Source organism: Arvicanthis niloticus, chromosome 13 (genome assembly GCF_011762505.2).
Source record: "Arvicanthis niloticus isolate mArvNil1 chromosome 13, mArvNil1.pat.X, whole genome shotgun sequence".
Taxonomy (NCBI): domain Eukaryota; kingdom Metazoa; phylum Chordata; class Mammalia; order Rodentia; family Muridae; genus Arvicanthis; species Arvicanthis niloticus.
Genome location: NC_047670.1, coordinates 63,345,859 through 63,416,483, shown reverse-complemented (window position 1 = coordinate 63,416,483; position 70,625 = coordinate 63,345,859). Strand labels below are relative to the sequence as shown.

General features: G+C 46.7%; 1 protein-coding gene and 1 pseudogene across 5 annotated transcripts; both read left to right on the top strand.

The window, feature by feature from the left end:
* The first annotated feature begins 8,643 nt into the window (after positions 1-8,643).
* On the top strand, positions 8,644-9,085 carry LOC117719128 (V-type proton ATPase subunit F pseudogene; annotated as a pseudogene).
* A 1,808-nt stretch (positions 9,086-10,893) lies between these two features.
* Brd1 (bromodomain containing 1) lies at positions 10,894-59,797 on the top strand. 5 transcript variants are annotated; one of them, XM_034516326.2, is made up of 13 exons: positions 10,895-11,050; positions 14,164-15,544; positions 26,869-27,025; positions 31,735-31,866; positions 32,249-32,377; positions 32,821-33,133; positions 39,023-39,283; positions 45,109-45,606; positions 55,177-55,312; positions 55,728-55,855; positions 56,824-56,933; positions 57,139-57,293; positions 58,344-59,797. In XM_034516326.2, exons 2-13 carry the CDS (start codon positions 14,178-14,180, stop codon positions 58,525-58,527), a joined length of 3,570 nt encoding a protein of 1,189 aa, XP_034372217.1. In that variant the 5' UTR covers positions 10,895-11,050; positions 14,164-14,177; the 3' UTR covers positions 58,528-59,797. The 5 variants fall into 5 exon arrangements, 4 of the variants coding, with proteins under 4 accessions (XP_076767962.1, XP_034372217.1, XP_034372218.1 ...); XM_034516327.2 differs by having other exon boundaries at positions 10,896-11,050; positions 45,502-45,606; XR_013103415.1 differs by lacking the exons at positions 57,139-57,293; positions 58,344-59,797 and having other exon boundaries at positions 45,109-45,419; positions 45,502-45,606.
* Positions 59,798-70,625: the final 10,828 nt, after the last annotated feature.

Sequence of the window (70,625 nt, the reverse complement as noted above, 5' to 3'; positions counted from 1 at the left end):
GAGACAGGTGGATTTCTGAGTTTGAGGCCAGCCTGGTCTACAGAGTGAGTTCCAGGACAGCCAGGGCTACACAGAAAAACTCTATCTGGAAAAAAACCAAAACAAAACAAAAATAAGAAACACAGTGAGGGTGTCCTCTTTCACTCACCTCTCTTGTCATCGTCACACTGTTCTTTTTTCCTTGCTGAAGTGGTCTTCTGTAACCATTATATTCCTCCTTGAGTTTCCTTCAGCTAGCCTTCCTGTGTGTGACACACATGTGTACATGCATGGGCTTGTGCACATGCACAGAGACCAGAAAAGAGTATCAGTGTTCTCTATCAATCTCTATCTAGTCCTCGGAGGCAGGGGTTTTCTGAGAATCTGGAGCTCTTGGTTGTTTTGTTTTGATTTGATCTGATTTGATTTGATTTGATTTGATTTTCTGAGCTTGGCTGAAAGCCAGAAAGCCTCAACAATCTTCCTGTCTGCCCTCAGAGCCAGGGTTTTACAGGCACTCACGAGATATGAGATTGTCATGTGTGGGTGCTGAAATCCGGACTCTAGGTCTCTTGATTATGCAGCAAGCACCCTAACTGCTAAGTCATTGCCCCCACTCGTGTCTAGTTCATGGTGCAACAGTTCTCATGGTCTTCACATTGTTCCTCCGTAATTAGATTCTTTTGATTTGTTCTCATTCCATCTGAAGGACTTTCATTCAGTAGAGGATTCTTGGTGGACTTTTTTTTTTTTTTTTCCTGAAGCAGCGTCTACATCTTTCTGATCTCAGTCACTGAGATTGCTCTTTGCTGCAGGCAGGGTATCATCTTCCTGAGTCCACTTTGTAGATGCTTGGTCTCCAGTTCAGACGTTTACCTATGACACATACACTGGTGTCTTGTGGTTTGTTCTATTTGGACTTCACTGAGTGTGCAGGTTCATGTCTCTGCTGTTTTTGTGAAGTTTCTGCTACTGGATCTTCAAATATTTTCTCAGCTGCATGCTTCTTCTTGGTCTCCAGTGACACAAAGCCTAACAAAAACTAGATTTATTTTTAATTGTTCTATATATAAATCCCTAAGGTTATGTTCAATTTCTTTCTATTTTCTCTCTATTTTGCAGTTGGACAATTTTTATGACCTTATCTTCCAATTCAGAATCTCTGATCCATCCACTCCTAGGCCTTGTTTAATTTGCTATTGAAGCCGGGCGGTGGTGGTGCATGCCTTTAATCCCAGCACTTGGGAGGCAGAGGCAGGTGGATTTCTGGTCTACAGAGTGAGTTTCAGGACAGCCAGGGCTACACAGAGAAACCCTGTCTTGAAAAAACAAACAAACAAAAACGAAAAAAAATTTGCTATTGAATCTATTCAGTAAGTCTTCAAAAGGCAAAATTTTGTGGGGTTTTTGTTGTTGTTGTTCTGTAATTTCCTCTTGGTTCTTTGGATAAAGAGTTTTTCCTGAGCTTTTCTATTTGTTCCTTTATCTCAAGATAATTTGTAATGACTGTTGAAGTGTTTTTGTGATGGTCACTTGACAGTCCCTGCCAGACAGTTCCACATTGGATTCCTTTGTGTGGCCACTGGTTGATGGTTTCTTCTCGTTTAAATTGCGAGCTTTGATTTGAGTAATCTTCTAACCATGACTGGGCAGTTTAGATTAGTGTTATGAGACCGAATCCTACTTAAGCCTTCTGTGTCACTTAGCCAGGCAGTTGTCCTGTGTAGGTAAGGCTTCCTGGGCCGCTCCTCTGGGCTGTGGTGGTTTCCATGGCAATGTGTGTGACTTTCAGAGCCCTTGCCATGCTTTTCTAGTCTATTTTATTCAACTGGTACCACAGAGGCATCGAGTTAATTCTTTGGCATTGCCTGTGATGGAGGCACTTCTCATGCCCCTCCAAGAGTTGCTGGGTAGGAGGAGGGGAGACCAGCTAAGGTGGACTTGCTACTCACTGTTTTTTGCCTTGTTTCTGATGAATCCATGGAAGGCACACTCAAGCTTCTCCCTCTACTGAGCGGGAGTCCAGGGAAACACAGATGTAGCTGGTATGTCTGCCAGGACTGGAGGGTCAGAAAATACTGAGAATGGGCTCCTACTTGAGGAGGGGTGGGAGACTGCAAGCTGTGTGTTTCCTAGGCCTCTGACCTGCTTGATTTCCCTCCTGTCCTGGAGACGTCTATAAGTATCTGTTGTGTCATTTAAAAGTTGTATTTGGCTGGAAGGAGCAGGAAGAGATTAGTCTACACCTTTAGGTTTGACTAGAAGCCTCTGGTTATTTATTGTTTTGTGACAGAGTCTTGTCTTGCCTTGTGGCCCCTCATTTTAGTTGCTTGGGTGCTGGTATTGTAGGTGGGTACCCCATGCCAGGCTCCAGGGGCACATCTAGAGCAGTTTCATGTCCATTGGCTGCCACTCTCCATTTGCTTCTTTCAGAGTGCTTGGCAACTAAATCTGGTTTGTAGACTTGTCTAGACTAGACATTTTCTCTAAGTGGAGACCTATGGCATGAGTCCTTTTGTTCTTCTGCTAAACTTATTTTCCAGATTCAACTATGTTATAATATCTCAGCACTACATCTTTTTTATCTCAAATAATGTCCTATTTTATTTTTCTGTTCACCAGTCACTTTCCCCTTTTATGGAAATGTTTAGGGTTACACAGAGAAAATGGGCCTATTGTGAATAAAATTGCTTTTAATGTTTCATATAAGACATGCATTTCCAGGCTGGAAAGATTGCTCAGTGGTTATGATCATGTACTGTTCCTGGAGAGAACCTGAGTTCAACTCCCAGCACCCACAACAAGCTGCTTACAACCGCTTGTAACTCCAGTATCCAAGGGATGGCCCTAACTTCAGGCACATATACAGACATACACACATGTACATGTAAATAAATAATAAGAAAATATTTTTTAGAAATTAAGACATGTGTTTTCATTTCTTTTGAGGGTGAACTTAGAGTGGAGTTGTAGTGACAGGTTTAACTCTATGCCTAGCATTTGGAGTCCGAGGAAGTCGCCCAGGAGCATCTTGGTGTTTCTGCATCCCAGTCAACACTACGACTTTTGGGCTCTAGCTACCTTGGTGGATATGCAGTAGCATCTCCTTATGGACTGCATTTACAGGTCCTTGAAGGCTGATGATGTGAGGTGTGTGTCTCCCTGTGCTCACTGGTATGTCTTCCTTGCAGAAGAGTCTGCTCAAGTCTTAGGCCTATATTTGAATGTTTTGTTCAATTGTTTTGAGTTGAGGACCTTGGCATTCATGCTAAGGGACATGGGATCCATGACATTCTCAGTTTGGGAGCGATGGAATCAACCGAAGTGCTGCTTAAAGAAGCAGGGAGGTACAAGGTAGATCTGAGTAATGAGTCAGAAACAGGTCATCCAGGTGAGGGATGCAGGGCTGGTTCTGGGTAGATCGTGAAGAGGAATGCACAAAATTTGCTGATGGGATTTTTTTTTTTTTTTTGAGACAGAGTCTCTCTGTATAGTCTTGAATGTCCTGAAACTCTCTTTGTAGACCAGGCTGGCCTTGAACTCCTAGAGATCTTCCTGCCTCTGCCTCCCAAGTGCTGGGATTAAAGGCATGTGCTATCACCACATGGTGATTTTTTTTTTTTTTAACACAGAGTCTCTCTTTTTTTTTTTTTTTTTTATGTGATTCTGGCTATCCTCTACCTCACAGTGTAGACCAGGAGAAACTCAGAGATGTCTGCCTTCCTCTGCTTCTTGAGTGCTAGGATTAAAGGCATGCCCCACCATGTATAGTTCCCGATGGATCTTATGGGTCCTGATGGATTTGAGCAGCTGAGGCATTTACCATTCAGAAGTACAAAGGTCCCGGTAACTGAGATTGCCTTCATATCATACAGCTTTTGAGTGGGCAGCTTCATTAAAGGAAATTTTTGTTGTCCCACCATTTGGAGGCCAAAAATCTGAGATGAGTGTCTGTAGGGCCACACCCCTCCCCCTCCTGTGTCTTCTATCTCCTTGTGGTTGTCAGTCCTTCAGCATTCCTGGCTGATAACATCACTGCAGTCTTTGTCCCACCATGCCTGTGTCTAAATTTCCCTTTTCCGACAGGATATTAGGCACAGGAGTGAGGCCTGGCTTCATGATAGACCCTTGATCACACATGTGAAGACTCAGTTTCCAAACCAGGTCATGGTTCAGTACTTTGATTGAGGACTTAACAGCTCTCTAGCCCGGCAGTTGTGGCGCACACTTTAATCCCAGCACTTGGGAGGCAGAGGCAGGCAGATTGGCAGATTTCTGAGTTCGAGGCCAGCCTGGTCTACAGAGTGAGTTCCAGGACAGCCAGGGCTACACAGAGAAACCCTGCCTGTCTCGAAAAACTAAAAAACAGCTCTCTATGGGACACTTCTTCCCACAGTGGAGGGAGAGACAACAGAGCAATCTGGGGATGAAGGCAGAAGCTAAGCCCCAGAGGGGTTCTAACCTCTGAAAAGAGGCCCGTTGGGCTTAGAGAAAATGCTCTGTTGAAGAATGCCTTTCAGAAACTTACAAACATGACTCATACAACTAGAAAGCAGAGAAGTGCCAGATATTTGTTTAATCATCAGTGAGCAAAGCCAGCATGATGGTAAAACCATCTCCTGAGACTGAAGAGTGGCATTTACAATGACTGGCACAGAGCTTGTTTGAGTAGGCTTGCTAACCTAGATTACAAAATAAAACTGTTAAAGCTCTTCAGGACTGTCAAACTGCCATTTTTCTACCATCTTTTCCCCCAGGCAAAAATAATTTTCCATGTTTCATTATTGAATTTATTTGCACCCAGACAAGAATCATTTAACTTAGCCATCTGTTTTCTGCAAGTTAAAAACTTACCTTTACTGACTTGTAAATGACCATAATTAATGGTCCAGCAAGATGTATAACTTAGGAGTCAGAAAATTCCCTTGGCAAGTCTGCTGAACAACACTCGGACTGCTGTTGAAAAGACACATGCCACTTGTTTGCCTAATTGTAAATTCTAGAAAAACTTTAGTTCCTACTTGTGATGAGTATCTTCAAGGATTATTGTTGTCCCAGGAAAGTCAGTTTCCTTGTATGCTGACCTGATTGATGCACTCAGGCCGGGTAAGAAGAGGTGGCAATTAACGTGAGGAGCCTCCTTGTTAAGTGGTATATCTAAGCCATGAATTACATAAGACCAAGGCTGGAATATCAGCTCTGTCTGAAGATGTCATCATGAGGAATGTAGGACTGAGCCTCAATTATGCCCAAGGTATATTCTTGTTTGCCTTTCTATCTCTTGATTAGGAAACTGAGCCAAACTAATCTTCAAGTATGCTTATGGCCTCTGTGCATGTAGGTGAGGTTTCATCTTCTCCCTAGCCTCAGTGGCTACCATGGTTCCTGGCTTTCCAGACCATGTCTTTATTTGTGTAGGGCTGAGCCTTTGCATGTCAGAACACAAGTGCCTGGCCAGCATGGGTCTGAGGGTGGTGTACAGCAACATATACTGCAAACTCTGTTCCTTTATGGTAGGCATGCCATGTGACTCATGAGAAAGTTTAGACCTTAAAGGTCTTAATGTAAGACATTGGTTACATACATAATTTGATTTCCCAGTGAAGGACAGCTGGTTTCTGTTATAATTATGTAAATCATTCGACTTTCATTAAGAAAAAAGGTTATAAGCCAGTCGTGGTAGCAAATACCCATGATCTCAGCACTTGGGAGGCAAAGGCAGGACAGTTAAGTTAAAGGCTAGTCTAGGCTACACATAGTGAGGCCTAGACTAATCTGGGCAGCTAGATTCTGCCAAAAAACAAACAAAAAGTAAGCATCTGTGGTGGTATTATCAACTTTACAGGATCTTTCATTATCTAGGAGATAACTCTCTGGAAATGTCAGTGAGAGAGTCTATTTAGATCAGGGTAATTAAGATCCACCCCTAACTGTAGGTGGCACCGGTCCATTGGCTGGGGACATTGAATAAAACTGTTTTAACTTCTTTTTTTGTTTTTTGTTTTGTTTTGTTTTGAGACAGGATTTCTCCGTGTAGCCCTGGCTGTCCTAGAACTCACTCTGTAGACCAGGCTGGCCTCGAACTCAGAAATCTGCCTACCTCTGCCTCCCAAGTGCTGGGATTAAAGGTGTGCGCCAGCCTGTTTTAACTTCTTGACTGTGGATGTAGTATGATCAGCTTCCCTTCCATGATGCCTTGCACCTTTAAACAGTGAGCCCAAGTAAGCTCTTTAAGTTGCCTTTGTTATTTTGTCACCGCAGCAAGAAAGGAAACCAATGCAACACTATAACAAACTTCTGGTGAAGAATACCCAGACTCTAATGAAAAGTACTAGACTACTACTTAAGGCATTTGTTTTGTGAGAACACAGAACTTTGGAAAACCCACTAATGCCCTGTTCCTTGCTCTTTGTTATGTCTCCTAGCAGGGGACAGCATTCTGGGGAGCTGTGAGTGATGCCTCCAAAGCTAAGCTGTAGGTAAATGTGTCAGAGGCCAGATTTCTGCCTGATGGAGGCCAGAGATGGCCACAAAGGGGATTGAGATAGGTGCTGCACAGAGGTTTCTCACAGTTAAGTTACAGAAGGAAGGACGGATGGAATGAACCATCTGCTGGATTAGAATAGGAGTTTAACTCAGTTCCCAGCACACACATTCCACAATTCATAACTCCTGTTATCCCAGCTCCAGGCTATTCAAAGCCCTTTTCTGGCTTCTATGGGCGCTGGGCTTATATGTACAAACCCACAAATATACACAGAATTTTTAATCAATTAAAAAGTCACTAGTTATTGTAAAAAGAGTTGAGCATGGTCACATGTGCCTGTAATCTCTCTCTACACTGCAAAATCTGAAGCAGGAGGATTTTTAGTTTAAGACCAGCCTGTGCTATACAGTGAGTTCCAGGCTAGCTAGATATTGAGACCCTATCTCAAAAATAGGAAGCGGATAATAACCAACCAACCAGATTAAAAAGCTCTTGACAGATGAATCTAATTCAATCATAATTCTTTATTTGAACCTATTTATGCCATCTCATGTCCTTTCCCCCAACCCCCATCTTTGTAGCCCAGTCTGCTCTCAAGTTCACAATACTTCTGCTTTACTCATAGCTCTAGGAGTATGTGCACAGAACACAATGGCCAGCTCACGTCATGGTTCTTCCTGGCCATGCTTTAGCCCCTTTTGTTGCTGCTGTTTTTGATACAAGGCTTCTCTGTGTAGCCCTGGTTGTCCTTGAACTTGCTCTGTAGACCAGGTTAGTTTAGAGACTCAGTGCTGTGGGTGAAGGTGTGAGCCAGCACTGCCTGTCACTTTAGTCTTTTACCTTTGTCCTTCAGATTGTTAGCATTAACTTTCCTTTTTCTTACAGTTGAAAGCTGTAAGTTACATTTTCTGTTTCAGGTGGAAATTGTGACAGTATATATTTTGACATTAAGTATTATCTATTTTAACATTATAATCCATTTTCTTTGGATTCTAAAATCCACTAATTGCACAATGTAAGAACATCACAGAATTTGCATTTTATGTTACTTTTTTTCTTCACAGGTGCAATAGAGTTCCTCTGAGATTTTTGATATGATCTGACATTAACAGTCCAAACTGGTTTCCTGGCTGAAATCCATGTCTTGCTACTAAATTCACTTTTAATTTCACTAACATGTATCTCTTAGTAATTTTAAAAGATATTTGTTTCAGTAAACTTGACTATATATGGGCAATGAATCCATTTTTATTTTGCTATATCATTTGAGCACTAGTTTCTACTATATGTGAATTCTTCGTTCAATTCTTTTAGAATTTTAGTTAATTCCTCCTACAAACATTATCTGAGTCACCATAAAGAAGGTCCTTCCAGGAGGCAGCAGATGCCTTTAATCCCTGCATTCGGGAGGCAGAGGAAGCAGATCTCTGAGTTCGAGGCCAGCCTGGTCTACAGAGTGAGTTCCAGGACAGCCAGGGCTACACAGTGTAACCCTGTCTTGAAAAAAAAAAAACAACCAAAAGTATGAAGGTCCTTTCTGTCTGATAGCTTTTCAGTTAATCGTTGAAGTTGCAGGCTTGTGCTTGTCTGTTGGACTCCCCCTACCCCCCCCACCCCCCTTAGTCTACTAAGGTTTGCTCTAAGAAGTCCTAATCTCTGTCAGTCCTTCCTGCTCTGTGAAGGTATTGTCTTTTCATCTTTTGTTTTATGAGACAGCATCTTTTGCTCTGTATTGTGGGAGACCCTCCCCTTGTTGGTTTGCATTTAGTTCTAAGGTAGAGAGAAGGTTGAGGGCTCATCTTGCTTGTTCTTCATGGCTGGTTGTCCTGACATGCTTAGATTCAGGTGAGTAGACAGTTATAGAGGAGGCAGCGTTTGCAGTTCCTGGCTTTGTGGCAGATGTGCTCAGGCCTCACCGGTTGCTCCTTCCATGGCTCAGTGGTGTGCTTGAAGGGAGGACTAGCTAAACCTGGGCCTGCTTGGGAGTGGCTCCAGAATGAACTCCCCCTTAAAGAGTTTGTTTTCCAGCTGGGCAATTGCCTTTAACCCCAGGACTCTGGAGGCAGAGGCCAGTAAATCTCTGGAGTTCATAGGCCAGTCTGGTCTACAGAGGAAGTTCAGGGATACACTGAGAGCCTTGTATTGAAAAACAAAACAGGTTTGGGGAGCGAGCGCTCTGCCTGGCCGACAGGATGGCCGGCAGGGGTAAACTAATCCTCGGTGATTGGAGGACAAGGTGACTGGTTCCCTGTTGGGCGGCATAGGGGAACTTAACAAGAACCGCCACCCTAATTTCCTGGTAGTGGAGAAGGATACCACCATCAATGAGATCGAAGACACTTTCAGGCAGTTTCTAAACAGGGATGACATTGGCATCATTCTCATCAACCAGTACATTGCAGAGATGGTTCGGCATGCCCTTGATGCCCACCAGAGGTCCATTCCAGCTGTCCTGGAGATCCCGTCCAAGGAGCACCCCTATGATGCAGCTAAAGACTCCATCCTGCGCAGGGCCAAGGGCGTGTTCACCGCTGAAGACCTGCGCTAGGGCTTCTCAGCCCTCAACCCTCCTCTCACTAGCAGGCCTCTCCCGGTTTGCCATCCTCTATTTAAGTTTCAAGCCTTGGTTTCCAGCCCCTCCCTTCCTCTTCACTGAGTGGCTCATAAGCTGTTGGGTTCTGTTGTTCAGGTCTAGGCTGGGTAGGGAAAGAAAGCCCAACCATCTCTCCACTACCTCCTCCCTGTGCTGTTAAGCAGTGTCATTGTTGATATTAAAGAAATATTCTCTCCAAAAAAAAAAAAAAAAAAAGAAAGAAAGAAAAAAAAGAAAAAAGAAAAACAAAACAAACAACAGAGTATTTTCCAGCCCACCCTTTGGCTACAATGGGCCATGAGTGTTGGCCAGCAAAAAGCTCCCGGGGCTCCAGCTCCAACCTGGGCTGCACAAATGAGGTAGTTGGCCTTGTCCGATAACTGTCTGGTGCCCTATCCTGAGCCCTGAGCCTGCCCTGCCTGTCATGTGGTGGGAAGCAGCTCTGCTCTAGTGAAAAGCTTGTTTACCTGAGGGGTCCACACCAATGTCACAGGCACATGACTAGTGGTTACCATATCTGCCACAAGCCTTCCAAGGCAACCAAAGAACCATCTAGTCTTCATCCCATTTCAAAATATTTAGAGTTTTCCTGCATATCAGATATTTACTTTCATAACAGTAGCAAAATTATAGTTACGAAGTAGAAATAATTTTATGGCTGGAGGCCACCACGACATTGATGAACAGCAAGAGGAAGGTTGGGGGCCCAGGAAGAGACATCAATGCTTAGCTTACGTCTACTAGAACAATGCTTCTTACAAGAAGAAGGCCCAAGTCATGTGTGGTGGCCCATGCCTTTAGGGAGGCAGATTTCTGTCTACATAGTGAGTTCCAGATAGCCAGAATTAATGTAGAGAGAGTCTGTCTCAAAACAACAACAAAACCAAAACCCAACCAACCAACCAATCAACCAAACTCCCCCCCCCCAAAAAAAAAAGAAAAAGAAAAAAGAAATAGAGAGAGAAAGAGGAAGGCCTGACTTGGGGCATGTCCCCCAGACCTGGCTGCCCAATAGTTTCTGAGCTCTCCACTACTTGTCACAGACACTAGTCACCCTCAATTCCTTTCCATACCCTCCCCTACCCAACCACTGACCTCACCTTGTGCCCTTTTTAGTGCCTTTCCAGTGCCACCTTAGGGTTCCCCAGTCCTAGCCATTTATTTCCCAGAGGGATCCGCCCTAGTTTGGTGACCCTCCATTTCCATTCCCTCCTAACTCATCATTCATGAACCACCCTGGTCACCGGACACTATCAGAACCCCACTTATGGCCCTAGGATGGATATCTTGATTCTCTCAAGGACCACTCCCTTGGAAAGCATGTACTCTCAGGAAACTCCACTTGGCACCTTCGGGTGAGCATTCTCACTCCACTCGGTGCCACCTGACCCCATAGTAAACATCTGGTTACCCTAGGCTTACAGCAGTCCTTCACTCCTCGGGAGCCCTATCCTGCCTCCCCCAGAACTCTCCTCCTAGTCACCCCACTCTTGCAGCACTCCTTCCTCCCCTCCCCTCCCCCGCCGGATCCCCACCCTAGCTCCCCGAGAGAGCCACCCTTCCTGGTCACCCCACTCTCTCCTTCGCGTCCCGCCCCGCCCCCTTATCCCGGCTTGGCGCGGCGCGCGTCATGGCGGCGGCGGGCGGGGCGCGTCTCGCACGCAGCGCGCCGGGCGGAGCGCTCGCCGCATTGTTTGCTTCGCTGGGGAGCGAGCAGCGCCTCGGCAGGCGTCCGAGAAGCTCCGCGTCCGCGTCCTCCGCCCGGCCGGGCCCCGAGCCGGCCTTAGCCGGCCGTGCCGGCGCCGCCGACCCCGCCCGAGCCGCGGCGCCCTGCGGGCCCGGAGCCGCTGGGCCAGCGCGCCCCGGAGCCCGGCGGGGCACGGCTGCGCGGCCGTTGGCGGAGGAGCCGCGGCGCCATTAGCGCCGCCTCGGCCGCGCCGGCCCCCGCGCCCGCCCGCCCGCCGGGCTCCCGCGGCCGCGGCGCCCCGAAGGTGAGTGTCTGACGGTCGCTGTTCGCCGCCCGCCTCGCCGGCCGGGGCGGAGATGCAGGCGCCATGTTTGGAGGCGGCAGCGGCGGCTCCGCATTGTCCGCGGGCGGAGAGGCCGGAGAGTCGGGCGGCGAGGCCCGGAGGCCGTGAGGCCTGGCGGGCGCGGGAGCCGGAGGAACTGAGAAGGCCGGGCGGGCGTGTGCCGCCGTGAGCCGGCGCGGCCTGGGACGCCTAGATCGGTGCCGGCGGCTTGCCCAAGAGGCCGGCTCCGGGAGGCGAGGCCGCGAGGAGATCGCGGAGGCGGAGGCCGCAGCCGGGTGGGGGCGGAGAGGGACACGGAGGCCGCGGCGGGGTCGGGGAGACAGAGGAGTAGAAGGAGGCCGCCGCGGCGCGGGAGGCGCGGCCAAGAGAATGGAGCGGGCGGCAGGGCTCAGGAGGCGGGGAAGCCGCGGGGCCGGGCGGGCTCTGGACGGCCGGGCCGCCAGTGCCGCTGGGGCAACTGCAGGGCCGGGCGTCGGACAGCGGAGGAGGCGGAAGGCCTGGGGTCTCGTGGCGTCTGCCCACGTCCTCGCCCGTAGCCTTGGCGGTGCGGATCGGGTCGCATTATGTAACAGATAGGTCCGATCTATTTTGCCAAGACAGGAAACTCCCTTGAAGAGGGACGAGCTCGGAAGATTTCCTAAGTCGAGCGGGGCCTGGTATCTCCGGAGCAAGCCCGCAAACTCCGTGGATGTGTGCAGGAAACGAACGCGCGTGCGCGGCTTTCTTGGGCCTTTAGGAGAGAAGCAACTTTCCTGTGCTTAATTTGCAGAAAACACTACTCCTCATCGTGTACTGCAGTTGTGACACACTTAGACACACCTAGGAAGCCGCCCCCTTAATGGAGGACATTCACTTCACCCTGCTGCGACTGTTTTAGAGTATCTGTCATCTGGTAACATGTAGTTACAGAGTTTCGGTGTTATTTAGTTACTGTTTTATCACGTGTTGGGTCTAGCACTGTTCTGAGTCTGTGTTTACTCTTCGAACGGTTACCTTAGAGTAAGGTGTGTCTCTTTCCTGTGTGCTTTTACAGCGGGGGGTGGGTGGTTAGAAGCTGAAAGAGTTTAAATGGCTTGTCTACAAACTGGGCAGGAAATGAAGAGCATGGAGTCTTTCCCTCTTTTTGCCAGCAAAGCTGTTTAGGATGTGTTTAGTGCAGTTATTTCTGGAGAAGCATGCTTGGTGCCTTTGCTGATTCCTCCATGGAAATGCTTGTTCCTGCATAGAGCCAGGGGGTCAAAGTGCTGGGTATATGAAAATGAGGAAGCAGATGAGGTTGTTGGTCACTGTGTTGGGCAGTGCTGCTAAATGCCCTCTTTCCCCTGGTCACAATCACATTTTCAAATTACAGAGTAGCTGTGGCCATTAAGTATTAGGTTCAGTTCTTGTAGAAAAGTGGTTTAAAGACCTTCCAGTGCTCACTAGAAGAATGTGGGATTTGACAGGCTGGTTACAGTACTTCACTGTAGAGGAGAAAATTACATGTTTGTCTTTAATCTGGGAGCTGTTGCTTCTGCCTGCCTCAGTAGTGAATTGTGAAGCATCCGGGGTGCACTGTGGTTCTTTCTGTGCAGAGTATGGTGCTGACACCTGGATTTGCACCTATCTCACCTCAGGGATGCTGCTAGAGGCCTAGGGCTGGCTAGGGTTGCTTTGATGACAGCTCCCTGAGAATCCAATGTTGAGTAGGCACCTGGAAGTGCCGCAGATGCAGGTGCATTGGGGTCTGGCTGACATACAGTGTCTTCATAGAGATGGTATACAGAATGTGGGTTTCTGCAGCCTGTAAGGTCTGTCTTTAAAAATGCATATAAGACTTGTAGAGATTTCCTTTTGGGACTTAAAATATGAAGTCTGCTCTTTGAGGGCCTTTTCCCAAAGACTAGTAAGGTAACAGTGAGTTGTGAATTCAGGCTTCCTTGAGAACCCTGCTTCTGGGCTTTCAACTTGGTATGTTTGGGAGTCAGTCTTACTCTACTTCTTCTTGTTAGTAAAGTGGGCTTGTTCAGCGGAAGCCGTGTGAGTGGTCCTGGCCCTTGTTATTCCATGTGCTCATTCTGTTTGACTAGTGGTCCAGAGTGGGCATGTCTGCTCATAAGGTACACAGACACCAAGTCAGATCAGAGAAAACTAAAAGTTGAGGAGTCCTCTCTCTACAAGGAGTGGAAGTAGAGTCTGAGAGCTCCCTGGTTTTTGTCCATACTAGAAATGAGCAAATCTCTGTATTGAAGTTTTCAGGCATGTGAACCAGAGATAAGGGGTAGGGGTGGGGTCTCTGCAGGCCGTGGTTTGAGGGAACCCATCCTTTCTTTGGAGCAAGAGCTGAGGATTTTCAAATCTATCAAGAAGAGAGCAGAGATGCCACGTGATACCTTGCTCACAGCTAGGTGTGCTTGAAGAGTGTATGGTTGAGCACAAGCCGGGTCTGGCTTGAGTGAAAGGGAAAGGCTGATGCTGCCCATGGGTGGCACTTTTCAAGGATGGTCACTGCTGAGGCATCCTGAAAGCTACGTTGGGGTCTTGGGGCAAAGAGATCCCACAGACCGCCTCAGCGTTCACCTAAGTCCTGTGTAGAATGTGTTTGTGGAAAGAATGGACTACTTTATGCTCTTGAGTTATAGAAGGTTCTGGCCCCCAGAAGGAAAGTTTACAGGAGCAAAGGAGACCTAAGGGAGTGCTAAGAGTAGTGGCCACAGCAAGGCTGCTTTGTGGCCACAGGTCATAGTCTCTGTTGTGAAGTCTGTAAGAAAAACAATCTATGCTTAATAACTCTGGAGATGATGTTGCTGATTGTAAGTTTACTACTGTTGAGTTGCTCTAAAAAGGTGACTTGTGGGTGGAATGCACCTGTGCCCTACCTATTCAGCAGAAACCCTGAGGGCCGCAGCTTCCTGCTGTCTCCTCAATATCAGTACCTTTACCTGGATGTTGGAGGCTTGCTGAAATGTGAGACTTCTTAGGAGGATTTAAACTCTGAGCTTTGTTGGTGGGCAGTTTGTAAGTGCTACCCGAGTGTCTTTTGTAGTCTTTGGTCATCCTGCATGGAGGTAACTTTTTCTTTGACTTTATTTTAGGTAATCATTGCCAAATGAGGAGGAAAGGACGATGTCATCGAGGTTCTGCAGCGAGGCATCCTTCTTCCCCGTGCAGTATTAAACACTCCCCCACTCGAGAAACATTGACATACGCACAAGCTCAAAGGATGGTGGAGATAGAAATTGAAGGGCGCTTGCATCGGATCAGTATTTTCGATCCCTTGGAGATCATACTAGAAGATGACCTCACTGCTCAAGAAATGAGCGAATGCAACAGTAATAAGGAGAACAGCGAGAGGCCGCCTGTTTGCTTAAGAACTAAGCGTCACAAAAACAACAGAGTCAAAAAGAAAAACGAAGTCCTGCCCAGCACCCATGGCACACCGGCTTCAGCCAGTGCTCTTCCTGAGCCCAAGGTGCGGATTGTGGAGTACAGTCCTCCGTCTGCACCCAGGAGGCCCCCTGTGTATTACAAGTTCATCGAGAAGTCAGCTGAGGAGCTGGACAATGAGGTGGAGTACGACATGGATGAGGAGGACTACGCCTGGCTAGAGATCGTCAACGAGAAGCGGAAGGGCGACTGCGTCTCTGCTGTGTCACAGAGCATGTTCGAGTTCCTGATGGACCGCTTTGAGAAGGAGTCCTACTGTGAGAACCAGAAACAGGGTGAGCAGCAGTCCCTGATCGATGAGGATGCCGTTTGCTGCATCTGCATGGATGGGGAGTGCCAGAACAGCAATGTTATACTCTTTTGTGACATGTGCAACCTGGCTGTGCATCAGGAGTGCTATGGGGTACCCTACATCCCTGAGGGCCAGTGGCTTTGCCGACACTGCCTGCAGTCTCGGGCCCGCCCGGCGGATTGCGTGCTGTGCCCGAACAAGGGTGGTGCCTTCAAAAAGACAGACGATGACCGCTGGGGCCATGTGGTATGTGCCCTGTGGATCCCAGAGGTTGGCTTTGCCAACACGGTATTCATTGAGCCCATCGATGGTGTGAGGAACATACCTCCTGCCCGGTGGAAACTGACATGCTACCTCTGTAAGCAGAAAGGCGTGGGTGCCTGCATTCAGTGCCACAAAGCAAATTGCTACACAGCATTCCATGTGACATGTGCCCAGAAGGCTGGCCTGTACATGAAGATGGAGCCTGTAAAGGAGTTGACTGGAGGCAGCACCACGTTCTCCGTCAGAAAGACTGCTTACTGCGACGTCCACACACCTCCAGGTTGCACCCGGAGGCCTCTGAACATTTATGGAGATGTTGAAATGAAAAATGGTGTGTGTCGAAAAGAAAGCTCAGTTAAAACGGTCAGGTCTACATCCAAGGTCAGGAAAAAAGCAAAAAAGGCTAAGAAAACACTGGCTGAGCCCTGCGCTGTCCTGCCGACTGTGTGTGCTCCTTATATTCCCCCTCAGAGGTAAGTGCATCTGAGCTCACATGGGCCAGGAGGGAAGGACTTGATGGAGGACACAAATCAGGGCCTGCAAGAGTCCTGCCACATCTCTGTCCCACCTCCTGACAGTCTGTGTCCTAAGCAATAGTCATTCATCCCCACTGTCCAGTGGGGCGTACGTGTAAGAGGAGTCACAGGCTGGGGCAATTCAGAGTCTGTGTCACCTGTTGGCTTTGATTATAAGGTAGGTATGGGAGCCACAGCCACGCTAGCAGTCATTCAGCCCGGGGTTCTGGGTCTCACGGCATCCTAAGTTTTCTTTCTATCTATAATGCCGTTAGATTCCTTTATTACCAGATTTTAGGACCTTGTAGAAAAGCATCTGGCTGGTGAACCACCATCCTCAGTGACCATTGAGGTGAGGAAGTTAGAACAGGAGCTGCTGCCAGCAGGGAGATGCTGGTCTGTTTTCCTGCTCCCCTTGAACTCTCAAGGATCCTCTGACTGTCTCCCGAGTGCTGGGATTCAGGGCGCTCTGACCATACTTGACTTCTTTGCTGCTTATGTTTTCAAAAGTGCACCCGTTGCTTGGTCTGCAGAAGGGTTGCTGTGCAAGGCCCACATTGTGTGTTTCTGGTGGAGGACTTGTCCTCCGTGTTCAGTTTAGGGATTACCTTAGCTTCTTCAGTCTGCCTTGGGCTGCCCTCTCTCCTTGTGTCTTCTGAACTTACTCTGTGGCATGCTGTTTTTTTTTTTTTCCCCGTTATTTCAAAAAATGTTCTTTTTCACATCATAGCCTGTGGATGCCAGGTGAACCCACTCTTTTTTTTGCATCCATTTGAACCCTTTTTTGAGCCTTGAGGAAGGAATTTTCAAGGGTGTGGGCTTCTAATCTGGTCAGATTAGTAAAGCCCCAAGATGATGAAGTTCACGTGAAGCTGACAGCTGCCCTAAAGCACCTTCCATGGGGATTGTTAACAGGGACTCTAAAAACACGAGTTCTTCAGCACACAGGTGGACAGTAGATTTCAGAGGCTTTTTTTGGTGGGGTATATAGGAGATGGTGAGATCAGGTTTTTTGTTCCTTGGCTGTCCTAGAACGCCTATAGACCAGGCTGTCCTGGAACTCCCATCTGCCTGCCTCCTGAGTACTAGGATTAAAGACCTGAGCCGCCACCACCTAGTTCAGAGGCTATCTTTAACGTAATGAACATTAGGTTTTTTGTGTGTTATCATGAATGTCTAGTTTGAAGAAATTAATCATTCTTACTAGCATGCCATGATTATACTATGGAGTTGGGCGTTGTTGTGCCACAGTGGGCTTACTGGTTGAGCTGGGAGCACAAACATAAAAAGAGCTAGCAACTGCCTTTGTATTAGAGTTTAAAATGGGTAAATGCTGTTTGTTTTATAGACCTATACCTACTTCTTAGAGTCAGTGAATCAAAAACAAATAGAAATCTCAGAACCCCTTGTTCAGAGAAGAGTCCTGTTAGAAACCAACATACCTCTAAAAATTTCAACCTAACTTAAAAGATGGCATCTCTGGGATTTCTGCATCTATAGAGGCAGAAAAGATAGGGTTATATGAGGAGCTGCTCATGAAAGTATAGCTTTACCAGAATCGAAGTAAGTGAAACAGCAATCCATCGTGGCTTTCTCTGGCCAGCGCCAAGTATTCTGTGTTCCAGGTGATGGTGCGATGCTGCATCTGTCCTGTGGTTCCTGATGTTCAGGTTTCAGAACATGAAAGCTGCCAGGTGGGTGGGACTGTTGCATGGAGGATCTGCAGGTGACAACCAAAGACTCTGACCTTCCGAGCCATCGAGGAAAGAACTTGAGGCTTTAAACCTAAATCTTCCAGGGTCTTTTGTAGAATATAGCAGATAAGAGGTGCATTGTGGCCCCAGTGTTCTTCCCCAGACAAGGTCTTGTCTGAAGGCCAAGACTGCCTGGGGCTTATGGAGTACCTGTCAGGTGAGCACAGGCCTCAGACTTGTGAGTCTCTTGCTTCAGCCTGTCAAGTGCTCACTGTCCTGTCCTGGCTTGCCTTACTTTGTTTTGTCCTGTCTGTTTTGTTTTGTGACCGGATCTCACTATATAGTCCAGGCAGGTTTTAAACTGCCAGCCTCAGCGCTTGAATGATGGAATTGCAGGTGTAAGCCACCATGCATAGCTACTTGCCACTGCTGCTGCTGCTGCTTTTTAAGATTGACTCAGTTTGTATGTGTGAGTGTTTTGCCTGTGCGTATGTATGTGCACCATGTGTCTGACTGGTTCCCTCCAGTCAGAAGAGGGCTTCAGATCCCCTGGAGCTGGAGTCATGGATGATTTTTGTGAGTCACCAGTGAGGTGGAATTGAATCTGATTGGAGAGATCCTTGGCACCAGCTGTAAACCAGTAGGCTGAGGGCAGGCAATGCTGGGCATCATGGTGCACACCTTTAATCCCAGCCCTTGGGAAGCAGAGGCAGGAGGATTTCTGTTCAGAGTTCATAGCCATTCTGTTCTACGTGGTGAGCTCCAGGACAGCCAGGGCTATATAGAGAGACTCTGTCTCCAAAAGGAAAAAAAAAAAGTTTAAATTTGGGGAAGGTTGAAGAAGGAAGGTCTAGTTGTTTTGTTTTTTTTTTTTTTTTTTTTTTTTGAGGCAGTTTTTCTGTTGTCCTGGAACTTACTCTGTAGACCAGGCTGGCCTTGAACTTGACATTTTCCTGTCCCTGCCTCCCAAAGGTGTGCACCACCACACTTCCCTGCCAAGATGTTTTTTTAAAAAAAATGTTTTGGTGTGTGCTTTTCTATGCTCTTCTGAGGGAATTTGCTGTTACCCTGCTCATTCACTTCATTCTGTCTGACAGAGGAGGAAAGAGAAGGAACAGAACAGGTAAAGGGGAAAGCTTTGTAGTCCCTCCCCTGAAGTATCAAGCCTGGTAACTTTCCTGCCCTAGCCATATGGGGCCGGATTCTTTTATCTCCAGAGCAAGTAGCTGCAGGTGAGTGTGAAGCTGTGTCTGCCGAGGTCTGCGGCGTGACTCTGGGATGGCCTCTGTGCACTTGGGTAATTGCTGTGCAGCTCACTCAGTCCTGAAGCCTAGAACGGACTTGGTGCCGGCTTAGCAGTGAGACTGAGGCACCTTCTATTTGGTTCACACTGCCAGTCTTTGGTCTGGCTTTGGGAAAAGACCAAGTGGCATGTGACCACTTGATGCACTTCATTAGGTAGACTAGGTCTTGCTTTCGCATATAGTATTCTTCTGGCTCGGGTTTTGTACACACCCCTCCTCCATGTTTCTGGTGGTTTAATGTATAGCTAGTTCTGGACTTACAGTTTGACTTAACAGCTAGCTAGCTTGCTTGCTTGCTTGCTTGCTTGCTTTCTTTCTTTCTTTCTTTCTTTCTTTCTTTCTTTCTTTTTTGGTTAATAGCACAGCTGTTTGTTTGTTTTGAGTTTTAGAGAAAGGGTTTTTCTCTTATGTGGTTCTGACTGTACTAGAACTCTCTCTGTACACATCCTGCTGGCGTCCAACTTAAAGACTTTGTATCCCAAGTGTTGGGATTAAACATGTGTACCAACACACCTGACTTCTCTCCTCCCCCATCCCCCAGTCTGTCTGTTCAAATTTTTTTGAGAGTCTCACTATGTAACCTTGGCTGACCTGGAGCTTGCTACGTAGGCTAGCCTTAGATTTCCGCCACATCTCTGCCTCCTGAGCACTGGGATTAAAGGCATGTCAGCAGCCTGCCTGGCTTATCAGTTTGAAAAATGGTACATGCAAAAATACTATGTATTCAGTAAAAAATAATGTAATTGGGATTTGGTCTTTCTTGACTAGTGGTATGTCTTGTACTGCCTGTGGATGCTAGACATGGCGCTGCTGTGAGCTGCAGCTTCAGTGAGCTGCACACAGGATGGCTGAGCACTTGGTGGGGAGCTGCGTTGTTTAACTGGGCTGTTGGGTAGCAGAGCTGCAGGAAATGAGCCTGACTTGTGTGAGGTGATCAGCCTGTAGCCTCCTCCTGTCGGTGAGCATCTGTATTGGATAAACATTTCCATCTGCCATTGGCTGTATCCCTTCCAGGTGGAAGCCCTGCCCAGCATGTCCTGAGAGCAGTGGAGGGAGGGCTTGCTGCTGTGCCAGGGCCTTGGAAAGCAGGCAGAGGCATCTACAGTGGTGATGCTGGCGAAGGAGCATTTAAACAACCAACTGAAAAGCACACAGTGACAGTCTAGTGTGGAAGGAAGGCAGAGCCCACCTGCCAGCTGGCACGTGCAGAGCGAGGAACTCCATCTGAGAGATGAGTGGGTCCGCCTACTCATCGCAGCAGCGTGCCCTTAGACAGCTGGGCCATTATCAAGCTGAAACCACTGTACACCGACTCTTCCACCATCTGGACACCTTCCTCTAGTGGACCTGGGTCTGTTGTCCCTGGGAACTTAGCAGAGAGGACATCTCCAGTATGGCTCCTTCTTATCCTAGTTTTTTCTTTGGCATAGGTAGAAGTAGATACTTACTTAAAAGTTCATTGCTGGGGCAGGCTGTTGTTTGGTCTCACTGCTGCTGCTGTGAGTCAGACTCTGAGCTCAGCAGGACTCCCAAGTTTGGCTGTTGTAATTTTTTTAGTGATAAATTTTTTTTTTTTTTTTGGTTTTTCGAGACAGGGTTTCTCTGTGTAGCCCTGGCTGTCCTGGAACTCACTGCCTCCCAAGTGCTGGGATTAAAGGCTTGCGCCACCACCGCCCGGCTTGTGATAAATTTTCAAAACAAAAGAATAAAGGGAACAGAAAGGACCGCATTAGAAAAAAAAGGAGTGCATTGGATCACCCAGTTGCTAGTGTTCTGCTGTGAATTGTGTAAATCCTTATATGTAGGTGGGGGAGGGGACCTTACATGGTCATGTGCCCTCAGGGCATAGGTTCTAAGTTACCTTTGCAGTGGCGAAGGACACCTGCATGTCCTATCCTGTATGTGCCCACCTTCTAGAGGTAATCTTGATGTCTGATGGTTGCTCTATACCTGTTCCTCCAGCTCCATGCTCCACACAATACTCAGGCCCTGTGAGTCATAGGAAGACCATTCTGATACCTGCTGTCTTCTTAGGTGCCAGAGCATTGGGCCACATGGAAGGCCAGAGGGCCTGGAGGTAGGCAGGCCAGTCACTGGCAGGACACAGGGTTGGGGTGTCATCTCTACCGACAGCATCTCAGCTGTTGCTCAGCTTTCCTGCATTTGGATGGTTTGTCTTCTGTGATGCCTGGAAGAATCTTTCTTCCTTTCCAGTTTGTTTGGTGTTTCCTTCTGGCTCACTCAAGTTAATGCCTGAATACGGAGTGAGTCTTCCTCCTGTGGTTGTCTTAGAGCAGTGGTTTTCAACTTTCTTAATGCTGTGACCTTTTTTTGTTTTTCGAGACAGGGTTTCTCCGTGGAGCCCTGGCTGTCCTGGAACTCACTCTGTAGACCAGGCTGACCTCGAACTCAGAAATCCGCCTGCCTCTGCCTCCCAAAGGCATGCGCCACCACTGCCTGGCATGCTGTGACCTTTTAATATACTTTCTCATGTTATGGTGACCCTCAACCATAAATTAGTTTTGTTACTATTTTATAACTGTAGTTTTGCTACTGTTACGAATCATAATGTAAATAATTTTGGAGATAGAGGTTTGCCAAAGGGGTCATGACTTATGGGTTAAGAACCACTGGTCTACAATATTGCTGATCTTTTTTGTTTGAGACAGGTCTGTGTTCAGGCTGACTTAGAACTCGGAGATCTACCTGCCTCTGCCTCCCAACTGTTGGGATTAAAGGTGTGTGCCGTCCGTCATGCCTGGATGTTTCTGAGGGTGTTGTTCTCTGGCGTTTAGTTTGACATCTTTGTTGATATTTCAGAACAAATCCAGACTGAGGGTTGTTTCTGCCTGGCCAGCCAGTCTTTCCTGTGATGATTGGAACGTTCATCCTCAGGTGTATTCCTTCTCTGTGGGGCTTTTGTCTTATATTTGTGCTGGTTTGTCAGTTACCTGAGGAGGTGGGGAAGTTACCCACCACATAGGACATGGGCATGGTGAGGAGAGGAGTGTCTGAGAGGGGCTGGTCCCTCATAAGTAGTCAACCATATGATAGTATTTATAATACTGTTGGCATCTAACAGTTGGCATGTCACCTCTGAGGTCTTGGCCCTGCTCATTTTCTGTGGCAAGTGTCGTCTTATCGGCAGCCAATGAAGATGCCAACTTGCTAGCTCTCTTGGGGACTAACTGTTGTGTGTTTTGGCAGTTCCAGGTTTCACGTGGCCATCTATTGACCAGAGAGTAGGGTGTATGGTCTGTGTTTAGAAGTAAATTGTAGACTTTTTGAGTGAGTCCTTGGAGCAAAAAAAACCTAGGCTTTAAAATGATACTTTTTTTTCATGACGTAATGATTCTATTCATTGATACTGGAAGGTTAGAGACTCTTGTCAGCATGACCATGGACATGAACATGGTCCTGAACATAAATAGAGTTTCATTATAAAGATGTAGGATGTGTAGGAAATGTTGCATTAAGAAAAGAGGTTGGTTTCTAAAATTTCACTCTCCAGAAGTGACTGTGTGGGGCGTCTGGAGAGATTGTGCGTCTATGCACATGTATGGGTAGAAGCTATCTTCTTTTCCTGTGGTTCATGATTTTTGCCTAGGAAACGCTTATGGAAAAACCAGAGATGAACATAATCTGCATTATGAAGTGTAGCAGAGAACCATAGTTACGTTTGGAGGCCTGTAGTCCCTGTTTCCATCCTCATTCTTATAACAGCATTCACATGAATCTGGAATTGGTATGCACTAGTCATCTTTTGGCAAGGCTTGTCTTCTCATTTCTAATTTACAGCTGTGATTTACAAAGGGAAAAACAAGCTTTAAGAGGTACAGAGAACCCATTTACTCAGCAACTTAACTTCAAAAGTTCCTGTGACTGGCTAGTCCTCCCTTGCCTGTCCCTCCCTTTGTCCCAGCCATGTGACTGTCCATGACTCTGCAGTATAGGAAGATCCTTCTCAGAACTGTAGATTGATAATTACTGATGGAGTGAGTGTTGGTCGGTCCTTTTCTGTGTAGAGTGTCTCCAGAGGTCAGAGTTTTCCGTGTTTCCTGCAGGAGCCCTTGGAATTGTTTGTTGAGGATGGTGTGAGGGGGCCTAAGTGCCTGTTCCCCTATATTGCTGGTCATTCCTGCTGCAGACCTTCCTGCTGGCTCCCAGCCCCATAGTTACTTACCTCGTGTGTTCTTGGTCTGGTTCCACAGCATTGCTAAGCACAGAGGTAGCTCATAACACTTGGGGCTTTTTACTGACTGTCTTATGACTGCATGGCTGTCCCCATGACATCAGTGTTCTATAGGAATACTGATAGAGGGACTACCTCGCCACTCACAGGGTTTTTTGTTTTGTTTTTCTATTTTTTGAGATAGGGTCTCTTCATCAATCCAGCTGTCCTGGAAATCACTATGTAAACCAGACTGCCTGCCTCTGCCTCCCTAGTACTGGGATTAAGGGTTCTTACCACCGTGCCTAGCTGATATGAGAGGGTTACTTGGTGAGGCCCCGTCTCAATAACCACAACTCCACCCACTCCACTTTCCAATACCACCCTCTCCCCCCCAAATAAAATTAGCCTTTTGTGACTTTGCTAGGATATAGGATTTTTGGTTTTATATTGATAATTATAAATTTTAGGTTATCTTCGTAGACATCTGAGAAAGGTAGGTATCTGAGAAAATTGCAGTTTAGGTAGGCTTTTCTGATTTCTCAGCTTTTGTTACTCAAACTCAGACAAGACCTGCCTGTTGAGCTGCCCAGAGGAGGATTGACAATGATACTATATGGTGTATCTTGCTGTATGTAGGAATTTTTTATTTTTATTTTTTTTTAAAGCAGTCTTACTGTGTAACCCCAGCTGGCCTGAAACTTGTGTGTAGCTCAGGCTGGCTTCCAACCCACAGAGGTCCATCTTGAGTCTCTGCATCTTGAGTGCTGGGGAGAATTCTTAAAAATAAGTAATATTTAATTCATAACGGAGTCACTTTTTTTAAAAAAAGCCTAGTTATTATTTCCATGGGTGAATGTTAGTATTTGACTGAGATGGAGTTAGCCCCATTTTTCTTGCAGTTCTTAACTTTTTGAGACAGTCTCTCTGTGCAGCTTAGGTGGCCTCAACTTCACCATCCTTCTGCCTCAGACTCTCAAGTATTGGGTGGCAGGTGTGTGCTGCCATGCCCAGCTTTCTTCCTGGTTTGTTCTTACTGAGGTGCTAGAAGAAATCCTGGCTGTCAGTCTAATTAGACTGTATAGAAGTGGCTTTGCTGTGGCAGTGTGTGTACAGAGTTACAGGGTGGCTGTGAGCAGTGAGTGACCTGACAGTGAGTCACCTGCCATCCTCACTTTGTCAGCATCTCTTCACACTTCTCAGCAAAATGGTCAGTTCATTTTTCTCTTGTATTTTTGTTTTTGCTTATTAGCTGTATTTAGGAAGGCTTGAGAAACGTGACCGTGGTTTGTGTCAGATGAGCCCTTGCTCGTTGCAGCCCCTGCACAGTCCCCTCCCATCGCTCGGGGCTGTAAGTGTTCTAGTTTGTGTAGGGTTTGTGTATCCTCTAGATAATCTTGGTTTATTTGTGCCTTTGACATAATATCTGTATCAGATTTTAGTTAACCAAAAAACTAATAGATAAGGTTGGTAGGTTGTTTTTTGTTTGTTTGTTTTTTGTTTTTCGAGACAGGGTTTCTCTGTGTAGTCCTGGCTGTCCTGGAGCTCACTCTGTAGACTAGGCTGGCCTCAAACTCAGAAATCCGCCTGCCTCTGCCTCCCAAGTGCTGGGATTAAAGGCGTGCGCCACCACTGCCTGGCAAGGTTGGTAGTTTATAGAGATATTTTGAGCTCACAATTTGGGCATCACATCAACTTATTTTGTGTCTGAATCACATTGGAGCAGTAGCATGGTGGCGTGAGCATGTGTGGGAAGTAGAACTGGCGCAGAGAAATGGAGGCCCAGAGCACGGGAGCGGCTGGGCCAGCCTTCCTGCTGGGTACCTATCACCCCCAGGGATCTGGGGTAGACATACAGAGTAGAATGGTGCCACTGGTTCCTTCTAGCGGTCCATTTTGGTCATGTCTACTTCCAGGTTCCTGTGTGCAGTGGGTCTCAGGTCTGGCTTGTGTTGGTTGCCTGACAGTGGTATGGTTTGGCCTGTTCTCCCTGTGCTGTGTTAATACAGCATTGAGTGTGGGATGAGCTGGTTAGAGTTGGACATGCTTGCTCTTGGCTGGTCTGCTTCTGGGGACCGACCGTCCTGGTTTTGGAGCCTGTTGCTCACTTTTCTCCAAGGTGTGCTGGTGCTCACCGGGGCTGAGTCAGGCTCTGTGTATAGTGTTTGGAAACATACCTGTAGGGCGTATTTTAAATGTATTTTTTATTTAAGTCTTGTTTACAATTTGCAACCTATCCACAGTTTCCCAAGTTCTTGCACTGGAGAAGGGAGTGGGGCTAACAGGAAATTGGAATCTTAATTAAAGCAGATTGCTAACCATTCTTTTTTTGATTTTTAAATTGTTAAAAAAATCTGTATCTGGCTGAGTGTGGTGGTGCACATTGATAATCTCAGCACCTTAGAGGCAGAAGGCAGAACTCTGAGCTCATGGTTAGTCTGGTCTATAAACTTATATACTTTACATATAGACAGCCATGGCTCACTATGTAGAGAAACCCTGTCTTGAAAAAACAACAGAAAACAAACAAGAAAAATCTTGTGTCTCTGTACTGTCTCCTGTGAACATTAAAATAACCATCAGTGTTAAATATCTGTTTGCATGTTGTTGGGATGTAAACACAAACTGTACCAGCATTGCAGCTGTGAAGTGGCCAGGCCTCCTGACCTGTGGACGTAGTTTCCTGTGGGACTTTGGTCCATCCTCAGGTGTCTCTTGATTGCCTTCTGTTGCAGCCTGGTCTCTAGTCTCCATCTGAGTGTCTTTTGGTGGCTTTGTCATTGGAGATGATGCTTCATGGTCTTGGTGTCTGACACACCCACACTGAACATATAGAACCACAGAGGGGCAATGCGTCATCTAGCGGAGCCCAGCTAGGAACCTCAAGGTTTGAAACGTTCTCAAGAGCAAGCTAGCCTTGGCAGAGCTGGGCCTTCTATGTACTGCTGGCGTGTTTTGATTTTTTTATAAAATTGGGATTTGCATTATTTTTTTTTTGCATTTTTTATTAATAAGCGAACTTAGAAGTTTTAAAGCCTATTCTGAAATTTTGATGTGTGGAACAATGAAGGAACACCTTCTTGTAGCTTTTTGTAGTTTCGTTGTTTTGAAATTGTGCAGTTTGGTGGAGTTTGTCTTTCAGTGTCTTTGTGAGGGACATTGAACTCTTCTGTGGCATAAAACAGCACAGAAGCGCTCTGGCCAGCATTCACAGGCCTGAGGGCTTTGAGCACCCCTTCTGCAGAGGTTTTTACAGCTTGGCACTGCTAGTCCCCAAAGGACGAAGTTTCTCAGAAGATGGTTGTCATTTACTTAGAGCAGACTATGTTCCCAGCCTGAGCTGAGTAGGCAGGCTGCTCTGCTTTGGGAGTTTCTTTTCCTTCTTTCTTTTTCTTTTTCTTTTTTTCCAAGACAGGGCTTCTCTGTGTAGCCCTGGCTGTCCTGGAACTCACTCTGTAGACCAGGCAGAAATCCACCTGCTTCTGCCTCCCAAGTGCTAGGATTAAAGGTGTGCACCACCACTGCCTGGCTTGTTTGTTGTTGTTGTTTTTTTTTTTTTTCCCCTTAAGATTTATTTATGTAGGTGAGTACACTGTAGCTGTCTTCAGACACACCAGAAGAGGGCATCAGATCTCATTACAGATGGTTGTGAACTACCATATGGTTGCTGGGAATTGAACTCAGGACCTCTGGAAGAGCAGTCAGTGCTCTTAACCGCTGAGCCAGCTCTCCAGTCCCCTGGGAGTTTCTTTAAGGTTGAGTGTGACCAGGGCTGGTGGTGCCACCTGTGAGAGCAGGCTGTGACCTGAGAGTCCAGCCAGCAGCAGCATCTTAGCTGACAGTGATCCATTGTGGTCACTGTGTATGTGAATAGGAGCAATAGTTCAGCTGGGTTTCTTTTAGACATTTAACCTGATGACTTTCGGTGGATAAAATCTTTAGTTAGTTGAGGATTATGAACTATTTTCATAGTACCAGGGACAGGCTCAGGGAGAGAACTACATTGATATTGAAGGTAACATTGTTTATTGAAGGTAACTGTTTAGTTTTCTAAATGCAAACATTTTTTAATATGCTTTTCAGAGCTAAACTCTCAGTTTTTCCATGTTTTAGATTAAATAGGATTGCGAATCAGGTGGCCATTCAGCGGAAGAAGCAGTTTGTGGAGCGAGCCCACAGCTACTGGTTACTCAAAAGGCTGTCTAGGAATGGTGCTCCCCTGCTGCGGCGGCTCCAGTCCAGCCTGCAATCCCAGAGAAACACGCAGCAGGTATGTGTACATGCTCGTCTGCCTTTCGTCGCCACTTGCCTCCAAACAGGAGGGCTGGATGTGGTGCTCCCCAGGCTGGATGTGGTGCTCCCCGACCCCTGGGCCTTGAACTACTAGGCTGCAGATTATTCAGGTGGCTCCTGTATCCTCAAGGTTTGCTGTGACTCAAGGGTTGAGTTGTACTTCCTTTGCTCTGACTAGTGTCTGCTCTGTGCCCAGTACTCTGTCATTTCCAGGGAAAGAAGGGAATGCCTAGAGAACTTGGTTCAGCCACAGCCACAACCACATGCATAGTTGAGGCAGAGAGGGAGGCCTGATGAGGTATATGCAGTTCTTCTACACAGTGCCCAAAAATACATGTCTGCTGGTCTCTATTGGTTCCAGTGTGAGGAACTACTCATTTCATCTGTAAAAATATCAACCAACTTTAATGGAAGTTTAAGTCTGTAGAATCCTGTTGAGGTATGGCTGTCACAGGCTCTCACCCTGTATTCTGGCTTGTAGATGAGTAGTGGACTGTTGTAGAGTCCTGTTATGTGGATTAGACACCTAGATCTGCGGGTTACCAAGTGTTGCTCTTCTGGGATCTAACAACTTGCTGGACTCTGGGTCTGATCTGAGTGGAAGGGGCAATCCAGGGCCTCCCCAGTGCCAACTCTTCTCTGTTACCTTCTGTAAGCCAACATTGTCTATTCACTAGGGACACATACCTCCTTGGAGGCTACTGGAGTGTCTTAGGGTTTCCATTGCTGAGAAGAGACACTATGACCAAGACAACTCTTACAAGGGACAACATTAAATTGTGGCTGGCTTACAGGTTCAGAGGTTCAGTCCAGTATCATGGCAGGAAGCATGACAGTGTTTCAGGCAGACACATTGTTGGAGAAGGAACCAAGAGTTCCACATCTTGATCCAAAGGCAGTTAGGAGAAGACTACTGTCTTCCAGGGAGCAAAGCCCATACCCACAGTGACACACTTCTTTCATAAAAGGACACACCTCCTAGTAGTACCACTCCCTGGGCCAAGCATATTCAAACCACCACATGGGGTGTATGAAGCAGCCCCATCTGAGGAGTGTCATTTTATAACCTGGCTTTGAAGTGCCTAGAACAGTAGAGGCTGATTTGGTTGTTGGAGTGAATCAGTCATGTTCTTTACGTCACATGTTGTGAGATGCTGCTGTTCTCTCTACTGCCCTTAACTCTTAACTCTTGTTCTCTCACAGCCCCACCATGGCTGCTTGTCCTGGGTACCAGAGGAAAAAAAAGGTTTTAGGGCAAGAGGGTCTTAGGGATATTGGTCATAAAGTGAGGAAGTGGTTGCTCATACTGGGCACTGGTAGGAATGATTCTTTGGTTCTTTGCTTATGTGATGGTAGCAATGTTGGAAAGAGGAGATAAGGAGAGAAAAGTGGAGAATCCGGACCACATGTGTTGTCTTGGGCTAGAGGAGACTCTCCTAACAAGCCGGGGCATGAACCACCGAGCAGGAATATTTTGGTAGGTTGTCAGTAAGAATGGACTGCTATTAATTAGCACAGTGATAGAGCATTCAGCTGCTGGCTTCCTCTCCTCTGCACACATAGGAGTGGAGAACAAAGGGCGCGGGATGCCAAATGGACCTGTGGGCAGCTTCCCCAGAGAGATGGAGCTGGGAGGAAGGAGAGGCTGCAGGAAGGAAGACAGGAAGAAGGGTGATGAGATAAGGCAGCAAGGCGAGCACCCTGATGGTCGTATATTCCTGAAAAGCTGCCCAGTGCTCATTCATGTAGACTCTTCCTGTGAGGCAGGCCTGTGAGGAAGAACGTTTACTGCCCTTCCTGCAGGGAGCACACCAGATCATGAGGATGCAAGCCCCGTACTGTTCTGGGCTCAATCAATCATTCTAGAATTACCAAACAGAAGTAGAAGGCCTTGTTCATGGCAGAGGTCTACCCTGCTGTGTTGGATGAGGCATTACCTGAAGCTGCAGGTTGTAAACTGTACCCACATCATCTTAGTGAGGCTTGATGGAGTGGCCCCGAGCCTTGCCGTTGGACTTAAGCATGTGCTCCATCTCTGCCCCTATAAGTTTTTAGACTAGAAATGCTGGATGTTAGAATTTGACTTACCTTTGGCTTCACTTGTCTCTGCTCAGCCTGGCTTTGTGACTGACTACTGGGACTGACCTTGTGGAGGAGGAGGCTTAGGGATGGTGGGACAGGATGAGCTGTGCACGAGAGGACATCGCTGAGGTCGGTGGTGCTGTGCTGGAGTCTTTCACTGTGGTGGTTAGAGAGGCTTCCTAGCTGTTTGGTATCTATAGGCCCTGATCTGGTAGTAAGGCAGACATGTCGTCTTGTGCCATCTGATGAGGTGGTGCTATGCTAGGAGGTGGGATGATAAAGCTCCTTAGATTTTGTCAAACAGTTTGCAGTGTGCAAGTCCCCATTCATTCTGTTTTTTGTTTCCTGTTTTCCTTTTCCTCTAGTTTTGGGCCTCTACTTCCACCCTTTTGATCATAGACTCCTGGAAATCTGGGGTCTGATATGGCTGAGCCTAGCTGTCCTTAGGATCATGGTTGAAGCATATGGGAGCCATTGCTCCCAAACTTCTGTGTGTTTCACAGATGAGCTGACTGGCCTTCCTAGTTGTACAAGGGACCTTGGCCTGACTGACCCCTTGTTACAGGGTTGGGCTTTGCCATCCTCCTTTTTCCCAGCATTTAGATCTCAGTGTGTGTTAGGAGTAGAAACACTGATGCACGTGTTTCTTCTTGGGAGTGGGTGACTACTTTTGAGCTTTTCCTTCTTAGAATTCTTTTCCTAGGAAGACGTCTAGCATTGATTTCTACATAGCAGAGTAGACAGCTTCAGAGCAGGGCTGGGAAAGCTGGTTTATAGACAGGATGGTTTTTGTACAGAGTCCTTTCTTCATGGCCTGTAGCATGTTGGAGTGCAGACATGGTCTTTTAAAGATTAAAGCCAGGCCATGAGCAAACCGCTGAGTTTGCTTATCTCTGAATACACAAGCACAGCCCTATTGGTAATCTGGTTACCCTGTGAGTAACCAAAGTATCCTTTTGGTCTATTTCTAAGTAGCAGGAAGGAAGTTGTCGAGATGTTATTAGCGTATTTGGTTCATTTTTTCTTTATTTATTTTGAGATAGGGTTGACCTGGAGCTTGATGTGTGTATGTCTGTGTGTGTGTATAAAAACGTGTGTGTGTGTATATATACACACACATGCACGCACGCACACACGCTGGCCTTGAACTCACAGAACTCTCTGCCTCCTAAGAGTTGAAATTAAAGGTGTACATGGCCACATCTGGCGGTGTTTCTGAACTCCCTCTTTTATGTATTTTATGTATTTACTTACTTTGCCTATATGTGATGATACTGTCAAACCCAACTAAATGCTTAAGAGCTGTCAATATTATCAGGTACACGGTGCATTACTGTGGGCACTGAAGTGTGTGCATAGAGTCAGATCATGTAATTCCCATTATCCTGTGCTGTCGTTTTCATACCATGAAGAGTGGCTGTCCATACAGTCTGGTTGGTGACACTTTGCTGGTAGCTTGGGTCGCAGAGTCTCTGCTGTGGTGTCAGTGGGCCATGAGAGGCAAAGCTGTCTGAGAGGGCAGGGTCTCCTGTCTGTGTTCTACAGCTGGATGGCAGCACTTTGTTCGTGGTTGGCAGATGTGAATATTTATATTGTCCAGCAGTAGTGCAGGACAGACTTCTGGGTAGGCCAGTCTCCATCCCTTTATCATAGGGACAGGACATATGGGGTTTCTGTGAGGAGACAATCCCATATCTTTTCCACAGAGTAGAGAGTGGGGGATAGCTTTGGATAATGACTGTTGTGTTGGATGAAGACTCTGGTCTTGGACAGGCTCACTCTGGGGAGGCAGAAATGGGAAGTATGAGGTGGCAGGAAAGTGAGATCTGGGTTGGAGGAGCAGGGCTCTGGGGAACTTGGTTGATAAGATGCATGGAATACTGAGATGATGTGGCATGTTGAATTTCTTGGAAAGTGGATAGAAAACTTGGTCTTTGGTAGATAGGACTCTGGTCTTGTTTGTTCCTTGGTTGCTCTCGTGGGATGTGTGCTAGTCCTGTGGCAGTGGCTCTTGTCCCTGTACATTTGTGAGGTAGTGAAAGTACCTTTACACTTTAGCCTTGAGGGGCTCTACTAGGCTTCCAGCTTCTTATCCTGCTTAGAGCTCTGAGCAGTTCAAGGACCCACCTCCTGTGGCCAGGCAGAGCCTGGCTGCTTCCTGCTACTGTCTGTCTCGTAGAGAGGGGCTGGTGCAGGATGCTGACCAAGTTAGGAGAGGTGCTGTCACCTGAGAAGGCAGCTGTGACTGGCAACTACAGCGCCCACGCTTGTCTCTGTGGGGTTAGCAGTGATCCTTACACCTCACCTGCTGAGCCCAGAACTGAGCCTGTGTAATATTTCGCTGCCAGTAAGGATAGCTTAGGTTTGTCCCTTTTGTATACCTCCTTTCTCGTGTTCCCTTCGTTCCTACCTCCTGGAGTAAAGCCAGGACCTCATTGTGCCATGGTACTACTAGATCCTCCTGTTTCCTTGTCACAATACATTTATAGGGACATTTATAGGTTCCAGGTCCTTTTAGTCTTACCTGTTGTATGAGCTTGTTAGACTCCTGGCAGGAGGAACTTCTGGGTGTGCCTGATGGAAGGTCTCATTTAATCTTCTTAGAGAGAAAATGATGAAGAGATGAAAGCTGCCAAAGAGAAGCTAAAGTACTGGCAGCGGCTGCGACACGACCTAGAACGTGCACGCCTGCTAATCGAGCTGCTTCGCAAGCGGGAGAAACTCAAGCGTGAGCAGGTGAGGCCCCTGGGTTCTGCCACCCTCCAGGCTGTCCTGGAATGCTCTGGAGTAGCCCCTGTGTACCTGCTGACTTTGTGCTGTCCCCACCCTGCAGCCTATCCCTGACTTATAGTTGGTCCTGTGCTACCTCTGTGTTGTCCTTTTTGGGTGGCCTCCTCCTGAGTGTACAAGGGTATTAAGGGAGACCTCTGCCATGGAAGAAGTACATGTCCTTGCACAGAGAAGGCTGCTTTGTGGTAGGATGGTAGCCTGCACGTAGGCTGCTCTGTGCTGCTGGTTGGAGTGTTGCTTCTGTGATTGTGCAGTCCGTGGAGGTGCCATGATCTCCAAGAGAGGTGTCCCTACAGTCTCTAGAGACAGTGTATGCTGTTGTTGCCAGGTGAAGGTGGAGCAGATGGCCATGGAGCTCCGGTTGACACCACTGACTGTGCTGCTACGCTCAGTCCTGGAGCAGCTACAGGAGAAGGACCCTGCAAAGATCTTTGCCCAGCCCGTGAGTCTCAAGGAGGTGCGTGTCGCTGTGGCCCACTGTTCTGTCTCATGTGATTGGATCTGTACTGCTGCTTGGTTAGGAAGCGTGGAACTGGGGAGAACAGGTTACCTGCATTCTTAATAATAATTCTCATTGTTATTTAATATTTAATGAATGTTTAGTGAATAGTATTTTAATCATAAAAGATTGTGCCTCATTGTAAAGCATTCAAAGTGCCTAGTTTCTGCTTAGAACTGAGCTATTGGTGATGACAGCCCTGCTGGTGCCCCATCTAATATACTTTTAGTTACAGGAAGTAGGTTGTAAGGGTCCCCACAGTGATTGGGCTTAGTTTGTATTGGCTTAGTGTTATGTGAAATTAGTCTGGGGGTGTGTGTGTGATTCAGGTATGATTGATTTTATAGAAAGTTTTGATTTTTCTTTGGTTTGTAAATGTTTATTTTCCTTCCTAACATCAGGTACCAGATTATTTGGATCACATTAAACATCCCATGGACTTTGCTACAATGAGGAAACGACTAGAAGCCCAAGGGTATAAAAATCTCCATGCGTTTGAGGAAGATTTTAATCTCATTGTAGATAACTGCATGAAGTACAATGCCAAGGACACCGTGTTTTATAGAGCTGCAGTGAGGCTGCGAGATCAGGGAGGTGTTGTCCTGAGGCAGGCCCGGCGTGAGGTGGATAGCATCGGCCTAGAAGAGGCCTCGGGAATGCACCTGCCTGAGCGACCCATCGCAGCCCCTCGGCGGCCCTTCTCCTGGGAAGAGGGTAAGAACTGTATCCAGGAGGACAGCAGATGCTTTTTCTCTCAGAATGCACTCAATGAGATCCCAGCATGCGGGCAGCATGAATGCTCCTGAGGTGCATGTGTGTTGTACCCGCAGCACATCTCACGTGGGCCTTGCCACATTTCTGCATACCCACTTTGATAAACAAATGTCTAGGTGATGAAGTCCATGAAGATACCATAGTTGAGGATTCATACCTGAAGGGTCTGACCTTGCTTCTGAGGCGGTCTTGCAGTGAGAAGGCAGTTATTAGTCGTCGTATTTCAGCTGAGAAACAAAAGCAGGAGCTAACATTGGCTATGCCTCTGATCTTCTCTCTGGGATGCTTGCAGGTGTTTATAGAGGGCTCAGCCTTCACCTGTTTTCAGGACATGACCCTCTAGGGCGAGCTTATACTCTGGGCCCCACCAGGCACATGCTGTTTTGATGTTCATTAATTTCCTCTAAGTAAGGTGCTGTTTTGGAGACAAGGTCTCAGTTGGTATCCTTGGCTGGCCTGGAACTTAGTATGTGGATCAGGCTGGCTTGGAATTGCTCCTGAGTGCTGTGGTCAAAGATGTACACCACCACATCTGGCCTCCAATCAGTTCTTTTAAACTTCTTGTCTCTTAATTGTTTATTCTGTAGATGACCGTCTACAGTAGGTGAATGTACCTTGGAGCATGAAGTTTGCTTGTATTCACAATTGTTACCAAAACCCAAGATACTATTCCTCTTTTGACCTATTTTTTTTTTTTTCTCCTGCTATTGGCTGTCCAGGAAAATGGTGGAACTGTACTGACTTATGTTTTATCCAGTGCTTTTCCTTCTCCTGGATGACCAGCTAGCTGGTTGGTTACTGTGTCCTGACTCTTTGCCTTTTCTTTCCCATTGGGTTATATTTGTGGCTTAGTGAGGTCAAGGCCCTTGAAGGCTCCCTCACTTCTGGCCTCCTGTGTGTCTGGCCCAGAGAAACTGTTTGGTACTCAGGCGTCTGCAGGGCATATAGGAAGTTTGCCACAAATTCGAGGCCAGTCTAGACTATAGTGATTTCCAGGCTAGTGTGAAATCACCCTGCCTAACAACCACCCGAGACCCTGCCTAAAAACCAGAACTGATCCCAAAAGTGTAATTAGAAAGTAAACACAAGCAGGCCAGAGTGTGGCTTAGTGTTTCTTCCCATGCAGAAAGCCTTGAGTTCGATGTCAACACAGCGTAAAACTGGGCATGTTGATACAAAGATTAGAATTTGAAGGTCATCCTGGCTACATAGTGAATTGAAATTAAGGCTAGCCTGTGTTACATGAGACCCTGTTTTGAAAAATAGATATGCATGTACACATACAGGTGACAGATTTCTGCAACCCTAGATAGGTCCAGCATGGTTAGACGGGAGCCATCTTGCACTGAGATGCTCCCCCTAGCAGGAGCTGAGCCTGATAGGATTACAGAGGGACTCTCAGTCCCTGGTCTTTCTCCAGCCCGTGCGGGAGGCGAGGGCAGTGTTCCAGCTGTGGAACACTGTGCCCTGGATGGTATTGGCTGCCCTGGATGGTATTGGCTGCCCTGGATGGTATTGGCTGCCCAACGACATCTGGGAGTCTTTGACCCCCAGCTTCTGATTCTCATGCTCTGTGGATGGAAACTGACTTTTCCATTGCTTAATAGAGGAAAGTAATAATGAAAAGTACAGATTGATTTCTTCACTCAGTGGTTGAGTGGAAAGGGTGATCTGTGGCAGGGTGAGCCCTGGGCACCTTGGGCTCGCCATTGTCTTGAGCCTGCAATAATGAGGATACTTTTCTTAGTTAGGGTTTTGCTGCTGTGAACAGACACCATGATCAAGGACAACATTTAATTGGGGCTGGCATACAGGTTTCAAAGTTCAGTCCATCAAGGAGGGAACATGGCAGCATTCAGACAGGCATGGTGTGGAGAAGCTAAAAATTCTACATCTTCATCTGAAGGCTGCTAGCAGAAAACCACACCCACAAGGCCACACCTCCCAATAGTGCCACTCCCTGAGTTGAGCATGTACAAATCACATTCCAATCTCACATTCTAATCCTTGGCCACCATAGGCTTGTTAAAACGTAAGTCTTTGGGGGCCATCCATAAACATAGCACAATGTGAAATACATTTAGTCCAACTTCAAAAGCCCCCATAGTCTATAGCAGTCTCAACAATGTTAAAAGTCCAAAGTCTCTGAGATTCATCCAATAAAGCAGAACAGGAAACCAGCTGGGCAAACTCCAAACTCTGCATCTGTCAAAGTGGTCTTCAGATCTCCCAACTCCCTTTTCATCTTGACTGCAACACACTTCTGGGCTGATTCCACTCCTGGTAGCAGCTTTCTCCAGCTCTGGTATCCCAAATATCTCGGAGTCTCCGAGGCAACTTCTATATATTAGAGCTTTTTGTTTTAATGTCTGAGATCCAGACATCTGGGCTCCTCCAAACAGGCTGGCATCACTTCTGCAGCTCTGCCCTCTGTAGCGCTCTAGGCTCAGGTCGATCCACTCCCCTACCACTGCTGTTCTTGGTGGTCATTCCATGGTACTGCCATCTCCAATACACTGGGGTCTTCCACTGCAACTAGGCTTCACCAATAGGCTCTTTTCATGGTGCCAAGCCTCAGCCCATTGCATGACCCATTCAGTCCTGAGCCCTCTACTGCAGCTGAGGCTGCACCTTCAACAATGACTGACCTCTCACAGTGCCAAGCTTTAGCTGCTCTTAGCTGCTCTTCATGACCCCTTCACACCAGTGCCACTAGGGTGACTCTTAGCTCCAGCTAACCAGCACCAATTGTTCCAGTAGTCTTTCTCCTGACTCTAAAGCCAGAGGCGCGTGGCCAAAGATGCCGAGTTCTGCTGCTTGCAGGAGCTGGACCATGGCCCCTAGTTCTATTGCATTATCACCAGCTTTCTGTCTATCTCCTTTACTGCCTAAGCTTGGCTCTTCTCGATCTTGCGCTATAGACTAACCTTGACTGGGGTTAAAGGTGTGTATCTCAGTCTGGATTTAAGCTTTTCTTCGCCTACTATTTGCTCTGTCCTTGGCTGGCCTTGAATTGAGAGAACTGCTTGCCTCCTGGGATTAAAGACTTGTGGTTGCGCAAGCCTTTAATCCCAGCACTTGGGAGACAGAGGCAGGTGGATTTTTGAGTTCTGGTCTACAGAGTGAGTTCCAGGACAACCAGGGCTACACAGAGGAACCCTGTCTCGAATAAATTAAATAAATAAATAAATAAATAAATAAATAAAGCAAGCTGAGTGGAGTCTTACCCCATGGTCACCACACCCTTAATTCCTTTAATATCCTTGAACACCAGATTCCATTCCTTTTCACTTCCGGGTTTCCAACCAGAGAACAAAGTTTATGATGGGCGTTTGAGACTTCCTTTGTCAGTGCAATTAATCTGAGTCTTTATCAGGCAGATTCTTCAGACAAGGCAAAAAGTAGCCATGTTCTTCACCAAACTACAAAACAGTCTCTAGGCCACATACTGAAATTCTCCACTGAACCGTCTAGAGTCGGATGTACACAGTTCAAGTCACTAACAGTAACAAAGCCTTCCATATTCCTGCTAGGATAGCTCATTAAGCCCCACTTAAAACATCCCATGGCTTTCTAAATCCAAGGTCCCCAGATCCACATTCTTCTAAGCAAAAGCATGGTCAGGCCTATTATAGCAATACCCCAGTTGCTGGTAACAACATCTTAGGGTTTACTACTGTGAACAGACACCATGACCAAGGCAACTCATAAGGACAAGTTGGGGCTGACTTACAGGTTCTGAAGTTCAGTCCATTATTAAGGCGGAAACATGGCAGCATCCAGGCAGGCATGATGCAGGGAGAGCTAAGAGTTCTACATCTTCATCTGAAGGCTGCCAGCAGAATGCTGGCTTCCTGTAGTTAAGGAGCCACACACCCATAAGGCCACATCTATTCAAACAAGGCCACACCTTCCAACAGTGCCACTCCCTAAGCTGAGCGCATACAAACCACAATACTGGTCCTGTTTAAAAATAAAAAGACAAGCAGGCCATGCAGGTCTAGCACCCAGAAGGTTGGTGTTGTGAGCCCAGTATGTTATCTGTTATGAGCAGGTTGTGATAAGGTTTTAGGGTCCCCGTGGGGAGAGGAGCGACAGGTCCTTTCCATTCAGGAATCATACAGGATTGACTGAGACAATCAGTTCCACGAGAGGGGAGAGAGTACGCCAGAGACAGAGGTTTGATATTTAATTGCTCTTTAATAATGTACAGCAAACAATATATTATCACCAATGCCAAAGCTATTGTAACGAGGAATTGCCACATTTCTTATGCATTGCCTCTATCAATATCAGTACAATAAACACAAATAATAAGTTGCTAATTACCAAGGAAATAAGCATAGCAATAAGTACATCATCATTCATGAGTCCTTGTGACTGCAGTTTCCAGCAGCTCAGGTCCAGAGAGTGCTTGACCACAAAGATAGGGGCGTTGGTCTCTCAGCTGCTGCTTTGATGATCCATGCTGCAGAGTGCTCGGTGTCTCGGCTGCAGAGGAGGCCTGAACGGAGGATCACACTAGCCAGTCATGGCTACCAGTGTGATGAAGTGCTCTGGCCAAGGGCTCCTCTTTTATGCTTGAATTGGGGTTACTTCTGACGTACACGGCAGATAACCAGATGTGTCCTGTTATCTGTGGGCTATGACTTCATTGCAGGTGGACTTTGGTTATCATAATACTTTAAAACATGTCCAGACTTGTTTTCTTTCCTATTGCAATATGGAGTCGGCTTTGTTAAGGACTTGCTTCTTACAGTTGAGCTATATATGAGACCCTGTCTCAGCAAGCAAAGACCAAAGAATCAAGCCTTGAAAAGTTGAGGGGTATTTTTTGTTGTTGATTATTTTTTATTTATTTTTGGTGCTTAAAAGAATTTTGCTTACTTGAATTCATTTGAGGTATTAACTTTTAAGATTTTGTTAGAAATGGTGTGTGACTATAAGCCTTGAGTTAGCCAGTTGGGGAATTTTTGCTCATGTCCCAGTGCTGGCTAGTGCTGTTCTTTAGACGGGGTACTTCTGATTCTCATAGGCCAGCTGTCGGGTCTGGGCAGGTCTCCTTTATGCTATGTCTCCTTTGGTTTTATCTTCACAAACATTATCTTCACAAAAGAATTTCTTTGGCTGTTTCACTAATTTAAGTTCTGTAGTTAATGTTCGTAGAATTTGGGGAGACCTCTGCAGCCTAGTGTTCTTGGACACAGTGATGTATGTGCAAGTACTTGAGCTAGGATGATGTTGGTGATGTGTAAACAGTCCACGTGAATGTATTTGCACACTGGGTCTGTTGGTAGTTCGTCTTGTGTATGTTGGTGCTCTCACACATTTCTGGTGGTCTTTGTGCCTCTCATTTTCTACACAGCAGGACTGAGTTGGGTCCTATTCCAGGAGAGGCCACATGTTACCTGCATCTCCTTTGCTGTGACCACACTACCCTTTTGTGTCCTATTGACTGAAGGAGTGTCTTTTTTTCTTCCTTGTGGCAACAGCCTTGTCATGGGTTCAGAATCAGGGTAGAGGAGACTATATATGGCATCAGATGGTAAAATTGAAACGCTTGGGGGGCAGGGGCAAGCGCATCTCTGAGTTCAAGGTCAGCCTGTTACAAAATGAGTTCCAGGACAGCCAGGGTTACCCAGAGAAACACTGTCTCAAAAACAAACAAACTAAAACAAACCCAAAAAACCAACCAAACAAACAAAAATTAAATAAATGGTAAAGCTTGCATTTTGGTCATGGGCAGGCTAAAGAATAGTTAGGTGCAATGTGTTGTTATTAGAGGTGCCCAAGAATTAGGTGGCTAATGATGCTTGTTCTTTGGTTCAGTGGACAGGTTGCTGGACCCAGCCAACAGGGCCCACATGAGCTTGGAGGAACAGCTGAGAGAACTACTGGACAAGTTGGACCTGACCTGCTCCATGAAGTCCAGTGGCTCACGGAGTAAACGGGCAAAGCTGCTCAAAAAAGAGATTGCTCTTCTCAGAAACAAGCTGAGCCAGCAGCACAGCCAGTCCCCATCCATAGGGGCAGGCACAGGAGGCTTTGAAGACGCTGCTGCTCCACTGGCGCCAGACACAGGGGAGGAAGGTAAGCATGATGTGGTGGGAGGGCCATACCTCATGGACATGGGTGTCTCTTGACAGGCTTAAATGATGTTCTGAAGTGATCATGAGCTTGTAAGTTTTGAGGGTCACAGAAGTCTTGGTCACTGGATATTCCTATTAGGTTTTTAATGCCCTTTGAAGGAATGTTTTGGTGGGTACTGTCTGCTGTATTTTGGCACTTAGTCTACAGCTTAAAGGCATGGAATGAGATTTTCTTTTAACTTGAGCCTGAAAGACTTTACAAGGGACAGTTTAGATCTGATACTGTGTTGAAGGTGGCTTTTATGGTAGGAATAAGAAATACCTTAGTTGTATTTTGTAAATTGAGGCAGAATATTAGATGATTAGACACCCTGAAATTTTTTTACTTTGTGTGTGTAGGTCAGAGGACAACTAGTTCAAGTTGGTTTTCCTGGTGTTTTACAGCACGTAGGGATCAACCTTAGGTGGTTAGTCCTTGTAAGCACCTCTACCCCTAAGCATAACCATAAGCATAATTATTGCTAGAGTACAACCTAGCCCTGGGCTGTGAAGGGTGGGAAGGAGACTGAAGTGCTTCTTTAGCACAGGCCTGTTCCCAGACTCTCCTCCACCTCAGGCCTTTCCTGTGGATCACCTTCAGTGGACACTGTCTTATTCTGGTAGCAATGAGTGACATCTGGGGAAAGAGCTGGATAGCTGAGATGTTAGAATGGAGAGGAAGGGAGGAAGTACAGAAGAGGTTGTCTGCCCAGGGGGATCCACACCTGATGAACAGGTTGTTGTGTGGAGGCCTTTGTGTGTGGTGCATCTAATTGTGGCAGGTTTGGAAAAGCATAGCACCCTTTAATCCACTTGCTGTACAGTGACCACATTTCAGCTCCATGAAATGGAAAGAAAAATAAGACCAACTTCTGTCACTGTTGTTAGCAGTTAGACTTAGGATCTCTCTGTGTATTTTTTCTGATCCATCTGAATAAGAATATGAAAACATTAACACAGGACAGATGTAACTGTAGTTTGCAGTTTGATCTGTGTGCCTGTCTGTGTTAGTACATGTGGCTTTGATCTATTCCTCAGAATGACGTGGTTTCAGTATGCTTGTGCCATGTTGAATTTAGTCTTACAATTTTAACAGTTGGTGACAATCTTGTAGCCCACGTTCCCCTTCTCTGGTTGCTTCTTTTATATGGTTATGCTAGGAAACCAGCAGAAGCTGGGGCTAACACTGCTGAGTTCTCCTGGCCTTACATCTTTCCCATGTGTCTACTTGTAAATTTCACAGACACCCTTTGCCTTGTCATTATGTTATAAGTTTGATTGGTCCACACAGTAAAGGTTTCATTCTTCAGTGTATGGCACATTTTCTCATTTTCTAAAAGCCTAATGATCTGCACATGGCAGTCTGTTGGGGCCTCTGTGCTTTCTTTAAGGAACATTTGTTCATGGGACCTTTGACAAACAGATGCATCCAGGACACTGTTATTTGCGTTCTGTGGTGAGTCCCATATAGTGCCACTGCCTGGTTGTATATGGAGCCTTTTGTAGGCTCCTCTTCCCACTGCTAGAACTGGCTAAGTAGGACCCTTGGTCCAGCCATCCAGTGAGTGTGATCTGTGTACAGTTTGTCATGAAGAGTCAGCTGGGGAGAAGGTTTAGGCAGGACAGCTCACTGATAATAAATACAGTAGCTTGCTCTTGAAAGAAACCTGACCTCTTTCCTCATGGCTGTGTGCAGGGGTGCAGAATCTGCCCCCTCCTTCCCCATGTTCCCTCACCAGTCTGGTTTTACAGGGCTGAGGGTTGAAGCCCAGATCTGGTGCTTTGTACTGCTGTGGCCACTTGGAAGGAAGTGTATTGCTGTGACCTAGACAGGTGCCTAGAACTGCTAGTGTTTAAAATGCAGGAAAGGAGCGTTTTCCTTTTAGCTGAGAGGAAAGATGAATGGAGAGGGAAATAGTCTGTCAGTTTGTTCTGAGGCAGAGCTGTGAGTATGGAATTTAGGGCCCCTTAAAGACAGTGAATTCTAGACAGGCAACAGGGGAGTACTTAAATTCTGGTGTGAACAACAGAAACAGAACTGCTAAATTGCTATATGCATGTTGGCACAGGACCCCAAACTTAAGACATCACGTAGTTCAGCGTATTCTTCCCAAAGAGGATGTCTTGGTTGGGTGCAGTCACACATCATCGCAGAGAGGCAGAGGGGCAGAGAGGGCCAGAGAGGGCCAGAGAGGGCCAGAGAGGGCCAGAGAGGGCCAGAGAGGGCCAGAGAGGGGCAGAGGCAGGTAGAACTCTTGAGTTTAGAGGCCAGCTTGTTCTATAGAGCAAGTTCAGACCAGCTAGGGCCCTGAGACCTTATGACCAATTAAAAAATTCTGTTAGTTTTTTTGAGAATTATTATAGATTTTTCACATTAGGAAGGCATATCTTAATATAACATAAGCAGTTTTATTTAAATTGTAATTAAATAACATTTTTGTGTATTGTAACATTTAGGGTGTTTGCATCAGAGGAAACATCCCCAAAATGCCAACATCTGAGGAACAAAATAAGTCCTAGCTGTCTTGGACAGTGGACATGCCCTGGCTTGCTTGTGCAAGGGGAAGACTGTTTGTCAGGAGGCCTTCCTTTCTGACCTTAAGGTTGAAGAGTTCAGTCACTTGAAGTCTGAGTGACACATGGAATGGGACTGTGATAAGCCAGTGGAACAAGTTTGGGCTCTTAGACCTTTCTAGTCATTCATTTTTAACTAGGAGCTTTGGGGAGCCTAGAGTCTATATGCTGGAGATTGTGGGTAGGTTATGGGATGTGTGTCTTCTCTTGCCAAAGGCTCTGGGCCAGATCAGCACTGCCAGGGGGACATCACTATCTCTGCAGCAGCTATGTGCTGTTTCTGCTGTATGCACCCCATGCTAAAACTTGGCATTGAATACAGTGGAAACTTCCTTCAGGGCTGGCAGAAAAAGGGAGCGGAGTAGACAGCTAGTAGGGATGGTGCAGCTTCTAGCTATTGAATGTCTCTACACACTCTGCTCTGGGATCCAGAGTTACTTGTGGTTTTGGTAGAAGCATTCAGCTGGCTTGGTGGCCTTGTGTGTAGAGAACATACGAGAGTCAGGGGATAGCTGATCCTGCGTAGGTGTCTGTGTGATCCACACATGAAAAGGATGAGCAGCTTTGCCTTGCTGCTCTGAGTTGTAAAATCTGGTTGGGAGTTATTGAGTACTGGCATTCATATTCTTGTGTAAATCAACAGAACATGTAGTTTAAATAATGTTTAGCTGTTAGCAGACAGTAAGATTTTGAAAATGAAAATGTTTTATATTTGTATATTAACTGCCAGTAAGATTTCTTTCTGCCTGAGGGACCTGATGAGAGTGTTAGCCTTGCAGTGGCACTGCCCAGTGTTCTGGAATGAGAGTTCACTCACTCATCAAGGAACCTGACTGCCTCAGATGTTGCTAGATCTCAGTGTGGTGAGGAGACTGAGGAGCACAGAGTTTTAGTGGTCTTTGTAGGCCTATGGCTACTGGAGATGGTACTGCACTTGGGCCTGTACAAAGCCTTCTGTATCCAGTGTAATTGTGTTTGTAATACCTAGGAGTATGCCAGTGCACTATGTGGCAGTGGTTGGGAACCTGGGCTCCTCCTCAGGGGTTACCACAGAGCAGGGAGAATACGTGGCTTGAGTGTAGAGGGGACCATAGATGAGTGGCCTGACTATGCAGTCCCTTGTGGACAAGCAGCTTTTGATTTGACAGTGGTTGCAGAGAATGGAATGTGATAGGGGCCTTGTGGGAAGGGTCAGGCGTGTTCACTTTAGTGACTGAATCTGAAAGTTAAGCAGGAGGCAGAAAATGAGTCTTTGGAACCTCTTAGCCACAGAGAGAAGGGATGGGAGATCTACAGAGCCTGGAGCCCTGGGCAGGAGGCCTCTGGTGCCATTCTCTGGTGGTCTTGTACTGCTTGGGGCTGCCCATTAGCCTTGGCCTTGAAGAGGCCATAGGAACTGGATTGGACATTTTGGAAGCCTCAGTTAGGATAAGCTCTTGGACTCAGGTAAGAGGTTCAGACTGGTGGAGGAGGAGGCAGGAGGCAAACTTAAGCACACAGTGTAAGTGACTGACAGTGGTCACCCAACCCAGCCATGTGCTCTATCACTAGCCTGACATACCACCCAGTGACTTCTGTGTTCATGTTTATGTGCACCAAGAATGCCATGCATGACTCTGCACTGTTCCGAATCCCATCTTCTCAGTGTCTCTGTGTGCTTTGCAAATAATACTGTCCTTCTAAAGCTGTCCTAACCCAAGCGGGCAGGAAGAACTTTGTCATATCCAACATGTCAGTGATTCAAGATTGAGCATTTCCATTTTGGAAGTTTAATCTCCAGGTACAGAGGTTTTGGTTCCTGTGGCATGAGTTTGTGCACTCTTTTATCTCTTGGGTAAAGCTTTTCAACCAAAGACCTCTTAACAGGCTGTGTGATGAGGCCGTGTCTCCACTGCTTGGTGGTGGAGTTGTCTCTAACAGGCTCCACATGCACACAGTTAGCCCAAAGCCACCTGACTTGCTAGAGTGGCTGTTTCCAGTCTGTTGTTGCTAAGTGGAGGTCCCGAGGAGAGCTCTTGGCGTATTGCCCTTGTTCTGAATTAATCAAGTGACCCCGAGACATATGTGAGGCTTTTAAGTTGTGTAGCCTTTTATTTTCACAGTGACTTTTGAGTGTAAAGTATTGTGACACAGTGTAAATGTTTTATGGGAAATTTGTAGTTTGAACTAAATAGAAACCATACCTAGTGATAACATATGCATGCTACTTTGGAATATTGACATTGATGCTCTTGAATTTTTTTATCATATGCCCATAGTAAGAATCTCAGAACTCTTAGCAGTTTAGCCCGGCAGGGTTTACCTTACACAATGGGCTTTACTGCTCTTCTGTTGCTTGAACTTTGTGTGTGTGAAGACAGGAAGAAACTTCTCCCTGGAGTTGAATTTAAAGATTTAAGATGTTAGGTCCATATTTATTTTATTTTATTGTATTAGTGTTTTGCCTCTATGTTAAGTGTACCAACTGCACATGCCTTGTGCCACAGAAGCCAGGAGAGGGCATTGGATTTCTTGGAGCTGAAGTCACAGAGTTGTTGACTGCCATGTGGGTGCTGGGAATCGAACCTATGTCCTTACGGGAGCAGCAAGTGCTCTTAACCACTGAGCCGGCTCTTCAGCTCCCATGTTGGCAATTTGTAAGTACTTTCCTAAAGAGGTTGAAGGTTTTTTTTTTTTTTTTTTTTTTTTTTAGTTATGAGGGTAGAGTGGTGGAGCTCACTGGTCTGCCTCCGTTAGTCTCCCAGCCACTCCCACTCCCACATTCGGCCTTGGCTCAGAAAGCCCTGGTTAGACAGTTCAGTATTTGTTTTCCTTCTCTTCGTCACTCTGTGGTGCAACATAAACTGCTGTGGGAACCTTTAAGGTTCTCTTAGTTCTGTTTCACCTTCCTCAAGGTAAGTAAATATTGATACAGAGATTGTCCTGAACTCAGATATGATTTTTAATATTGTTGTGTGTTAAATGCTCTTTCACAGTTTTTTCCAGAAAGTAACTGTGCACCTGGGCTTAGGACCCTAGGCCCAAAATCTTTTGTTAGGGAAACACACAGTGTTACCTGACAGCTGCAGGCTGCACACTGCTCAGCAGACCATTGTGTGTGATGCTGTTTCCTTAATTGAATTAGTGTTTTGGTGGACTTCACATTTATATAAGTTTTATAATAGATTTTATAATCTTCAGTTTTCAAAATCACTTTATTTATAATTTTTTCAGGAGATAAATCTCCCCCTAAACTTGAACCATCAGATGCATTACCTCTTCCTTCAAACTCGGAGACTAATTCAGAACCACCAACCCTCAAACCAGTAGAACTCAACCCCGAGCAGAGTAAACTATTCAAAAGAGTCACATTTGATAATGAATCACATAGCACTTGCACTCAGAGCGCACTGGTAAGCGGACACCCTCCAGAGCCCACCCTCGCCAGTAGTGGCGATGTGCCGGCGGCGGCGGCCTCCGCAGTGGCGGAGCCATCAAGCGATGTAAACAGACGCACTTCTGTTCTCTTCTGCAAATCGAAAAGTGTAAGCCCCCCAAAGTCTGCCAAGAACACTGAAACCCAGCCAACTTCTCCTCAGCTAGGGACCAAAACCTTTTTGTCTGTAGTCCTTCCGAGGTTGGAGACTCTACTGCAGCCAAGGAAAAGGTCGAGGAGCACATGTGGAGACTCCGAAGTGGAGGAGGAGTCCCCGGGAAAGCGCCTGGATACAGGTAAATGTCAGGGGCAGCTCTCTCTCCCGGGATCTCTTATAAAACCATGGTGCTGAGCTTTTATTTTTGCAGCATCCTCTCAGTTCTGAAGCCTGAAACTGTTTTTAGGCAGTGGCCATTCATTCTCTTGGCAGTCCCGCAGCTGGCCATACAGCAGTGGGCATGGCTGCTCTTCTCACACACACCCCCCCTCGTTCCTTTTCTCCTTTCTCTGTGGTTTTTCTCACATTGACTTTTGAGTATGGCTTGACTATTGTGTGTGTATGTGTGTAAACTGGGCCCTGTGAATGGCCACACCTGGCACTCAGTGTCTCCAAAGAGCAGTTTCCACAAACTCAAAGCCATCGATTTGAACCTGAACCTTTCTTTTTTGAAGGCTGCTCTTCCCTGAGTTCTCTGAAAATATTTTGTCATCACATTACTTGTACCACTTCATAATTGGCTTAATGTTTTTGTATCTTGTTTTAATACATGTGCACTTGACTGGTAAGTACATGTCAAGGTACATGTACTACTAATGCCTGGTAAAATTATACTGAAAACATTTCTCCTTTACTGGTAAGCTTTTTTCTTTTTAATGGAGGTAGTCTTTTTCTTTTCTTTCTTTTTTTTTTTTTTAATGCTAAGTTTGCCGAGTAGCGATAGCTCTCACCTTTAATTCTGTAATCACTTGGGGGCATGGGCGGGCAGAGCTCTATGAGTTTGAGGCCAATATGGTATACCGAGTAAGTTCCAAAACAGCCAGGGCTACATACAGAGAAACCCTGTCTTAAAAAAAACAAAAACAAGCTAAATTTATTTGGTTGAGTGCTACAGTGTGCAAACACGTGGGGTTGGGGAGTAAGTCCTCAGAGAACGGGAAGCTGGTTGTCTCCTTTCACTCTGGGGTTAAACTCAGGTCATCGGCTTTGTGGCATGTGAATTCCTGCTGAGCCATCACCTAGGCCCACTCTTAACCTGAGATGTGTTTTATTTTCTAAGATGTTGCTACATGTGCCTACCTTTAGCACCTCCATGGAAATTCCCTGTGTTGTGTGTGAAGAGCACTGGCTTGGCTTTCTCACAGCCTCCTTCCTGTCTGATCCCTAGATAAATAAAATACAGTGGGGAACGAACGGGGTGCTGATGTTCGTAAGTGATGATTACCACCATCAGATGTCATATTCCACATGTGCTTTCTATGTGAGGCAGGTTTGTGCTTTTTTGGTCCTAAATACCTAGATTAGTGTCTTAGTTACTTTTCTATTTCTGTGAAGAGATACCATGACAAAGGCAACTTAGAAGAAAAATGATTGAATTTGTGGCTTGTGGTTCTCTTCTTCTTTTTTTTTTTTAAAGAATTATTTATTTTATGTATATGAGTACACTGTAGCTGTCTTCAGAAACACCAGAAGAGGACATCGAATCCCATTACAGATAGTTGTGAGCTACCATGCAGTTACTGGGAAATTGAACTCAGGGCCTCTCTTAACTGCTGAGCCGTCTCTCCAGCCCCATGGCTCTTGGTTCTTAGTCCATCCCCATCATGGCAGGGAGCATGTCAGGCATTCCTACAGGCATGGTGCTAAAGAGTTAGCTGAGAGCCTATATCTGGTCTATAAGCTTGGAATGGTAGAGAGAGGAGAGAGATCACACAAACAGGAGAGAATCCTAACTGGAAATGGCTTGGGTTTTGAAACCTTAAAAATGGTGACATACCTCCTCCAATAATCATATCTCCTAATCTTTCCAACAGTTACAATAACTGGGGACAAACATTTAAATATATGATTCTGTGGGGGATGGTTTAACCCAAAGCACCACGTTTCATTCCTTGTGCCCCTGTAGGCGTGTGGCTATATCACAATGCAAGATTTATTTAACTTCAGAAGCCCCCAAAGTGTCATAATTTCAACGTTTAAAAGTTCAAAATCTTCTGAGATCTTAGTTTTAACTTCTTGTAAAATAAAAATAAAGAACAAATCACATACTTCCAACATACATTGGCACAGAAAATACATTAACATTCCAAAAGGAAGGAAAAGGAACAGAGTGAGGACCAAAGCAAGGCTCTAACCCAGCAGGGCAAACTCCCAATGTCAGAGGACTGAGATGGCTCTTCCCTTCCAGGTTTGCTGACTGCAAAACATTTCTCTGATGAACTGGTTCCATGCTGTGTTTGTAGCTCTCCTTGGTAGACATCCCACGACTTTGGCAACGTGAACATCTTAATGTCTCTGACACAGTTCAGGCTTTACTGCGACAGTCTCACACAGTAGCCTTTTGGACTCCCCATGCAGGATTGACCTGCCACGAACCTGGTTTCAGTGGCTTTCCTTAACAGAGCAGGAAGATTCCACAACTCCTTTATTCCTGTATCCTCTAAAGTCAGAACCACCAGGCTGAAGAGCTACCCTAGGCTGCCAGCTGGGGATGGAGCTTGGCCCTGCTTGAATTCCATTGACATAAGCTTTGCTTTGTTGTTGCTTTTTAGGAACAGCTCGCTCCTTAGCCCTGTTCTTGCAGGGTTACCTGAATAGAGAGTCTCATCCTAGGCCACCACTGTCTTTGCACCAGTTCTCCTTACATCTGTCAGCACAAGCCTTGGCTCCAACATTCACTTTGTGGGAGTTCTTTTGTCCTTAAACTCTGTATTTTGCTATTTTCTTTTTTCCCACTTTTCTTTTTCATTGCAGATCCACATGAGTGATTACTAATTACTAATTACTATACAACAGTTTATTAGGTTAAATCCTCCACCCCAATTTTAATTTAGTATCAGGCTGATTATTGTTGTCATCGTTGTTGGCTGCTGCTTTTCCTAATCCTGGTTATTCTGTGTCTATAGACCAGGCTGACCTGGAACTTGGGGTTCCGCCTGTCTCTGCCTCCCAAGTGCTCGGATTAAAGGTGTGCACCACCATCTCCGGCTGATTCTTAGGTTAAGGATAAAAGCATCCACATTCTTTGCAGTCTTTAGCCTAGTTGCTAATGTTTCCCTCTGAAACCTCTTGAACTGGGTCTGCTTTCAGGATTGTCTTCCAAGCCTCCTGTTAGGAAGGCTCATTAAGCCCCACTTACAGTGTTCAACCACCTTTCTAGTCCATAGTCGGGCCTGTCACCCCAATATTCCCTGGTGCCAGCTTCTGTCTTACTTACCTTTCTGTTGCTGTGGAGAGTAACTCTAAGCAAGCATGTAATTTATGGCTCATGTTCCATAGTGTTAGAGGTCATCACCCTCATGGTGCTGGAGACTTAGCTGAGAGCTTGTATCTGATCCACTGTATCTGATCCACAGTTGTGAGTCAGAGAAAGGGAAAGCTAGCCCAATGGCCTGGACTTTGGAACCTGAAAACCCATCCCCAGCGATACAATTTCTGCAGCAAGGTCACACCTCTAAATGTTCCCAAACAGTTCACCAACTGGGACCATGCGTTCAAATATGTGATCGGATGGGGGCCATTCTCACTCAGACCGCCAGAGTAAGGAGAATTGCGTTCCCTCCCAGGCAACACTTAGGTCTTGCTGATGAGGGAAGACTGTTTCCTGGGAACCTTGCCGGGTGGTCTAGGCCAGAGAGTTGGGAGGGCAAAGCTGGCCTGGTAGTGACAGCAGACTGTTGATACTTCTTCATCTTTCTTTCTCCATCTGTTTGAGTTACCTGACCTGAAGCACCACACCCTGAAGAGCATTTCTTGCTAAAGTCAATAAATTGTGATTTTTTTTTTTGTTACCAAAAAAATTTCTTCATATTTTATTTCTTTTATGTGTGTGATAGTGATACTAGGGGACATGGACACACACAGGTCTCTCTCTCTCCCTCTCTCCCTCTCTCCCTCTCTCCCTCTCAGATAAATAAGAGACCGACTCTAAACACACACAAATCTCTCTCTCAGATATATATGAGACTGACTCTGTCACCTTGTGGCAAGTTGTTGTGTACTATGGAGCCTCTTAATTTTGTGTGTGTGTGTGTGTTGTTGTTGTTGTTTGTATGCATGCCACGGTGTGTGTGTGTGTGTGTCAAAAGATTGTCTCTACCATGTGGGTTCCAGCATGCATTAGACTTAGTACTTTTACATTGACCCATCTTGGTGACCCTTTAAAAATTTGAAACAAGTTGGTCTTGAACCTTTTCTATAAGAAAGACCTTAACTCATTAGCCTCTTGCCCCAGCCTCTGAAGTAGCTGAAACCACAGAGCTGCACTAGCAGGCCCAGCTAATTTCATTTTTATTTTGCACTCAGTAATTTTATAGAAATTGCTCTCAATGCCCTCTTACTTTGAGTTGATAATTGCACTTTAAAATCCAGTTATACTTGGTTTTGATGAAGCAATTTTAATATGCCACAGGAAGTACATTGAAACTGAAGTTTCAGTTCTTGGGAGTTTATGAAACAATATAGCAGTAGCTTTTCTTAGCCACATTTAGTGAAAGACTGGTGTCTTTTTTAGCTTGCTGAAAGTCCTTTGTCACTGTTGGTCATGATATGCTGTGCTGTGCTGCTAGGAGAATGCTCAGTGAGTGTCGCAGTACCAAGTGACTTATGTGCACAGGATGGCTTTATCAGCAACAGAAAGTTTATTGACCCTGCAAGACACTGTAGAAAAAGCTCTCACCATGTAGCTGCTGTCCAGAGCTCCTGCTGTGTACCTGGCAGCTTCTGCCAAGTAGCTTAGTTAGCCATATGGGCTCTGCTAAGACCATTTGTCACCTATGCCACTAATCATGAGTTCATGAAATGTTACATGTTTGTACATCTCAGTTCTTTTCTGGGTTCTCAGTGATAACAGTGAGTCCCAAGGAGTCTTAACTATAGACCTTTAGTATGTGTGATTCCCCAGTGCCTTTGATCCTGACTGAAATGGAGATTTCTGCTTTCTTATTCCAGAATGGCAGTAGATTTCAGTGGATGCATGATGAATTCGTAAGCGCACTCCTGAGCAGCCGGGAGCCTTATTAGCACTAAGATCTGACCCTCAGGAACAGGAGGCGTCCACTGCTGCATCTGCCTGGCCCATGGTGGGCCAGGCGTGGGCTGAATGGGCCCATCCTACCATCGGTGCTGGCTGTGCCTCCACTTGAACCTTCTGGTGCTCTCTGCGCACCTGGATTTCTTGTTTCAAGTTGCAGTTCTTCGCTGTTTGAGGACTTGGAGTATTCAGAACCTTCTGATCTTTTCCAGGTTCATCTGGCACTGAAGTTTTTAGGGGAATTCTCTGGTGCTCTCCAGTGCACTGCAAGATTCCAAATTAGATTAAGTATGGACTTACTTATTTTAAAACTGCCCTCCCACAGGGCTCAGCGTGCTCATGCCTGCAGGACAGGCAGGCCATGTGGGCAGTGCAGAGCACGGTGTGACTGTTTTTATGGTTATCATATTTTTTGGAGCTGGCTCTGTTTCATAGATTTTTTTTTACTCTGCCTGTTTATTTCCATCAATGGACCGTCAGGCCAGGACTTGTGTCACCTCTTACTCATACTCTGTGGTGTGGAAATACTCACTGAAATGTGTGGTGTGGTGGTGGTGAGCAAGTGAAATGTCTTCCATGGCCATAGACTGTGGAGGGAGGAGATGGCTCCTGCCGGTGCAGTCAGACTAAATGGCTTCTCACTGTTTTCCAGGTTCTCAGTTAACCACTAATGTGCCTGGGTAGCTCACTCTTTGGATCCTAATCCTTTTCTCTTAACCTCGACTTGGACTGGAGTTCTGCTAAATGGCCTCTTGGAATGCAAAGCCTTCACTCGCTGCCTCCTTACCTTGCTCCTAGCTCTTGAGGACCACATTGGAACCATCTGCTGAGCCGTCCTCTAAATAGACATTCAGACACTGCCCTTGGAGGAGATCTGTCCTGGGCCAGCAGTTGAGAGGAGCCTGGTGCCGAGCAGATGTTTTGGTGCCTCAGTCTTCCTGGTGCTATAGCAGAACCTGCTGTAGCTCGGACAACACAATCCAGCAGTTTGAGCCTCGTCCTGAGCACATCAGAACTGACCTGTGATGACTGGAGGCTCCCATTAGGGCATCTTGGTCTAGGTGTCTGAAGGGACTGTACATGCACACTGCCCTAATGGGCCTGAGTAGAACTCCTTACTTGGTTGTTAGCATCTTTTATTTCTTTGTTCTCTATCTGATTTCCCTCCTTTCTTCTCTATCAACGTTTCTTGGATTATTAAGCATTGCTAGTCTAGTTGGGAGCTGTGCAAACATCTGCTGAGTCAATGGGAAGTCTTTCTGCAGTGGCCCTTGAGAGGACATTTTGGCGTGGCCTCTGGCCTGTTTTGGCTATGTGCAGCTGTGTCTTCATAGACTGTACTCTTGAAAAGCAGAGTAGTGGGTCGGGTGCTATTGCTTGCTATGCTTTTATTGAAAGGTAAAAAGATGCACCCAATGGTGAAGTTCTTTTGGAGACAACAAAGTGTCATCAGAAGACAGTAGATGCTTTTGCTGCCACCCTTAAATAGTTGCATTCCTAGCCTAGGGCACAGGGACAGCCTGGGACAACACAAGCTTGTTGTGCAGTAGGTGAGAACAAGCTGGAGCTTTGGGCAACATGATCCTGTGCCGTTTCAGATGAGTCAGTGAGTGGACTCTGGTGAGGTATCTCTGGTGGTGGGTGTATCAGCAAGAATGCCCCCAGTGACTACAATCTCAGGCATATCTTACAGGCCATGTGGGTTCTGTAGAGGGTGGAAAGTCTGGTCAGTGTAGTTTACCCCAACCCGATGTTCTCACTTGCTACACCCTGTAAGCTCTGGCATTGTACAGGCTGGGAGCCTCGGGGTAGAAAGGATCACACCCCATCTTGTGCCTCTCAGTTTGGCAAGTAGACCACCTGGGACTTATCCCTGGCCTGTGGGTGAGAGCTGAGCACCTCAGGGGACCCTTTATTGGCCACTCTGTACACCAGTTGTACTGTAGAAGACCTGGGCCAAGGGGGAGCTGTTAGGAATGCTGTGATAGTTAAAAGGCTGGGGCTGGGCCTACCTTGGGACATAGCTGCAGTAGTACTTTCGTGGGTTCCTTTGGGCCTGAGTAAGGTGTTTGAACTCTCGCCTTAGTCTTTAGAGACCTCAGGCCCCTCTGAACATGTGCTTGGGGTCTTTGGCTTTGTGTAGGAGCCATCTCATCTTTTTTGTTTTGGTTGTCAAGAGCGGCAGGCATGTGTGTGATCTACAATAAGCTTCAGTGCTGGGAGGGCACTTTGCTCTATATCCTGCAGCTAATGGGGTTGTCATTGTAGGAAGTGGATCACAGAGAGTGAGGCTTTGTGTCAAAGCCATGTCTTCTCAGACAGTGGCTACAGGAGCTTTTCAAGCATGTGCCTCGCTCGGCCCCTGTCAGCATGTCCAGGGAAACCCACAAGAATCTGATTGAGCCATGCAAGTGAGGTAGTCCTGTTGGGGCTGTAGCACCCGCTGAAAAGCAGGCCTGGAGAACTGCTTTGCTCAGTAGGCCCCAGGGGTCTTTCCTGGAAGCTTCTCAGGTTTCATAGTGGATCTGCCAGCTTTTCAAGGTGTTTTTATGTAACATGTGAAAACTTTCTGTAAACTTAGGAGCCCAGATGCAGCGTGCCCTGGTAATTAAACACTTGGGAAAATGATAGAGACATTTAATCATATTTTTTTCCCTTCTCAAAGTTATAAACTTTTTCTTAGTTTTTCCAAGCCCCTCCCCCACAGGGGGCTGTATAGGCTCTGACAAGGCACCTTGTTGGGAACATCAAGTGTGTGTGTGTGTGTGTGTGTGTTTGTGTATGTACGTATACTGTACTGTACTTCTGGGTCCTGGACTGGGGTTTCTTCTTAGCACAGAGATGCCAGTGATGGGGACCTGCTTGTCTGAGACCTTTAGAGTCTGCGGACCTGCCTGCAGCTGCCTGCTCTGCCTAGCCATGGCAGATGACTCTGGGCATGTAGTCTTCTAAGATCTTGGTCCTGGAGCAAGGACTCTGCCTCTGTCTGTCCATCCAGGTGGCAGGGCTGTCTGTTGACTTTGCTGACCTAAGTCAGCAGGTGTCTATGTCCGAGTTGTGTGTCCGTCCCCCCAAGGCAGCACCATGCTCTTATTTGCCTCCTAAGAACCCTTGGGTCTTGGGGCCCTTTAGGAGAGGGCTGTGGTTCCTTTCCCGTCTCACGTCTTCTGCTTTGCCAGTAAGCATCAAGGAGCATCTCAGAAGCTTTTTTAGCACAAGCAGGTCCTTTTCACAGGCGGCATGTGGGAGAATGCAATGTGCAGCAAAGACCTTGTAATCTAGACAGTCACCTTCTACTTCTGAGAAAATGTTTTTAAAAAATATGTTTACATGTTTTACTTTGGAAAATAGTTTTTTACATTTTTAAGGTTATATGGGGAAGATGGGTATATGTGAACAAAAAAAGTGTTGTCTGTTTGCTGTTCCTGTTCTCTTCCCTTTCTTAAGCTGGTGTAGCCAGAAGGAGCCAGGCAAGCACACAGCATGGGATCGTAATCCTTCTGATTCAGGGAGGTCTGCAAGGACCATGGTGGATGTGCCTTTTCCTTCTTACCGACTTCAATTCAGGGTCAGACTTGCTTGGGAGGAATATGCTGGTTGCCTTGACTCAGATTTGTCTTTATTAAAATACTTTAAAAATATCCAGATGATGTGGTTGCGTTTGTACAGACATTATACCTGATGGCTCCGCTTTCTGCCAAGTCCAACATTCTTTGGTGCTTGGGGACCTGACATTGCTCAGATGAATTGGGCTCACACTTGCTAGTTTAAAGTGTTTAATTCATCATTTTAAAAAAGTTATGGTTTCTACTTTTTTTTTCTCTGGTGGTCAGACCCAGGGCCTGCCTGCATGCTAGGCAGGTGCTCTATTACTGGCTGTGCTGCCCTGTTTTTCTCTCTTCTCTCTCCTCTCTCCCTCCCTCCCCCCTCCCTCCCTCCTTCCCTGCCTCTTTTCCTTCTTTGTTTTTGTTTTTAAAGCCTAATTTTCTACAATAGTCTGTAAAGTTGTACATGATCAGTGTGCTTTTGTGGAGTATTGTAGTGTTCCACCACTCTAGGGGACTGGAGGGCTCTTGTCTAGAATCTTTATTCCTTGTCTAGTGGACAGTCTAGTTTTGTTGCTCACCGACCTTACAACATGTGATATGTTAACTTGGGAAGAGGTAAGAGTTTCTTTTTGCTTTGCACTCATGGCACATGCTTTGTTGAGCATGTGCAGAGCTGCCCTGACTTTGTACTGTGGTCTGCTGTGCTCACTTTACTCAACAGCACCTCTGCTTTCATCCTCTGAGGTCATGGGAGTGAGAGATAGGTAGATGCTGGCGTGTGTACGGAATGTTCTCTGGGGACCAGTGATGTAGCTCAGGTGGTGGAGTGCTTAACTGACACGCACAGAGCCCTGGCCTTGAACCCCAGCACCATGAACCAGGGATGAAGGCAAGAAGATCAGAAATCCAAGAGCAACCTGGGCTTGATGAGACGCTGTCTTACAAAAGCAAAGTTATTTGGAAAACACATTGTAGTTTTTAAGGAGGAGAAGGGTATAGGAGTAAATTGGGAGAGAGCTGCTGCTCTGGGGGGTTGTGACCATGTGTCCATCTGCTTCTTGTGTTCCAGGTCTCACCAATGGCTTTGGGGGCACTAGGAGTGAGCAGGAGCCTGGCAGCGGCCCAGGGAGGAAAACTGCGCCCCGACGGCGCTGTGCATCGGAATCCAGTATTTGTTCCAGCAACAGCCCTCTCTGTGACTCAAGGTAGGCCATGGCATCTGGAGCAGGGGCTTGGCTTTCTTCTGAAGATCTAGAAAGACTGCCCTGGAGTTAGTTCATATGTGCTCTGCCATTCAGGGACAGTTTCTCATGGGATAAATGGATCTGCTTAGTAGAATTTAACTGAAGTCAGAAGTTAATCTAAGTTAGCATATAAACTTGGACTTCGTACCTCCCACTCCCCAAATCTTTTCTCTTATTAAGATTGTGGTATGCAGTGTCTGCCTATTCACTGTACTACAGTGACCACTCTTGTCAAGTGGGTAAGGGTGGTCCAAGCAGCCTCATGGGGATAGGCATACCATATTGTCCCTTGGCATCCTGGCACCTGGCATAGGATGAAGCCACAGACTTTTAAATTGTAGTTTCAGTTCGACTCATCTCTGCTTTCTTCCTGAAGCTTTAGTACACCCAAGTGTGGGCGAGGGAAGCCTGCCCTTGTTCGAAGGCACACACTAGAAGACCGAAGCGAGCTGATATCTTGTATTGAAAATGGAAACTACGCTAAGGCGGCCAGGATTGCAGCTGGTAAGTAGGGGTACAGACAGTGGATGGAAAGGCAAGGTCTGGTCTTGATGGCTTGGGGCTGAGTTAAGGGCCCCCCCCCCCCCCCATTTGAGGAAAGGAGTAAGCTCACCAATGGGAGTGTCACTGCGTGGGGTTTTAGGCTATCCTGAGCTGCATTGCACTTGGCTCTGAGTAGTTCCTTATCATCAGATTTGTCCAGGACAGGATCTGTTGAGGATATCTGCCTTATAACTGAATGTGTCACAGCAGGGTGATCATTCCTAGCTTCAGGCCACAGTGTAAGAGGAGGGAGCGGGGTGCCTGCTGGGCTGATACTGTTCATATTTTCCTCCATGGACCAAGCCAATTCCAGGGATACTTGCTATTGTTTGAGGCTTGTCAGGGCAGAGACTGAAGGGAATGTGCTGTGGCCATAGAGGCTGCAGTGAGGTGTTGTAGGAAGCCTGAGTTACGGAGAAGCTAATACATTCTGCTGCTGTGAGGTGGGACACCATTTACCAACAGGAGTCAATGAGGGCCTGTACACAGTGGACTCTTGAGGTGTGTCCTGGGCTGAGCAAGGCTCAGAAGAGCGAGGTGCAGATAGTTTGGAGCAAGCCAGGACTTGTATTTGGTTGTTTGATTGTGTAATAGGTATCTGGTACATGCTAAGAATCCCATCTTTAGAATAGGGGTTCAAGTATGGTTAGGTACAGGGACCTGAAGTCATAGGCCTTAGAACTGAGGATGCTGGGACGCAGGGAGGCCTTTGACAGGCTTCAGGCCTCAGGAGGAGCTGTTCCACAGGAGGAACAGTGAAGTAATCTGCTTCTCCTAGCCTGAGGTGTTGTAGAACTGTCCTGCTTCAGCACTAGGGAAGCCAGGGCCTGAGAGAAGTGGGGCTTTTTCCAGCCCCAGGCTTAGTGGCTGTGCTGGGTGTGTTAGCCGGTCTCCTGCTGGGTCTGACTCAGGTGTTGCTTTTTTCCTAGAGGTGGGACAGAACAGCATGTGGATTTCCACTGATGCTGCTGCCTCTGTCCTGGAGCCCCTGAAGGTGGTATGGGCCAAATGCAGCGGCTATCCCTCCTACCCAGCACTGGTGAGTCTGGAGACAGTGAGTAGGGTGTTCTGCTGGGAACTGGGGTGGGCCCAGTGCATGCTCTGTACCTTGTAGTTCTGTGCTGCCAAAGGTGTATGATTGTCATAGCTCTGGAGGCAGGTGTGTGAATGGCTGTGAGCTTATAAGGCATGTGGCTCTGAGTTTGAGAGTACTCTGAGTAGTCACTGGAGCATGTTCTTGGCAGATTATTGACCCCAAGATGCCACGAGTGCCTGGCCACCACAATGGTGTCACCATCCCCGCCCCACCCCTGGATGTGCTGAAGATCGGTGAACACATGCAGACCAAGTCTGAGGAGAAGCTGTTCCTTGTTTTGTTTTTCGATAATAAGAGAAGCTGGTGAGTGTGGTGTCTGGACCTCTGCAACAGGCAGAGCTGATTGGGGTTCTGTTAGTCCTGGGGCTTAGCTCGACCCATGCTGAGTCAGGGTGGCTCCATCCAAGGAGTTGTTTTCCTAGTCCTTGTCTGCTGCTGCCTAATGACACCTGGGGACTGTGAGTGCTGGTCACCTCTGACAGCTCCTGTCACTTTCTAGATCCCTGAGTGGCTCAGGCTGTCTTTTAATTCTTGCTCCAGGCTCTCTTGCAGTAGGCTTTTTGATCCTACTGCTCTGCCAGGACACAAGCTCCACCCCTTTCCACCCTGTCCATCTTCCTGTCCTCTCTCCACCCAGAGCTGCTGGAACTCCTCTTATGCCATGGTTCAGATCTTAATACCCCCTGAGGGTGTTATCTGTGACCAGATTTAGTTGAATCCAGCCCTTTCCTATGTAGACCATTATAACTGGGTCCTTTCAGCTGGTCATGCTTAGGACTAGGAGGTGCTTCAATAGTGTCCTGTGGAGTGACCGCTCTTGGGGAGCTACCATGTCCCCTGTGGTCCTCTTCTCTCTGCCAACTCTGGCTCCTGGCAGTTGTTGTTCATCATTGAGGCTTACACTGGCCTTGCCCACTTGACGGTTTTGTTTGTTCTGCTCACCCATCCTAGGATGCCTCCTTACTCTGCTCCAGGGTTCACTGTCCTATATTATGTGTACACACACATTCTAGTTTGTCCTATGTGTATGTACCTGGGCTCACCTGGTGGGTCACACACTTGTGTTATCTTGGGCCTGTTCTGTGTGCACAGTTGTATCTTCCAGGTTTATCTCCATAGCCACTGGCATATGTTTGAGAAAGATGCTTGTATTGTTTTTCATGCCTTACCCGAGCCCAGAGAGTGCTGGCTAGGTGGATGCCCTATGCAACCGAGTTATCCTGCATGAGGCCCAGCATGTGGGGAGCTTAGGTTGGGTACCACCAGATTCCTTCTTGTGCACATGGGCTGATGGTTAGTGGGCCATGCTGAGTATGGGCTGGTGGTTCTTATGCTCTGTCTTTTCTTTAAAAGGCAGTGGCTTCCCAAGTCCAAGATGGTTCCTCTCGGTGTTGACGAGACCATCGACAAGCTGAAGATGATGGAAGGGAGGAACTCCAGCATTCGGAAGGCTGTGCGGATTGCATTTGATCGAGCCATGAATCATCTGAGCCGGGTCCATGGGGAGCCAGCCAGTGACCTCAGTGACATTGACTGAGGTGGCTTCTAGCAAAAGGCAGTGGCCCAAGCCACAGCCAGCCGGAGCTCTGTCCATAGTGTTGATAAGCTGTACATGTTTGTATATTGTTCAGAACCTAACTTATTCTGATTTTCTAGGTGTAGTTCTTTAATTCTTCCCCCACCCCCTGGGAGTGGGGGTTCACTTCCAAGTTTTCTATGAAACCATCTGGTCTTGGCTTTGCAAGTGAGGAGGGTCTGTTGTGAGCAGTGTGGTGTGGGGTCCCACTGCAGGTGCCGAGTGCCGAGGCCTCACTTATTCTAATCTGTAGGGTTTTTTTTTTTTTTTTTTTTAAAGACTTTTGAATGTTTAATAATTTTGTAGATCGTGCTCTTTGCACAGAGTACCGCTTATTTAATAAGACGGATGTACATTTACAATGACAAATGTGTATTTTAGGAAAGAAAATGACATTATTTTGAATGGTACTTTGTGCAAAGAGGGAATAAATTTATGCTGTGTGCATCACTTGCAAATCACCAAAAAATGTCCCGCCAGCTGCTGCCGGACAGGGCCTGTTCTCATCGAAGTGACTGTCCTGAGTCTCCTGCTCCGCCCTGGCTCCTGCAGGCGTGCCTCCCAGCGGGTTATTTATTGTAGAAAGTGTACTCATTTGCTTTATAATGAAAAATAAATTTGCAAAGGTATATTGATATGCATTTTTATACAGGCACATAAAAATTCAACTTGGTGTGGGAGCAGAATGTGTTGCGAGGTTATATACATGACTGGCCTGTGTGTACTTTGATTTTGTAACTTGTAATCTTTTTGTTTACAATGAGGAGCTTTCTGTAACTTGTTTTAATTTAGAACACTTTGGTAGCAATAGACCTTTGGATACATTTTTGTATGGTACATGTGATGTATATAGAATTAGTACTTTATTTTTATTTCTAAGAGGTAAAGCATTATGTTAGGGGAAAAGGCAGGGTGGGTTTCCAAATTTGCATTTTTATATTAAAAATAAAGTGAAGATTTGGACAGTGTGGCCCTCTCATTCCTGCATCACTAGGAGGCTGGGTGAGCTGTAGCCTGAGGGACATGGGAGCACTGGGGCCTTGAGTGGTGGTGTGGCCAGGTGTGACACACTTGATCTAACAGCTGACCTGGGATGGCATTATTTATTATTTTGCCTAATCATATTTTTATTTTAAAGCTAAATAGTTACTAAAAATTTTAAATGTTCTTTTAAGTCTACATGTTTGTACTATCTCCATGGAAACTTGAAATAAAAAGTCTTCCTTTGGTAGTTTTTGTCCCGTGTTTGGCAGATGGTCATGTGCCCAGCATCCCTTTCCAGCTCTGAGGAAGCCTAGGGTGAACTGAGGCAGAGGACTGTGTGCTGATGGTGTGCACACACTGTTGACTTTCCTCCTGCTGTCCGTCCACTGCTTCCCATCCGGTTTGAGTTGTGGTTGGCTTTTGCCTTGGGACAGCCCGTGTGCTGGCTGGCGCATGTGTGGGCTCTGAGTGTAAGTTGCTACAGGAGTGTGAGTGGTGTGGTGTGTCCTGAGATTGGCAAGGATACAGGCAACTAACATGGGGTTGAAGCCTGTTGTCATCCCTGCATCCTGGGAAGCCAGGGCCAGGTATCCCCACCTAAGAGATTGCCTGAAATCTTCCAGATTCTGAGCATTTCTCAGCTTTCATTCCTGTCTCTCCAACCCCATGATCAAAATCTCATCCTGTACCCACTCTGTCTGGACCACTTATTCCAGTCTGTCTAGAACTTCGCCAATAATTTAGAAGGTACCAAATAGACTAGGTGCCCGTTGTCACTCTGGAGCCCAGGCAGGAATGTGAGCACCCTCCTGGGTGAGTAATAAGTGTCAGTGCTGAGTGTCTGACCTTTGTTGGAATGGTCTGGTCTGAGAGTGTGACCTCAGCCGGAGTGGTACCTTGGCTGGGGCCATTATGGACTCAGCCATGTAGTGCTTGGGAGTGTGTCTGTGTCTCAGGAGTCCCCGACTGTCCTCTCAGACTCACCACAGCCTCAGTCCTGGGACTGCTGCTTAAACTGCTGGGTTGTTTTTTTTTTTTTTTTTTTTTTTTTTAAGTTTTCGAATTAAGATTTTTTTTTTTTAAAGAAATCTTGAGTTCTATATGTGTATACAAAGAACTGTGATCATACCCACTTCATTTCCCTACCCTAACTCTAGCTGTATCCTCCAGGCATGACCATCTCCCTCTCCCGACTTGCTGTCAATTTTCCTTACTAGCCCACTAATTCCAATTAGTGTTGTCCTTATGGGTCTGGGGCTTGGAAACCTTACTGTAGGAACACTAAAAAGTCTCCCCCAGCAGCCATTAAATGCCAACAGCAACAACTCGTCAGTAAGGGACAGGACCTGCATGCAGATCATGGGCCTCATCTATACTGGGAATCTGCTGGTTCAGTCTTGTGCTGGTTTTGTTAGATAACCACAGCTGGCTTCTGTGAGTCCGTGACTTGTCTGGATGAAGCAACTCACGGCTCCATCTTCTCTTCTTTCCTCACCACTTCCGTGACATTCCCTGAGCCCTGGGCTGTGAGGGGGTTGCTATCCTTGGGCAGAGCACTTGGTTTCTTAAGCACCAGCTGGTTGTGTGTTTTTCCGTGGACGGCTGCCCGATTTTAAGAGCTGCCTCTGATTAAGGTTGAGGGCAGCTGAGGTGCTGGGTCAGCTCTGGTTACCATGCTGGCTCTGACATGAGTTGTTTAGGTGTTGAGAGATGGGGCTGGTCTAAGCCTGGTCCTCTGGAAGACGCAGGTTGCTTTCCTCCATCTTTTGTGTACTTCCTTGATTCTGTGAAAAGGGAATCGTGACACTTAGCATTTTGTTGCCTCCTGAATTAACAAACTTTCAGATCCAAGACGCCAAGTGTATGTATGGAAATTTCATAGTGGAACTCACTGTGTGCTAGCTTGAAAGAAAAAAGAGAGATGTAAGGTAGACCATACATAAGACATGAAGCCCACAGCTTGGCTCACAGGTGTAAAAGCAGGGCCTGGCAGTGGTGGTGCATGCCTCTAATCCCAGGACTTAAAAGGCAGAGGCCAGCAAGTTTTCTGACATCCAAGGATACATAAAGACATACATGTACTACATTATGTATATGAATGCTTTGCCTTTATGTATGTATGTGTACCTGATACTTGCGGAGGTCAGAAAGAGTGTGTTGAATCTCAGGTTGTAAGCTTTCCAGATGGTAGCTGGGAATCAAATCCAGGTCTCTGCAAGAGCAATTGTTCTTAGCTACCCAGCCACCTCTCCAGGCCTTCGTACCATGATTTACAAAAACCTCCCAAGTGCTGGGATTAAAGGCATCCACTGTCACCATCTGCTGTAAAAATACCTTTTTAAAAATTACGGTAAAAATGTAAAACCAACACCCTGGAAAACAACAATAAAAATCAGAGTACCTACATGTGACCTGTCTCCACCTGGCCTCACCATGACCCTGATAGCAGAGCCCCACCTCTTCTCTGTGCTCCTCTGCAGCTGGAGGGCAGACGGGAAATCAAGGTCAAACCAGTGAGGAATTAGCAGGGGTGGGGTGACCTCAGGAAATACCCAGATTTGAGTTGTGCTCTTGTTTTTCTTTACGGCTACTGGGGTGTAGGTTTCATAGACAGGCTGGAGCTGCCTCTTTGGACCATGCCGAGCCTGACAGGCACAAGGCAGATGAGACCTGTGGCTGCAGTCCTAATGCTGAACTTCCCTGTGGGTCTGAACACTACAGGTCATTGATCGAAACATTTACACTTTAAACCCTGTTACTTTTCTTTACAGCTGGTAAATTTCAAATCATTTAAAAAACAAACAACAAACAAACAAACAAACAGGGTCAAATGAAGACTTTCAGGCCAGAGACCTGTGGCCCAGGTCCGTTTTCTTTAGGTTGCTTTTAGTTGGTATTAGATGTCGTTCATGGTGAAGCAGGGTTTTGGATTCTTGTGGTTCTGGGGACTTTTCCTCCCTCCATGCTTTTAAAAAGCTCACAGGGCATCTACCAAAGCTTCTTAGAAGTTCTCAGACCCTGCCATTGTCTGAAGCTCTAGAGCAACAGCCTGTGACATGGTCACGTCAACTGCTCTCCTCCCTGCAGACTGCTGGCCAGTGGTCTCTGGATGATGATACATGGGCATCTGAGAGCATGAGGTGGTAGGAAGTTCAGTTTAGGGTGCTAGGCCTAGTGAGTGAAGGAACAAACTCCAGAGCAATAAGAAGAGAAGGCTGCCACAGATGAAGCCCAGCGGGCCCAGGGCTAATGCTACCCTGGGCTAGGGACCCCACTACCTTACACTCCTAAATACTCATCACTGGCTTATTAGTGGCTCCAAAGAGAAATGCTCAGCCCCCGTCACAACAACAGAGATGAGTGAAGCCTGTGAAGATGTCATTTAATTTGTTGGTCTGGTAAAGAGAAAGTGTTGGAAGTGTGGGGAATGGGGTGATTATTGCCCTACCACAGAGAGAGTAAGTAAGCACCCTCATGGGGTGCTGAGAACTGAGCCCAAGGGGACCACGTATTGCCAAAGTTAGGTTGTATATGTCTGCCCAGTGGGCATATATGCCACTTTGAGGTCATATATGCTCAAGCTATGCCCAGTGAGCTGCTTCTGCTGCCTGTGGATCATGTCTGGCTGCATGCCGCCATGATGGTAATGGTCTAACCCTCCGAACGGTAAGCCAGCCCTAATTAAATGTCTTCCCTTCTCAGAGTTGCCCTGGTTATGATGTCTCTTCATAGCAACAAGACTCTAGCCAACAGGACTTGCTTTAAACAACATGCCATTTAAGTAGTCCAAACTTGGGCTCATGGAGCCATAGCCTCGTTGCCACATATCTGCCCGTTTATCCAGGATACTCAAAGAAAGGTTCTGATTCCCCGGCTATGCTGGCTGAAGTGCCTCCAATGCTGTGGTGATGTCCCCCTGGTCGAACTTTAATGAGAAGACCCCATAGGATAACACTTGAGATAGAGGGCTCAGGTGTAAGCAGGTACCTGGGTGAGCATCTAGCTAGCCAGACCCCTCCTTCGTTAGTGGCACCAGCTACCTTTGGAGATACAGTAGATATCTTTATTTGGTGTAGTCATTCCTAAAGGGCTAGAAGTCAGTGCTTCCTCCCCAGTTTCAGATGAGACTGTGGGGAACTGGCTTGTTCCTCATTTCTGAGCTCCTGTGCTTTGTTACACGGCCGGATGGTGAGGCTGGGGCAAGTACCTTCAGGTGGAGTGTTGCTGCAGAAGTCCAGGGGAGGGGAGAGAGTCTATGTGTTCCCTCCCACAAGCACCCCTGTCCCTGGTTGGCTCTGTAGCCTGCCTGATCATTCCCCTGGGTACAGGTTCTCCCCAGCTTCAAGAAAACGAAACGGCTCTGTGTATGGTGGTGTGAGACATATAGAAAATCAGAGGTTCAGGGAGCTGCAGACTGATCAGGGAGGGAGAGCCCCTTGATTGTGCTGGGAGAGGTCAGGAGGCATGAGAGGCCCTTCTGATGGGTCCTGCCCTGGGCAGCATGGACAGCAAGCCCAGGTAGATGACAGTATCTGTTTTAGTGTGGAAGGCCCTTGGTGAATGACCCTTGGCTGAACAGATAGTTTTCCAGGAAACCTGGTAATGTGATGACAGCTGTGACCAAGTCCCCTGAATGAACAATGTGCACTCCTAATGGGCAAGTCATATATCCTGGTTCTGTTTTCTTTATAAGACAGGTTCTTACTATATATAGCCCCAGATAACTTGAAACTTGCTATGTATTCCAGGTTGGCCTTGAACTTGGAGAGATCTCCCTGCCTCCTATGTACTGATACTAAAGGGTGCACCGTCATGCTTTAAAACATGTTTTTATTGGGCTGAAGAGATGGATGGTGACATGGTGAAGAGCACTGGCTTCTCAAGGACCTGGGTTCGATCCCCAGCATCTACACTGTGGCTTAGAATCATCTGAAACTCCAGTACTAGGGGATCTGACACCCTCTTTTGGCCTCTATAGGCATTAAGCACAATGGTGGCAGATGTGCATACAAGCAGGCAAATACGTATACGCATAGAATAATAAACTTAAAATGTTTTATTATTTAACTTCATTGCTCATGAAATTAACATTTGGACATGTGACTAGATTTATGCCAGCCAGAAGAACACCTTTTGTTTCAGGGACAGGATATATGTTGAAGTTGTCATCATTCATGTAATGTATAATTTGTAAAAAAAAAAAAAAAAAAAAAAAAAAAAAAAGCCAAAACAAAAAACACACACAAAAAAGCCCCCAAAACACATTATGCAGGTGTTTGGCAAATGTTGAGCAGAAGTCTGCTAACAATTTGGGAGTGGTTTTGGCCACAACATTGTTTTGTTTGGATCCACCTATCTCTGCCTCTCAAATGCTGGAATTAAAGGTGTGCACTGCCACGCTTGACTCAGAATGCTTTTGGAGGGATATAGTTAAATGTGCTAAGTAGAAAGTCTCACTGAGAGGTCAGGCTCCTGTCTATAAGCCAAATGTAGGGTAGTGGAAAGTCCTGCCTGAGTCTACCCTTGCCCCACAGCTATTGAACTGATACAATAGCCAGGGTAACATACAGATGCTTATGAACCCCTGCTGCCAACTGCTTGGTTATGGAGTCCATGCCCACTAGGAACCTGATCACAAGCAGGTAGGGCTAGAAGTTGGGTCAGGCTCCACTGGCCAGCATCTATTGCCTGGGGAATCCTGTGGCATGTGCTGTGTGGCCAAAGGCTGTGGGCCTGTTCCCCAGATTCTGTAAAAGGTGGTTCTATCTCCCTGAAGTCCCTTGGTATTACCCCAGATTATTCTTTGTGGGTGCTTTGTGGTTCTTGGGGGCTATTCTGCTCTTGGCCACTGCTGACTTTGGAAAAGACCCAAGTGGGTGTTCTGAACAGCCTGAACAGTTCTGGGCCACCCAATGAATTCTGGTATAGGAGGTGGCTCTGATGCTAAGGTCCTATTCCCCAATTGGTTCTTGATCTATCAGTAAAGATGCCAAGGGTTAATTGCTTGGAAGAAGAAAAAGAAGAAGAAGGAGGGGGGGGGGGGGAAGAGGAAGAAGAGGGGGAGTTTTTCTGACATGCTTCAGAGGGAGAAAAGTTGACCAGCCATAAGAGATCTTGGGCTGAGTAGCCATAGGCTGCTTCTCCAGGTGGGAGGTTAGGGTGTTGAAATGGGACTAAAGATAACTGAGCAACTGAAGCTGAAGGCAGAGTGAGAGGTGCTGAGCTAGAAGTATTAGGGAGGGTCCACTAGCTGTGGGAGATTGGAAGTGTCCAGCAATCGAGTCACGAAGGCAGATTGAAAATATACTAGGCCGGGCAGTGGTGGCGCACGCCTTTAATCCCAGCACTTGGGAGGCAGAGGCAGGCAGATCTCTGAGTTCGAGGCCAGCCTGGTCTACAGAGTGAGTTCCAGGACAGCCAGGGCTATACAGAGAAACCCTGTCTTGGGGGGCGGGGCTGGGAAAACAACAACCAAACCAAACCAAAAAACCTATTTAAAAAAAAGAAAATATACTAATATGCATGTGTGTTTCATCTGCATATCCAAGGGAAGCTGGGAGGGGCTGGTATCGAGGTCCGCCTGGAGCTTAAAGCAGGGTAGCAAAAACTACATGCTACATTTTGGTGGTGCTGTCTCCTTGAGCTACGGCTCATTCTGCTCATTCTGGGCAGTAGTCTCTGAGAAGAAGTGTCAAGAGCTAGAATTTGACCCCTACGTGGGCAAATCTAAGTGTTTTCTTGAATACCCAGCTGCCTTGGGGATCTAGCCTCCTGGTGGGAGGGAAAGAAAAGATTCTGATGATGTAGGCTCCTAGCATAGAAGTTTTCAACCTGTGGGTTGTGATCCCTCTGGGGATCCCATATCAGATATCCTGCATATCAGATTACATTAGATATCAAATCACAACTCATATAACAGCAGCAAAATTACAGTTATGAAGTAGCAACGAGATAATTTTATGGTTGGAGGTCACCACAACATGAGGAATCCAGTATTAAAGGGTCACAGCATTAGGAACATTGAGAATCACTGAGAGGGACAGGCCTTGGTTAGTGTGGACCACTACAGAGGTCTGGGGAGAGAGGCTGGTCAACAGGAAGGTCTCACCAGGCTCCCTAGGCCCTCTAGCCCCCTCTCCCTCTCTAGATCCGTTAAGCTTTATTGAGGCAGCAGACATGTGACAAAATTGATGCCTCAGTATGGAATTAGATGTCTGTGAATATTAGCTCACTGGGAGTTGATTTGTACCCCTGCTTGGCAGGACTCTGTCTGTAGAAGTCACAAGGTACAGGCTAAGGCCCTTAATAGGTAAGGCACAGGTGGCAGAGGGCTGGGGAAACCCTGGACAGCAGCAGGCCACTCTCACTTTCAATGGTAATAATTTTCTTAAGACCCCCTTACATTGTCTAGGACTGCAACAAACATTGTGCCCTCAGAAGGAAGTGCTGGGGTGTGTTTGCCCCATCTGGGTGGGCACTCAGAGCTGTGGTTCTCTGTGGGCAGGTGCTGTTGGCCAGAACTGAAGGTTGATCTGGAGCCCAGGCTGCCTTCTTCCCATAAGGTGTTCTGGCCTCTGAGGAACTTACCAGAAACCTGCACTTTCCCCCGTTCACTACTGGTGGGCTGAGCAGCTGCGCCTGGGCAGAAAACCAACTTACGATGAAAAGCTGTTAGAAAAGGTCGTTATTCTTAGCTGAGTGGTAGTGCCACACACCTTTAATCCCAGCACTCGGGAGGGAGGCAGAGGTAGAGGCAGGCAGATCTCTGTGAGTTTGAGGCTAGCTTGGTATACAGAGCGACTTCCAAGACAGAAGCCATGATTTCCACAGAGATGCCCTGTTATCTATTCAATGGCAGAAACCTACTTTTCCCTAGGAGCAGCTGTGCCCAGTCATAAGCAGCACCAGGATCTTAGGAGACTCCAGACAGCACTAGGTCAGGCCGTTGCTACTGACCACCTGTTCCAGGATCCTGGAGTCATTCTTCTGGGAAGATGGAGTTCCTCAGAGGTCTCCCAGTCCTGCTAGGTTAGGTCCAAGAGGCATGTGTAGGCTAGACCTTGTTGGTGAAGTTCTTGCAGGCCTTGAGAGCTGCTTTAGGGTAGAAAGTAGCTGGAACTCTGCCCTAACCAGGTAGACCCATGGGGTTAGGTGAACCCCATCACTTCCTGCCAGGACCAGTGGACTGAACAGAGAGGATTCTGAATACCAGGCACTTAGCACCTAGGTTGGAAGTGGTGGAAGAGACCTCACTAGCTCTCCTGGGTTGGGGTACAGCATCCCCAGCTTTGACAGAGCCCTCTGGTTGCCCCAGCTAGCAAGAGGCCATACCTACCCTGGGCCACTCACCACTCCAAGCTAGGGATGGAAGGCAGAGATAGAGTACTTTCCTAGAGTGCACTTTGACCCCCAACACTGACAGGAGAAAGAGAAGGAGGAGGAAGAAGAAGAAGAAAAGGAGGGGGAAGGAAAAGAGGGAGGGAGGAGAAAGGGAGAAATTGGTTTGTGAATGATGAGGTACGTTTAGACTTTTCTCCTGATAGATTTCTTCAAGTTAATTGAAAATAAAATGCATGATCTTTTCTTTTATGAGAAAAGGCAGCTTTAGCTGGGACTAATCAGCAACGGGGGCCAGAGAAAACTCAGAGACCGTGCAGGGAGAATCAAAGTCTGAAGACGTTTGAAAGATATTGTAATTCTCTCAAAACAGTGTGCAGGATGATGCATTAATATCCAGCCTGGAGTTACCATGCGCTGCTCTGGGCTACCCTAGCCATTATCCCAGCTCCGCTGCTCTCAATCTCACTGTCATTATCTCTTAATTAAATCATGTTATTGATGGTGCCGGCTGTCACATTTATACTGACTGCTTCTGATGGGCTACTGTGAGAGCCAGGGATGGAACCCATAGGTATCTGACTGGATTGAAGGATGCTTCTGGGTCCTGGCCCCCTGCCATTTCTCCTTGTAGAGAGATGGTCCTACCTGTTTCTGTGCCCCCTTTCCTTGCAGAAACCTGGGCTTTTTGGTACTGTGGGTGCTGAGTGGCTGGTGATCTACCTCCCATGACCTTTAGTTATATTATCTTTTGAACTCAGCCAGAAGGCGCCCCCCCCCCCCTTGCAAAGGTCCCAGAGACCTGGAGGAGCCTATAACAATGGCCACAGACACCCCCACTTAAAACACCCACTTCTCATCTCACTGTCCCTGGACAGAGACTGGATGTGATGTGGTTGGGGGCCTGTCTTAGCTTTCTTTAACTGTCAACTTGTTACATTCTAGAGGAAAACCCCAATTGGGGAATTTCCTACATCATATTGACCTGTGTATACAACTACAGGGGATTGTCTTGATTGTTAATTAACATAGGAGATCCCCACTGTCTTAAGGTTTCTGTTGCCATGAAGAGACACCATGACCCCGGCAACTCTTATAGAGGAAAACATTTCATTGGGGATGGCTTACAAACAGTTTCGGTTTAGTCCACCATTGTTATGGTGGGAAGTATGGCAGCCCACAGGCAGACGTGGTGCTGGAGAGGTAGCTGAGAGTTCTACATCCAGATAGACAGGCAGCAGGAAGAGAGAGACACTGGGCCTGGCTTGAGCATTTGAAACCTCAATGCCCACTTCCTCCAACAGGTCCACACCTACTCCAACAAGGCCACACTTCCTAATAGTGCCACTCCCTATAAGTCTAAGGGGGCAGTTTTCATTCAAATCACCACACCTGCCTTCTATGGGCAACACTAGTCCTCGGGCAGGTGGTCCTGGGCTCTACAAAGAAGCTAGATGTGCATGGGCTTGTAAGTGAGCCGGCAAGCAGTGTTCTTCCGTGGATTCTGCTGTATTTCTGTGTCTGTGAGTGAATTCCCTGGTTAGAGGAGACACTGTGTGGAACAGCGAGCAGGCTTACCTTTAAGTGACTTCAAGTTCCTGTCTTGACTTCCTTCAGTGAAGGACTGTGACCTTCAGGTATAAGGCAAATAAAATTTTCCCTCTTCTCAGCTGAGCAACAGAAATGAAAATAAGAACAGGGTCCCTGCCATTGATCTGCCACATGGACGGTCTTTTGGGGGAGCCCCACTTAGCTCAACATGTAACATATACTTGTTCTTTTGGGTGGTGGGATTGAGGGTGTCCTTGTTTCTAGCTGTAGTCCTGAGGCTGCCCTCAAGTCCCCAAGGCTACCTGCAGGTTCCTAGGATGTGTGTATTAAAAGGCTGCTTTGCTCTCAGTGCAGGGAAGAGGGAACCCAGCAAGATGTGTGCACCTTCACCTTCATCATGGTGAGAGTCAGGAGGGTCTCATGATATTCAGGAGCAGTAAATACCAGGAGCTCCCCGGGATGGGGTCATCCTTCAGGAGTGCTGCTCAGTGGTCTGAGAGCCTCTACATAGACTCCATGTGGGTCTTTGGGATGGGAAAGGCTGAGTTCCTTGCCCTCTCAAGGTTTAAGATGCTGTTTTCCACCTTTCCTAACCCCGCATTTTGGGCCATATGTGTGTGTGTGTCTAACCATAGAACATCTGTGGGGGTGCTTTACCCAGTAGCAACGATGTATTCTTCTCAAGCTCCAAGAAGCGTTCACCACAATAGACCATTTCATGGACCAGAAAACACACCTTACACATAAACACACACACACACACACACACACACACACACACACACACACACACCACCACCACCACCATCATCATCATCATCATCATTATCCCATGATGTAATCTCATCATACCACAGTGTTGTTAAAATCTAGCATTTGATTGATACCTGAATATGCAACAAGTGGGTCAAAAACAACTAGGAGAAAACCGAAAGAGTATTTTGAACTAAATGACTAATGCAATTTATCTGAAATCGTTGGATGTGTGAAAGTAGTACTTAGTGGAAATTTATAGCATTTGATGCATGTGTTAGAAAGAAGAGAGCTCTAAAATCACCCACATTCTCACCCAAGGACTCTAGAAAAGCAAAGTGATATCAAAATATCAAAGTGAGTCTGAAACAATCTGAAATCATAAGACAGAACTGCAACTCACAAAATTGAGAAGGTTCAGTAAGACTGATAAA

Excerpts from the sequence above, each read along its gene's own strand:
- Brd1 (XM_034516326.2), top strand. The coding sequence starts at position 14,178 with ATGAGGAGGAAAGGACGATGTCATCGAGGTTCTGCAGCGAGGCATCCT. Across the intron at positions 27,026-31,734 it reads CCCAGAGAAACACGCAGCAG|AGAGAAAATGATGAAGAGAT; the intron begins GTATGTGTACAT and ends TAATCTTCTTAG. Across the intron at positions 56,934-57,138 it reads ATCCCTCCTACCCAGCACTG|ATTATTGACCCCAAGATGCC; the intron begins GTGAGTCTGGAG and ends TGTTCTTGGCAG.